The sequence below is a fragment of the Mya arenaria genome, chromosome 8, assembly GCF_026914265.1.
Source record: "Mya arenaria isolate MELC-2E11 chromosome 8, ASM2691426v1".
In the NCBI taxonomy this organism is placed as follows: domain Eukaryota; kingdom Metazoa; phylum Mollusca; class Bivalvia; order Myida; family Myidae; genus Mya; species Mya arenaria.
Genome location: NC_069129.1, coordinates 52,141,000 through 52,213,088, shown reverse-complemented (window position 1 = coordinate 52,213,088; position 72,089 = coordinate 52,141,000). Strand labels below are relative to the sequence as shown.

Sequence of the window (72,089 nt, the reverse complement as noted above, 5' to 3'; positions counted from 1 at the left end):
TTGGTCAATGCAGTCATATTATACACATTGGTCAATGCAGTCATATTTCCCATGTTGGTCAAGAGTAATGTTTTCCATATTGGCCAATGCAGTCATATTACCCATATTGGTCAATGCAGTCATATTACCCATATTGGTCAAGAGTAATGTTTTCCATATTGGCCAATAGAGTCATATTTCCCATATTGGCCAATGCAGTCATATTTCCCATATTGATCAAGAGTAATGGTCAATGGGGTCATATTACCCATATTGGTCAATGGGGTCATATTACTCATATTGGTCAATGGGGTCATATTTCCCATATTGGTCAATGGAGTCATAATACCAATATTGGTCAATGGGGTCATAATACCCTTATTGGTCATGGGGTCATATTACCCATATTGGTTTAGAGTAATATTTTCCATATTGGTCAATGAAGTCGTAATACCCATATTGGTCAATAGAGTCATAATACCCATATTGGTCATTGGAGTCATATTTTCCATATTGGCCAATACAGTCATATTTCCCATATTGGTCAAGAGTAATGTTTTCCATATTGGTCAATGCAGTCATATTACACACATTGGTCAATGCAGTCATATTACCCATAATGGTCAATGCAGTCATATTTCACACATTGGTCAATGCAGTCATATAACCCATATTTGTCAATGCAGATATATTACCCATATTTGGCAAGAGTAATGTTTTCCATATTGGTCAATGCAGTCATATTACCCATATCGGTCAATGTAGTCATAATACCCCTATTGGTCAATGAAGTCATATTACCCATATTGGTCAATGGAGTCATACTACCAATATTGGTCAATGGGGTCATATTACCCATATTGGTCAATGGAGACATATTACCCATATTGGCCAATGGAGTCATAATACCAATATTGGTCAATGGGGTCATATTACCCATATTGGTCAATGGGGTCATATTACCCATATTGGTCAATGGGGTCATATTACCCATATTGGTCAATGGAGTCATATTACCCATATTGGTCAATGGGGTCATATTACCCATATTGGTCAATGGGGTCATATTACCCATATTGGTCAATGGGGTCATATTACCCATATTGGTCAATGGGGTCATATTACCCATATTGGTTAAGAATAATGTTATCCATGTTATCCATTGTGGTCAATGGAATCATAATTCCCATATTGGTCAATGGGGTCATATTACCCATATTGGTTTAGAGTAATATTTTCCATATTGGTCAATGAAGTCGTATTACCCATGTTGGTCAATAAAGTCATAATACCCATATTGGTCAATAGAGTCATAATACCCATATTGGTCAATGGAGTCGTATTACCCATATTGGTTAAAAATAATGTTTCACATATTGGTCAATGGGGTAATAATACCCATATTGGTCAATGGAGTCATCTTACACATATTGGCCAATGGAGTCATATTACACATATTGGTCAATGGAGTCATATTACACATATTGGTCAATGGAGTCATATTACCCATATTGGTCAATGGGGCCAAAATACCCATATTGGTCAATGGAGTCATCTTACACATATTGGCCAATGGAGTCATATTACACATATTGGTCAATGGAGTCATATTACACATATTGGTCAATGGAGTCATATTACCCATATTGGTCAATGGGGCCAAAATACCCATATTGGTCAATGGAGTCATCTTACACATATTGGCCAAGGTAGTCATAATACCCATATTGGTGAATGGAGTCATCTTACACATGTTGGTAAATGCAGTCATATTAGCCTTATTGGTTAAAGGAGTCATCTTACAATTTTACGCAATGAGTATTAAAAGCCTTGTTTAAATCATCCACAATATCAATATAATTCAAATAAACAACTCACAATACTAATATTGCAGTTACGGACCGATGAAACCCATCAGCATCCTTGAGGGCATTCAGATAACCTTTGGGTCGCAGGCAGGACTAGTGAAATTCGAGTCGACAGAACTATTTGAGAAGTTTGCAACACGAATCAAGGCATATGGTGACCAGGTACATTCATGATTGCTTAGGTACATAACCCAACAGCTGCATGTTCAAATAGAAGTAGATATTGAGTTATTGCATAAAGGTGAATTTAGAGTTATTCAGGTAAAGTGGCATAACAATCGGAACACCTCGGTCATCTCCGCCATACGACGAGCCTTGTTTCGATTGAAATTGGACGGGGTAATCCGGATGGTGGCATAAATGGCACTCGAGAAACGCTTTATTGTTTATGTTCAGAATAGCCTTTTTTTGTTTTATATTCTAAACCACACGCAGAAATCCATCACTTTTTACACTGAAACACCTGCGTTATGATGTCATATATCATGTGATACGTCATTCGGAACTCTTCGGCCATTTTTATCGGAAACAACCTCGTATGTATGCAGGTATTATCGGTTGAAGTAGTTCGTGATTTTTTTAATTATATCATTAATTAAATGTAGTGTTTTAGAGTTGTATGTATTGGTCTTAGTTTAAATTGACTGCCAAAGAAGTGAATTATTGCAAACACCATTAAGGTTCCCAAGAGTTAAGCCATAAAGTTTAACTGCTAAATAAAAGTACTACGCAATGTACTTGCAGCGGACTTATAAACGTGCCACTATTTGAGTATGTAAACCGTCCAAAAACATCCGAGGTTGTTTTCGATAAAAATGGTCGAGGAGCTCCGAATGGTGATACGTTTGCTCTCGCTATCCATTCATTGTTCAGAAAGACTGTGGACGTAGATATGGAAATAACTTGGGTAGCGTAGCACCAAGTTAAAGTACTTATACATATACGAAGTGAATTGCTTTATCCCCTTCCCTGATAAACTCAAGACGTTAAAGTGCATAGTTATGACGTGGTCAATAGCTGGCTTCCAAGTTATGTTTAAAATAGAGGTGCACCTCTAAATTTAGAAATGCATAATTATCTTGTTTAACCATAACTGCATGATTAGAGGTGCGCCTCTTAAATAGAGTTAAATAGATGCTGAACAATTATCAAAAACAGTTAATGACTAATCATACAACTGAATAGGACGACTCTGACGACTATAGATACTATTTTCATTGTAAAAAAAATAATTTCATTATAAGTTATTAGACACAATAATATATTGACGTGTGCTCCGTAACAAGCGGACAAGCGTTTTGATCTACATGAAAAACTCTTGTTTTTGGGTGATTCATTCATATAAATAAATTTTAGTTTTAAAACAAAACGAGCCTTGCTTTTTTTAATTGTATAATTTATTGAGCAGCGCCGCGTTATGGCTAATAACCGCGTACTTCTTACAGCACTGCTTTATTCGACAGACTGTTAAGTTTCAAATTAAATTTTAACGGCAGATATATTTGCGATAACCAAAAAGTACGGACATTTCGAAAATTTCTGCCATTCCATCGGCTAAAGAAATGATTGTAGCCAACATTTTTTTTTATCAAATTAAGTAGACTATTAAGCGGTTCGCGCCTACACTCTGGCTAGTATGAAGACATTTTGTTCCTACTCTTAAAGCTGCACTCTTAAAGATTTACCGTTTTTACAACTTTTTTATTTTTTGTCTTGGAAAGAGCAAGTTTTTGCGTAAATACCTACACACCAATGATAAAAGATTGCTGACAAAAGATCAGATCGCAGATTTGCATATTTCGGTTCGAAAATTAGTGTTATAAGGCTTAAACTGTTACTAATGGTTTAAGAAAACTGCATAAAACATTAATTTTTGAACTGCAATATAAAAATCTGCGATTTTTTTTGTCAGCAGTCTTTTATCACTTGCTTCCATGGAGTTTTACCAAAATGGCTTGTTCTAAGACAAAAATAATAAAAAAAGTTGTCAAAACGTTCAATTTGTGAGAGTGCAGCTTTAAGATTGTTATTGTAAAATGTTTCGCCCGGCAAAGCAGATAAAATGGTTCAGTGAAACTAAAGAAAATATCAACTATTACTTATCAAATACAATTGTATGCTTTGTAACGTTTCTGTCACTTGAAAATGAGCGTTTGTTGATTTTGACCATAATTTCTAGACATTGAGTTATCATATGAGAATCTTAAATGTTTGCAGATTGACCAGATAATTACACGGATGAGAAAGGCAGTAGAGATGAATACGACGTATCATTCCGTATCTATTGTAAGTAATAAAATATGATGTGGCGCTATTGTAAGTAAAACACTACCATGTGGCACAATACTAAGTAAAACACCATTTTGTGGCACTATTGTAAGTAAAACACCATTATGTGGCACTATTGTAAGTAATACACCATTATGTGGCACTATTGTAAGTAATGCACTGTCATGTGGCACTAGTGTAAGTAATACACCGTCATGTGGCACTATTGTAAGTAATACACTGTCATGTGGCACAATTGTAGGTAATACACCATCATGTGGCACTATTGTAGGTAATACACCGTCATGTGGCACTATTGTTAGTAATACACCGTCATGTGGCACTATTGTAAGTAATGCACCGTCAAGTGGCACTATTGTAAGTAATGCACCATCAAGTGCCACTATTGTAAGTAATGCACCTTCATGTGGCACTATTGTAAGTAATACACCGTCATGTGATAATATTGTAAGTAATGCACCGTCATGTAATACTATTGTAAGTAAAACACCATTATGTGGCACTATTGTAAGTAATACACCATAATGTGGCACTAGTGTAAGTAATACACTATAATGTGGCACTAGTGTAAGTAATACACCGTCATGTGACACTATTGTAAGTAATACACCATCATGTGACACTTTTGTAAGTAATACACCGTCATGTGGCACTAGTGTAAGAAATACACCGTCATGTGGCACTAGTGTAAGAAATACACCGTCATGTGGCACTAGTGTAAGAAATACACCGTCATGTGGCACTATTGTACGTAATGCACCGTCAAGTGGCACTATTGTACGCAATGCACCGTCAAGTGGCACTATTGTAAGTAATGCACAGTCATATGACACTATTGTAAGTAATGCACCGTCATGTGACACTATTGTAAGTAATACACCGTCATGTGACACTATTGTAAGTAATACACCGTCATGTGGCACTAGTGTAAGAAATACACCGTCATGTGGCACTAGTGTAAGAAATACACCGTCATGTGGCACTATTGTACGTAATGCACCGTCAAGTGGCACTATTGTACGTAATGCACCGTCAAGTGGCACTATTGTAAGTAATGCACCGTCATGTAATACTATTGTATGTAAAACACCATTATATGACACTATTTTAAGTAATGCACCATCATGTGCAATTATTTTAAGTAAAACACCATTATGTGGCACTATTGTAAGTAATACACCATAATGTGGCACTAGTGTAAGTAATACACTATAATGTGGCACTAGTGTAAGTAATACACCGTCATGTGACACTATTGTAAGTAATACACCATCATGTGACACTTTTGCAAGTAATACACTGTCATGTGGCTCTGTTTTAAGTAATACACTATTATGAGGCACTATTGAAAGTAATACACCATCATGTGGCACTATTGTAAGTAATAACCATCATGTGACACTATTGTAAGTAATACACCGTCATGTGCCACTATTGTAAGTAATACATGCACCGTCATGTGACACTATTGTAAGTAATACACCATCATGTGACACTATTTAATAAAACACCATAATGTGGCACTATTGTAAGTAATACACCATCATGTGACACTATTGTAAGTAATACACCATCATGTGGCACTATTGTAGGTAATATGCCATCATGTGGCACTATTGTAAGTAATACACCGTCATGTGGCACTATTGTAAGTAATATACCATCATGTGGCACTATTGTAAGTAATACACCGTCATGTGGCACTATTGTAAGTAATACACCATCACGCGACACTATTGTAAGTAATACACCATAATGTGGCACTATTGTAAGTAATACACCATCATGTGACACTATTGTAAGTAATACACCATCATGTGGCACTATTGTAAGTAATATGCCATCATGTGGCACTATTGTAAGTAATACACCGTCATGTGGCACTATTGTAAGTAATACACCGTCATGTGGCACTATTGTAAGTAATACACCATCATGCGACACTATTGTAAGTAATACACCATCATGTGACACTATTTTAAGTAATACACTGTCATATGGCAGAATAATAAGTAAAACACCATTAAGTGGCACTATTGTAAGTAATACACCATTATGTGGCACTATTGTAAGTTATGCACTGTCATGTGGCACAATAATAAGTAAAACACCATTAAGTGGCACTATTGTAAGTAATGCACCATCATGTGACACTATTGTAAGTAATACACCATAATGTGACACTATTGTAAGTAAAACACCGTCATGTGACACTATTGTAAGTTATACACCATAATGTGGCACTATTGTAAGTAATACACCATCATGTGACACTTTTGTAAGTAATTCACCATCATGTGACACTATTGTAAGTAATACACTATTATGTGGCTTTATTGTAAATAATACACCATCATGTGGCACTTATTGTAAGTAATACACCGTCATGTGGCACTATTGTAAGTAATGCACCATAATGTGGCACTATTGTAAGTAATATACTGTCATGTGACACTATTGTTTGTAATACACCATCATGTGGCACTATCGTAATTAATGCACCATCAAGTGACACTATTGTAAGTAATACACTGTCATATGACACTATTGTAAGAAATACACCATCATGTGGCACTATTGTAAGTAATGCACCATAATGTGGCACTATTGTAAGTAAAACACTGTCATTTGGCACTATTGTAAGTAATACTCAATCATGTGGAACTATTGTAAGTAATGCACCATAATGTGGCACTATTGTAAGTAATACACCGTCATGTGACACTATTGTAAGTAATACACCATCATGTGGCACTATTGTAAGTAATATGCCATCATGTGGCACTATTGTAAGTAATACACCGTCATGTGGCACTATTGTAAGTAATACACCGTCATGTGGCACTATTGTAAGTAATACACCATCATGCGACACTATTGTAAGTAATACACCATCATGTTACACTATTTTAAGTAATACACTGTCATATGGCAGAATAATAAGTAAAACACCATTAAGTGGCACTATTGTAAGTAATACACCATTATGTGGCACTATTGTAAGTTATGCACTGTCATGTGGCACAATAATAAGTAAAACACCATTAAGTGGCACTATTGTAAGTAATGCACCATCATGTGACACTATTGTAAGTAATACACCATAATGTGACACTATTGTAAGTAAAACACCGTCATGTGACACTATTGTAAGTTATACACCATAATGTGGCACTATTGTAAGTAATACACCATCATGCGACACTATTGTAAGTAATACACCATAATGTGGCACTATTGTAAGTAATACACCATCATGTGACACTATTGTAAGTAATACACCATCATGTGGCACTATTGTAAGTAATATGCCATCATGTGGCACTATTGTAAGTAATACACCGTCATGTGGCACTATTGTAAGTAATACACCGTCATGTGGCACTATTGTAAGTAATACACCATCATGCGACACTATTGTAAGTAATACACCATCATGTGACACTATTTTAAGTAATACACTGTCATATGGCAGAATAATAAGTAAAACACCATTAAGTGGCACTATTGTAAGTAATACACCATTATGTGGCACTATTGTAAGTTATGCACTGTCATGTGGCACAATAATAAGTAAAACACCATTAAGTGGCACTATTGTAAGTAATGCACCATCATGTGACACTATTGTAAGTAATACACCATAATGTGACACTATTGTAAGTAAAACACCGTCATGTGACACTATTGTAAGTTATACACCATAATGTGGCACTATTGTAAGTAATACACCATCATGTGACACTTTTGTAAATAATTCACCATCATGTGACACTATTGTAAGTAATACACTATTATGTGGCTTTATTGTAAATAATACACCATCATGTGGCACTTATTGTAAGTAATACACCGTCATGTGGCACTATTGTAAGTAATGCACCATCATGTGGCACTATTGTAAGTAATATACTGTCATGTGACACTATTGTATGTAATACACCATCATGTGGCACTATCGTAATTAATGCACCATCAAGTGACACTATTGTAAGTAATACACTGTCATATGACACTATTGTAAGTAATACACCATCATGTGGCACTATTGTAAGTAATGCACCATAATGTGGCACTATTGTAAGTAAAACACTGTCATTTGGCACTATTGTAAGTAATACTCAATCATGTGGAACTATTGTAAGTAATGCACCATAATGTGGCACTATTGTAAGTAATACACCGTCATGTGACACTATTGTAAGTAATACACCATCATGTGACACTATTGTAAGTAATACACCATTATGTGGCACTATTGTAAGTAAGACCCTATTATGTGGCACAATTGTAAGTAATACACCGTCATGTGGCACTATTGTAAGTAATACACCGTCATGTGGCACTTATTGTAAGTAAAACACCGTCATATGACACTATTGTAAGTAATACACCGTCATGTGACACTATTATAAGTAATACACCGTCATGTGGGTCTATTATAAGTAATACATCGTCATGTGGCACTATTGTAAGAAATACACCAATGCGTGGCACTATTGTAAGTAATACACCAATACGTGGCACTATTGTAAGCAATAAACCTTGTAAAATATAAAATGCCATTATATGGTAATAAATTTATTCACCGGGTGAAATAAATGCTGAACTGGTCTCGTATCGTTATGGTATTGCTATCGTTGACATCGTTGGTGCATTTGATATATGGAACGTCTCAAAAGCAGTCTAGGATGTGCCACAGACTCGGCAATTATTTAGTATAAACAGGAACAGAACCCGGAACAAAAAGGTGTTTAACTTTGACCATAATGTAAATTTTTCGCCTGCATATTTCTTAATTTCTTAACGCATCATTGTCCAACAGGAGAAGATTATGCTGGTCAACTTTTCATCATATTATCTAACATATTTTATAAATGCAAATATTTAAACCGTGTCTGTTACATGTCTGTTTCATGTAACTAGTCGAGTGTACCGGCCGACCTGGAAAAGATGTTGGTGTTTGAAGGGAACATAATCGGCTTCCCTATGTATTGTTGGGGGTCCGGGGTACCTAGGGTACTGTTAATCGGGCTGGCTTGTATTAAGGACGGGGACAAACAATGGCTAGACAAATCGTGTTAAACTGTAACACCGGTACTATTCAGTAAATACACTAAGAATATTACGTTGTTTCTCTTTAAAACTGTGATACACCGTTTATGTTCATAGTCGTTTTCCTGACATTACTTTGTACGCTTGACACCTTAAATTGGCTATATGACTTTCCTTCAGTTTATAATACGTGCAACACAAAGAAAGACACTTTAAACGTTTATATGTTTTATTTCTATGGACGGAGAAATAATGTTTTCAAATAACGCCAACACAATATATCCCTCGATTATCGCGTTAAACTGTTATTATATGTCGCTGCGTATAGTTTATGGTATACAGTACAATTAATATTCATTTAAGTCAGCCTTCACTTCCACATTCAACAATATCATTAATAAAGGTTAAAGAATTCTATTGCTTTAAGTTATAAATCGTATTTCCATAAAGTTACTATAAACTAGTAAAAATTTGTATAAAACAAAGTCTAGCCGTTTTAAATAATTCAATTACTGCCGCTATAACGTACTTTTACTTGCGTAAAGCTTTAAAACAATATTTTCAATACTGCGGCTGTACTCACTAATGGCAAAAAATGTCTCAACCCTGAACTGAAAAATCGCAGCCCTTTTATACTCAAAAAAATATATCGATCAAATAATTGATCGAAAAGACTCGAAAAGTGAATCGAAAAGTGTCGAACAACTTGATCGATCTAAAAATGCGATCGAAATGCTATCGAAATTAATCGATCGTTTCCGACACTGTCTACGACTTTTAATTCTAAAAATAGAAACATCAATGTCTTTACTCTGATGTAAACAAGACTGGAATGTTAGTATAACTGAGCAGGCTTATGGAATATAACAGTGGTAGCTGCAAATCACTAACCGTGAAATTATGCTTAGATGTACTTTGTGACCTTGAGCGAAAAGGAAGTGCATACATGTAAACAACAAGATGGCTGACGCAATGTGAAAGTTCAACATAAAAACATAGAATTTACTTGAAATAAGGGACTAATCGAGGGTAAAACGAATAGTGAATTAAGTATAGTTAACCAGTAAGTCTTACTGGTGATGCTTATTATGATTTTTAATCTTACTAGTCGGTAAACATATAGGAAAATAGTGTAATTTCTGTGAAACTACTATAAATGTCAACGGGTGGGGTAATGCAATAAGATGTTTTCATATGTGTAAAGTTTGTGCTACCCCACCTGTGTTTCAAAGTAATCGAGTATATTGATTATATCATATATCACAGGTAAGTCCCATTTTTACCATATAAATTCAAATAAATTGTAAAATGCAACTTGTTATTGTTAATGTTAATGACATTTTTAGAACTCAAATTTATGGGCTGGCCTTGGGCCTATCAGTATGAGCCGTTCCGTAGTAAACTGAACGAGAAGGAACCCAATTCAACAGTTCAGGTGTCGCTATTTATAACTATAACTCCATAATTAATAATAACATACATCCATAAAATGTTATGAAAAACTCATTTTATACAGGTTCAAAGTGCATGTATATATATACATTATACATATGTATATATTATGAGAGCACATGCAGTGCGCATTTGCTGTATCAGCTTCCTTCATTTTTTCTGAATTAACTCTCCTTTACCATTGTGTGTTTCATTATTGGTGCTTCTTATTTCAATAGTTTTGTGCTGAACGTAGCTAGAAAAGTATTTGAGGTATTGAATTCAAACTTTACATATAGATGTATCTTATTTAGAAAAAGTGCAGTGCACATGTCAATAACTCTGTCTGCCAATGTTTGTATGTCATTGGCCTTAGGATGATTTTGAGGTACTGACTCCAAACTTCATATACAGATATATCTTTTTCAGATGGAGAGCGGTGCAAAAGGACTACTCTCTGTTTTCTTTTTGTATTTTAACAATAATTGCCCTAATTTATTTTAGTATCTATTTTCTGAAGGAAACTCCTGTGACTTCACCTGTTTTTGTATCAAACTCTTTTTAAAATTATTTTGGCAGGGGATGTGAATGCCCCTTTGTTTTAATATCAGTGATACAGGTTTCTCATAATAGTTGGCCGTATGCATATGTATGTTTGCAGTATGTAAACAACAGAATCTCTAAATGATGGAAGAACTTAAAACTATTTTAGCACAAATGTTAACTATATCCAGCTACCTGCCTTGTAGGTGAAGTCACTCTTAGGTTTCAAAGACCAGGGGCCATGATTACAAACAGTCTCAAGTCCAAGTCTAGACTCAGACTCAGAAAAGCTTTTTTATAAAGGACCAAAAAATCATATTTATTCCATTTCTTTTACAAAAATGTATGTTAATAATAGTAAAACATTCAAATATGAATATATTTTAGCAAATTTTACCATCAATGCTCCGGTAGAAGGAACATTACAATGAAATGATGTTTTTCCATAATGAGTCTCGAGTCTGAACTCAGACTTGAGACTGTTCGTAATCACTGCCCCTGGTTCTCATTTGTTTTGAATCCGCTGAAAAAATCATGGACTCATGTATCGATGCAAGGTTTTGAAATTAACTTGGCACAAAGATTCAACACATTAAGCTGACGTAAAGAGTCACACTTTAGGTTAAAAGGTCAGATAGTCAATTTTGTGTCTGCTAAACTTCGGTAACGATATATATTTTTTAACGTGGCACAACTCTTCAGCATGTTTCAATTACCTTAATTATACATCTAGGTCAGACTTAGGGGTCGGTTTTCTGTGATTTTAAAAAGTGGCATCTATACACATCATATCAACACGAACACTTTTTTTGTCCACAGTTAAATATCGTTGATAAACATCAGGCATTTTAAAATTGCTCAGCTTTCACTTTATTTACACTAGTTAAGTTTCAATAAACATTATTTACATTTGGCTACATGACCTATTGTGTAGAATTACATCGCATATTTTTTTATGAAAGTTTCATTTATTTGAGCACCAACTTATGAAGGTATTGTGGTTCACTTTTAATGAATTTGGTACCGGGTTTCCTTTGACTCTTGGCAACCATATTTAATTCGATATGTTGGTTGAATACGTATTATGTTTTTACACTTTTAACGCTTGTTTAGGAAGTTTCATCCATTATTAATTTAAAGTAATATTTTGTTATTAGTACATTTTGTAATTCGTAATATTTCTTAGTAACTCTGTTTATGGCGGCTCAGTTTTCGAGCTTCATTTCCGTCTAAATTTTCACGTTTACAACACAGTCGAATTCAATTAGCAAATGTGTAAGAATAAATTCATGGTAAGACAACTTCTAAAACTAAACAGTCATATTTATACAGATACTGGGATGAGGATAACGGTAGTGACGCGTGAGTGTAGCGCATCGCAGCTAGGCACAGAGGACTCTTGCCGCAAGATTAATACTCTTGTTGACGCCGAGGATCAAGTCGAGATTATTAAATCACTTGAATCACTGAAAAATTCATTTGAAAGCGTCGAATATAATGGCGACTGCTGCACCACATCGACCGGTATTCTCCCTACTAGTGTCAGGTTTACTGACACGACAAAAGCAACACACACTACTACAAAGGTGGCACGCATTACAACAAAGGCGACACGTACTACTACACAGGCGACACATACTCCTACAAAGGCGACCCGCACGACTATCACCACAGAATCAACAAGCGGTTCGTCGGCACTAATTATCATGCCATTCTTTGCGGTTTTCTTAATTGTTTTACATCTTGTATGCATATAATACATTTTTCCACTTTAAAAGAATTTGGAACAGTTTTCAGCAAAACTTTGTATGTATAAACGTTTCAGGGAGAACTTTATTTGTATGTGTTACATTTATTTAGTTTTATTCGAACTATATTCTTTTTTATAATGCTAAATAAAGTAACACTATTTGTTTTGTACTACATGTGTATTTGCATTCTCGAGAAAGTGTTGACATTTTGTTCTAACGAAGGCCACGTATTATTCATAATAGTTCGTTAATGTAAATCCAGACGATGAAAAATAAAGATAATTTCTTAAGAACTGACTGACCAATGCTTTAGGCTTAAAGAATATTTTACTTGTTACGATTTTAAACAAAATGTAATGGAATATTAACTTTCAAAGTACAAGTAGCACGATTCTTAAACACACATTTCGTCGATATCCCATTGACAAAACAATATTGAATAATGAAGGAATATTCTGTAGAATACATCAGCAACTGTGGTCCAACAATAATTGTGGCGTTTCCAAGAACAGGGAAACCAACAACAAAATGGAAATACGTAAAAGAATAGAACAAATTTAAACCAAACAAAGGTTAAGCAAGTAAAATATTCAGACATGTCAACTTTGAACATGGAGGCAGTATGTATGGTTTACAAACAAAGCAATGTGCGAAAAGTATAAGCTACAAAGTTCTTCACGTATGACCAGAATCAGTTATACATCATCAAGGTTTAAAGATCAACTTTTGCTCCAAGTAACATGTTTATGACTCCACACACTGGGCTTGTCCACGGTTTTGCAGGGACTCCACACACAGGCACTACATTTGGCTATAGCCGTTAAAAAGATATTTTATCCATAAAGCACCCACGTTACAAAATATACAATATTGGAGAATTTATCAATAAGTATACACAAAATAAGCAGACTTGGAATCCAAAGTGGTACCATTGACTAACTGTTAAAAGAGATTGAGAAAAGAACATCATTTGACAGCAATGCTTTCGATAATCAGAAAATGGACCCTCAAAACGTTATATCTACTGTGAAGTCCTTGGAAACCGCCTGCATATCAGTTAATCCGATTGAACCTACATTTATGAATGAAGTGTAGCAGGCAATTAATAGAAGCAGAAATGAAAGAAACAAGGTAAATGAAGATCAACTTAATACTGTATTGTATTAAACAGCCAATAGAAGTAAATCAACTGTTCAACTGTGGAAAACTCCCTGGCTACTCTCCTCTAAACCTATTGTTGGTCTTTACATCATCGGAGACTGCTCACCTTTTTATTGTACCTAGCTACTGGAATCCTTACAAATTATTGCAAACCACCGGGCTAGACCAGAACAACAGAGCTTCGCCTTGCGTTTAAGAAACGCTCCTTTATGGAAGAAGTGAGTATTGGCCAACACATATGAGTTAAATAATTTCATATATTCTTGATACTTAAATGAATTTGTCTTAGCGGGAATATTTTGATCGTCAAGATTCAATACATATTAACAACGTATCCAGAAGACTATTGCCCGTGTGGACAAACGCATAAACAATTTATTACAGTGTTTGCAGGGGATTCAATGCATATATTACACAAAAGTAGGCAATTAACCCCAAATAAGCCTTAATATCGAATGAAAATTTACAGCAACTACAAAAGATAAGTGAATCAATCTATTTCATATTGCTATCTATTTAGTAACATTGATTTGGGCTGTTTAAAACCTGAGAAGGTTAGTGGGTAATACTTATACTATACTTATAGTAATATGCGTTAGTGCTTTCTCTATTAATCTATGGTGTAGATAAATAGTTACACAACAGCAAGTTCTATAATAATACTTAGATTAACAAATATCTGTAACTACCTAAATCGGATGATATATACGAAACGAAACTTTAGGGAGCCTAAGGGATATTACTTTTAATGGGATGTTCTTACCTAATCCAACAAAACTAGTTTAAAAACTGGTTATGTAAAATACTGCAGGTAATTATTGTATATAAATAATTTCAAATATTAAAATTTTGTGTACAGAAATCAGCGTATACGAGTACTCGTACAAACAGAAAGTAAAGTCAAATGTAATGTTATATTTTAAATATATTATTAGATATATGCAAAAATGTTCACAGTAACCTGGTGTTTAGACTGCAGTTTTGGCCAGACGAGCTATCCGAATTGATCGATTCGGTCTCTAGTTTGGCTTGATTCGGATAAGACGAATGGCCAGAACTGAGGTCCAAATATTAGGTAACTGTGATTATGTGACTATATTTAAAAGCTTTTTGGAAATAATACTGTTTTGTATTATATGTGCGCTAATGACAGTGCACTAAAATATATTTTTGGGCATTTAACAAAAAAACACATTTTGAATCCAACACGAGTTCTGACTAAATGTTTATTTAAATGCTAAAAGTACAATTTTATTGGCCGTTCGGAGTGCATGCCTGACAGTGACTGTGCCAATGAATGACGCTGTGCATGCATGCATTATACATACTTATTTATACTTGAATAACATAAAATAAAATATATTGGATTTAGATATGAAGATACAAGATTCGAAATATATTAACAACAAATCCAGAAGGTAATTGACCTTGTGTACAAATTGATATGCAATGTTTTCAGGTGATTCAATTCATAAAGTATAAAAAATTAAGCAATTAACAAAAAAAAGTTTTATTTGTTTATTTTTATTGTGAAAACTACCCACTAGCTTGGCAAGTCACTGCAAATCACAATTTTCTTTCCACTACGCACTGTAATTAAAGAGTTTTTTTTTAAATAACACTATTCTCTAAACCCTTCAAAATCTACTGACTTTAGTATTAGTATATTAAACATTTACTTACATAATTTAGATGTACATATTAAATAATGAAGTACCAGTTGAGCTTAAATCTTCCTATGTTAAACCTCAGTTCCGAACGGGAAGACAACAGAAGTATTTTATGTATAGTTTCTTAACTTTAAGAACGCGAAGTTTTTATACAATAACCTTTTTTTAGTGTCAAATAAGATACTGTTTGAACATCTGTCTGATTTTGAGCCAGGTACTCAACGGAATCTTGTCTTATTTATTAAACTGGTTACATAAGTCACCTAAATGTAATACTGTTGACCAACAATACTGCGAAAGAAGTTGAGTGAGGTGGGAAAGTTTTCGGTTGATTGGTTTTGGTTATGATCCGTCAGGAAGGACCCAAATCGTTAATGAAACATTATCAGAAGAAAATCAATAACATGCTTTAATGTCATGTGACTGCTTAGGTGCTGGTGAAAATTATATAGAATGTATTTGGTAAACAAGGAGTAATTTTAAATCATAGTTTCTTCTGCAAAATTCCTTACAACGATTGAGGATAAGCGTAACCATCCCTGGTTTGTTAAATGGTCGAAGTTTTTTTTATAACTAAAGACATCACGTGATACAACTATACTTCTCAATTGTCTTATATCAAAGTAAACTTGCTATTATACTAGTGCTGTGCTTTTTGCGTGTGTGTTTAAAACGGGCAACAGTTGTATTAACATTGGTTTAATTGATGGATCAAATCTTAAACAAACAAAAACAAAGATGATTTTTGTTGATATCAGAGTTAAATCGTATTTCATTTCATGAGTGTCATAGAAAAACATATAAAAATAAATCTATTTTTTTCTATGATCACTTGTGATATTAAAAACGATCTTACACTGCAATCAACAACATTTCTGTTTCTGTAATGCTTATTTACCGAGTCATATTGGTATTTCACCTATTTTCAAAAACCTTCAGTAATTTGATGACCATTTGTACCTTTCATTTTACAAGGAGAGGTAGCTCGTCGTTGCTCTACAATTATGAATATATATATATATATATATATATATATATATATATATACATATAACATAATCATATATATATATATATATTGGGTTGAAATGATAAGAATATTATTGAAATGAAAACATAATATATTTCCTTTGTCTATAAACAAAACAGTTTCGCGCATCTATATTAAATTCAAATTATCCACTTATTTCATATTTGAATCATATCTAAATTATCTAAGGTTTTTAATTACGGAGTAGTTTTACTCGCAATTATGTTGTTTGACGGAACAGAAATCCGCCGATCAAGCTTGGACATAAAAAGTGGCCAAATCTGGGCTTAACCGGTTTTATTGTGTAAACGAACCGAGTTGAAACAATTAGCCCATGTATATGGCTTAATTCTGGCATAAATTATTTCCTATTCCTGTGATTATTTTTCATTCGTCGGACTAGCTAATCATAGATTTCATTTTCAGGTCGAGTTGATACTTAAACCTACCAATTATTTAATGAATACCGATACTTATAACCCAAAATCTTTGTAGCGTGACTCCGCGTCGACTTTTAACTACTCCGTCAAACATATCTATAGCTGGAACATCGGTACTTTTAACAAGTTAGAAAACATCGCAATAAATTTGGTTTTGCAATTAAGCATCATTTCAAAATGGACATAAGGATTGGTTTGCTGTTGTTGTTCACGATTTCACCATGTTTTGCTCTGGGTATGTATATATTGATATAGTTATATCCTTTAACGTAATAATGGTTAGGATAAGTGCACACTTAATTGCATTCAGTGAAGTTCACCCGTTTTCAATATCGTCGAAGTATGTGAGTCTATATATATATATAGCTTATGTACATTTGAAGAGGAATGGGTTTTATTGTTGATTCTTCTTACAGTGGTGGCCTTAATACGAATGAATATAGTAATTTGTTTGTCAGAATGGCCAAACTTTTGGCTAAGTCATTGCGTTTATAGAAAGTGGAGGCGTATTTTCAACAGAATTCCATGTTTGTCTTTGTATTAATGTATACTTTGTCACGGATGGGAACCTGTAAGAAGTTGGATGTGATGTCATATTATGATGATGTTAAAACATCTGGACATGTTTGAGACAGTTTGGATGTTTTTGATGGGATGCAGTGGGTTGGGAAGGAACAACTGTGATTCATTTTACGTATAAGTTATCAATAAGCAGTACCCTTTCAAATGGTACTACAATGACATGGGGATCACAAGGCATCAACATATAACATTATTGCCAATGGCTCGTTGGAATAAAAAGCTTAGTTTTATAGTGGATACTTTAGGAAGATCATTAAATATTGCCCTGGTTGGCTTAAAATTATGACCTTTAAATATTTTTAACATATGCTGTATATGTATATTAAGCTGCAGATAGAACCCTTAAACTAAACTCATTTTACGCCTTGTGGATACAAAACACGCTTTTATACCCATTTCTGTTCGATACAACAACGATTTGTATAGTTGTTATTGTGTCAGGCATCACATAACAGTTACATGCGCCATTAAACTTGATTTATTTCGTCTAGCGTTTTAAGGTCATACTTAAATAGGGTGAGTTTCCATCTTTTGTTATATTCAAATAACAAGTTGTTTACATGGTTCAAGCTTAAACCAGTGCGATTTAAATATTTATTTAGCCGTTTGGTATAGAGAAAAATATACGAAAAGCAAATACTCTATGGAAATTTATTCTTCATTAAAAAAATGAAACTTGGCAATATTGCCATCATTGTTAATGACTTATATTCGTTTGTTATCAAGCTGGGAAAAATTAACCGGTTTTTTAATAATATACGCCATTTTGAAGAGTATCTTTGTTCTAATCATAATGGTCATGGTGATGAATGTTCACCTTTGTAGATAAGAAGTTAAACGTCATCACAAAGTCCCGCCCGGCGTAAGGGTTTCTTGGTCCTATTTGAGTAAATAATCAATAATTACGTTTAACGTATTTTTATTTTTTTAATATTAAAATGGAACTTTCAAAAAGGCATTCCAAAGCGCTGCGAACCGTTTGGCCAGTGCATATGTAATGTATACATGTACTTGTCCCTTAAAGTAACTATAAGACCTTAAAACTGACATGCAAAGTTGATATTTTTTCAAAAGAATTGTGTCGAAGAGTGTGCGTGATTTATATAAGCGTATATAGCAGCATGTTTTTTCTGAATTAAACATATACTAAGAGTATCACTCTATTGTTCTCCGGAAAATTTGCTAAACTCCACTAAATTAGGCGCTTTGATTTTAATTGTTATCGTGTAAAAAAAAAACATTCAGGGCGTTTTTCTTGGTAATACACTAGTTTTGAGTTATTATTGGTTTCACGAACTGCATTTTTCTTGTGACAGTTTCAAAGAAAGTGAAAACCAGTTTTATCGTTTGCTTTGCCAATACTGAAACTGGTTTTGTAACTGTCGAAACACTCCGGATGTGGTTTCGTCGATTCGTTTCATCCGAAAACGAGTTCACTTTGACAAAAGAACATGGCGGACATTGATCCAACACGTGTATAGAAACACAATTTAGTTATTTAAAACAGAAAACACGACAATTTGCGGTATTATTGTTTTTAAGAAAGTTTTGAAGAAATTTAGAGATAAATGCTACATGCAGAACCTTCATCACTTTGTTGAAGCTGTACACAAGACAATGCTAACTATATAATCGATAGTATCTAGTAACCCAGCCACGAACAAAATATAAACAAAAATATAAACATGTGCAACCGCGCACCCCGGTTAAGTCGTGCAGCGTCGGAAACGCGCCAGTATATACAAGAAAGACCATTGATGCAAAGCATCAAAGTGCGCCGTTTAATAGTTTATGCACTTGTTATATGTTGAAAAACAAGGAATGTCAAGGCCAACAAGCATATTATGGTGCATTGAACCGCATCAATGAAATTCTCAAAATATTTGTAGCATTTTGCATGACAACATAGGCAAAAGCATTGAAATTCAAGATTTTCAAGTTGAACATTTCATTAGGGGTGGGGTACATTAATGAACACGACAGAATTAGGGTGCTTGTGCGCTATACTTTTTGTCATTACCACATACCCATATACCAAGTTTTATTTCAATACCATAAGTAGTTTTAAAGTAATGCTCTAGTCAAGAAAAAGCGGCAAAGGGAAATAATTATGTAATTAGCTTAAAAACAGCTATAGTCATTGTGCACTGCACTTCCTCTCGTTGTGCTAAATACCATTGAATGATGTTTAATGAAATTCCAAAAAAAGTAGTTTTCTAGTTATGCTCCGGACAGGAAAAGATACAAAGGGAATAATGTTCATGTACACTGTACACTGCAGTTCTAATCATATAGGGGGAGGGGGCAACGTCACCATGCTGGAATGACAACTTGTAGGGAAGAATAAGTGATATGAAATAACAATTTAACAATTTGTGTAGTACTTTAATAAACATTATCATTTCGTCCGAAAGTTGCAAACATAAATAGAACATAATTATTGAACTGTAAAGTTGCAAACATAAATAGAACATAATTATTGAACTGTTATATAAAAAGTGAACATTGTTTACTAGATGAAATGCATTTATAACATAACATTCCTTGTTTTTAGCTGTTTAATAATACTAAAATGTAATGTAAAATTGCATAAAAATCTAGTCAATGGAGTTATTATGTTAACTTCTTCATTTACATAGTATAGAAGAGTTGAAAATGGATGTTTTTAGTTGATATTAACACAAAAAACAGCATGTGTCTTATTGGACAATGGCAATTTTTTCAAATATGATATAAATAATGCATTCAAACTGAATATGTATCAGACTATGTATGAAAGAAATAATACTGTTTCTATTTTTCACAAAGGTTTTGAAATACAACAATGCACATATAAGCATAAATAGGCCAAATATGCAAAATAAAATAATAGTAAACAATGTGTGAAAGTGATACTGAACACTTAAAACAATTTCTTTGTGCATTAAATGAATATATACCAGAAAAGCAATACCAAATCAAGTCCAAAATGTATAATAACATGAAGAACACCCCTTTATGAATATCTCCATAACAAATCAGAGTACATGTAAACAATAATCATTTATATCATTAGTATCAAATGTGTCTAGTATAAAGTGTGTTTTCATTTGCATTAAATTACATTGTAATATATACCAGAAAAGCAATTATAAAAATCCTTAAATGTATAAGAAACTGAAGACAATAAAGAATAACACCCATTTATGAATATCTCCAAAACAAATCAGAGGTCACCTATATATAAAACAATAATCATTCGTATAATTAGTATCAAATGTGTCTAGTTTTTGTGTGTCTGTTCATTATCTTTAAATGAGCATCTTTAAAGTGAAACTCTTATTTGAAATCAATACATATAATTGTATATATCACACACATCAAATTGAATGAAAAAACAATAACTACTTACTAAATAATGCATTTACTGAAATATTGTTTACTGATAACAAGCTTGTCACCCTGTTTATAATAGCAGAAAGCATGACAAATATTAAATGATTGGTGATTGCTAAAAGATTTACTGTGGTCTACTATAGTATCACAAGGCAGAAATACCATGTTTTATGTTCATTCTTATTAATTAGCAAATTGAACTCAAGATCCTTCATTAGAAACATTATTGTTGACATCTATCAACCCATTTTGAAAAATGAAAACAAAAATTTGTCTATATTTGATTTTTTCACATTATCAGAGATTATGAAATAAATACAACAGTTTCTGGTAAAATAAACTTCAGTTAACAGAAAAATAAAGTTCAACCGAACGTATTATTGATACACATGGAAAAAAATCATTTTGATTGATCTTGTGAGTCTTCGGAACAGAGCAGTATTTCGATGTTTGAAAATATATAGCAGTTTTATAAATTCATAAAGAACAGTTAATAACAAGACAACCTGCTGAAATCATTTTAAATATTTTCTATGATGTCTAATGAACAATTTAAAAGACAATTTATGACAGTTTACCGTTCAGTTTTGAAGGAAATATACATAATGTCATGTAACTATACATTTTTATAACAAATAAAATGCTTAAAAATCAACCTTTTTCTTGTAAAAAGCTTAATTGGACTTATTCATAAAATGTAATCATTCAAATAAATGAATTTTACTTGTGATACTAACTCAGAATTCAGATTTAAAAACAATGAATGTATTTTTAAATTAAAATATGTAAAGAAACAAGAACACTAAGTAGGCGGTAATGCCCCTCCAAAAATGTCAGAGTGAAAGTTCTCAACTAATGTCTTTTTAATATTATAACATGTAAACAGTGTCTGTTGGTAATCGATGTCTATTTGTTTTATTTAGTCAATGGTATTCTAAAATTTAGAAATTTTCACAATGATTCTTCACTCTTCAACATTTGAAGTTTGGTTTGTTCCCATGCGTTTGTACTTGTAGTGTGAGCACAGATGAAAATTACTCAATGCTGAGTCAATGCTGATTTGGTTTTCATGCCCCTTCAGGCACTTTACTCATCTATGTTTAGTGCTGTAAAAGAAAAAAAGTACTTTTTAACTAATTTGTATAGATAATAATACTGCCATACATATACAAAATAAAATATCAACAGTTTAATATTTCTCAACATTATTTAAAAACAACAACAATAAGCTGATACATACATGTATATAATATAAAGAAAATTACTAAATTTATCAATAAAATTCATCATCACCACCACCATCACCACCACCACCACCACCACTGGATTATTGAAAACAGTGAGTTTATAAAACAACAAACACCAACTCAAATATGTTTTATATGAAATACTCACATCATCTCTATCAGATGTGACTGGCTTGTGGATAGACATGGATGTCAAATCTGTCTCAATGATCCAACAAAGTATTTAATGCAGGCTGGAATTCGTCATATAATAGTAATATTCAGTATTTCCTGCCTGAAAGAAATTAGTCTTCTGATTATCAACCAACAGAAACTACAACCGTAAAATACAAATGCACATGTATTAATTATACATTCTGCACTAATATCCGTTTTAGCCAAGAGTAAGGGTTGGTAGGCACAAATGTGTAGTTGTTGTGCATTTGGTTGATAATGATTCACAACAGTATGGCGTTCAACGAGACCTACACCAAGCAAATGATTGTCGCTTGTGTCCAAGCTGTTGTGGCTTCCAGCCCGAAACCATGTACATCTTTTAATACAGGTTTATTTTGAAAATATGCAGTTTGTAAACAAATAATGGGTATTTTTAAGTCTAATATTTTTCTAAGATAAAACAATCAAATAAAAGATTACATACTCATATCATATATATAAATGATGTACATAAGTACATTTAAAAATATGTAACATGTACATAATGCACCAGTCAATTGTAACCACGGCCCCCCAGGTCTGGGGATATGCAAGGGAAAGCCGGGGAAATGGGCTGTGTTTTTACCTTTCAGGTGGCCTCGCAGTGCCGGTTGAATGCGGTGGTTTTGTCTTTGAACAAAATATAGCAGGGAATATGCCTTACCTAGGCTCCCTGTGGTACGGGGCATATGGCGAGGATTTGACCATCAGTTCGTCCCCGCAGGACGAGGATTTTACCCGGGGTTGGCTGGACAGAAAGTCAATGTCCAAGCTATTCCTCGGACCTGGGGGGGGGGCATGGTTACAATTGACTGGTGCATTATAAGTAGATGAAAAGAATGTAACATGTATATTTATAGAACATGTAGAAATATTAAAATGCTGTCTTAACATTTAGCAAATAAAAATGATTTAAGAATTCCAAAGAAATTAAAAAAAAAAAAAATTGAACACATAAACTTACATAACTACTCAAGGATACTTACATGAACAGCCCTTTGATACGAATATCCCAGTTCCATGCTGATTGTTGACATTAGTTTTTTCGACAGAAAATCTTCTCTTACGCGTATAATTCACTTATAATCCATGTTTTATTGTAATGACTCAAATTGTTAAATGTATCGTAATCAACTGTCAGTGTGCACTTTTAGTGTTTACTTATTTTAAACGTATATTCATGACAAAACTTCACCGAGTTTCCAACCATAAATCGACGATGTAGAAATTCCATTATTGACCTATGAATAGCGGGGAAATACCTTCTGGTTCTAAAAATAGCAACATCCGGATATGTGTAGTGTTCTAAAAATAAAACAACTCGGGGGCAATCGTAATAAAATTTTACTAATGTCACTTTCAACACATTAACAAATAAAGTTAGGTGAACATTTAATTCCAATATCGATTAAATTAAAGAAAACAGCTTACCTCATGGTTTATTAATGCAGTAAACATAACAAAACAACATAAAACATAATTATTCCCATTCACATAATTAACGGTCCACACATTTTACATTTCATTCGGAACTCCTCCGAATATTTACATTTCCGGCACATGATATTACAGTTAACCAATCGGAAAACGTAAACGAAACGGGAACAGTTATTAAACTTATTTGTCCTTCTTCCGATATAATGTTTTGAAGATAAATTGAAGACAATCTATTCAACCATAAATAGCATTTTTAACACCCATGCAATCGCCATCCATTTGCATTTTTTAATCATAATAAAATAACAGTAAAACCCAACTTAAAAACCGCTCCTACCACTAACTAAAATAAATTCCCTTTCCATAATAGGCGCGCACTCCAGTGCGGCGCCAACAACTCCAGTATAGAATGTGGGTCACCGAGCATGAGTCACACTGTCTGAGGGGCATGTGCAGATGGCCATTAATTTGGGGAATTAACTGACACAATTGCGAGTCCTAGTCCAAATATTTGTACGTTGACGGATTTTTAGATTTTTGATATGGCAAATCCTTCACGTACAAATTGTTTAGTATCAAAAGTGGGTAGTTGTTCCGATCAGGATTCCGGGTTAAAGCATATAGCGTCTATAAAATATAATAACAACAAGAAATATTACCAGATAATGTTATTTTATATTAGTTCCGTACACAAAAAAATAAATATCCAACTTATAATTATGAGTTTGACGGCTTTTCTTCATTTCATTCTGTCAAAACATAACGATATATACATGAAGGGCACCTGGCTGCAAGGCTTTTGGGCACAGTTTTAAATCGCTCGGAACATTTCGGCCATGGCCGAGTTGGTACGATTGTATACGAGGTCTATCTCGAAGCTTTGTCGGAGGAGGCCGAGTTATTACGATTGTATCGAGTTGTTCCCCTTCGCAAAATTGTTGTCTGTGTCAGTCAACTTTCGTTTTATTGGAAAGGTAAACAACTTGTTTTAATGCATTAAATGCTTGTTTAGTGCAAAATAACATTTCACTTACATGGTAAAATATGAATATAACTCTTTATTATCAATTTCAACCATAAAATACTTCACTTAAAACAATTTCAATATATTTACCCCCCCCCCCCCCCAGTTTTTTGCACATTCCCGTTTAGACGTTAGGGATTGGCAGAATCCCGTATAACACGTCTATTATTTTAGACTATTGCGAGTCCCTGCTTTAATTCAGATTATGTTTAATCTTTGAGTTTGATTGACAAATCAAGTCCAAGTCCAATTAAGATGTTAAAAGTTGGTTCTTTATTAATTCCACATTTAAGTTTAATAGTTAATACACAAAATAAATCCTAAGACTTATTCATGAAGAAACATTCAATAGTCCATGTGATATATCAAGTTGTGAAAGTAAGTGAAGTTATCTAATATAATTACAATAAAAGGTGTTCAAAGATGTTTCCTTAGTAACAGTAGAAGTAAAACGTTCTCATTACAGAGCTACGTTTGAGCTCCGTAGAGCAGATATTAGAGCAGATTGGTAATGTAAGTAATGTCATTGACCACCGCAGTTCTAACAGCGCTGGAATTGATACGCCCGTGCGCGCATTAATTCGTTAAAATTAAAGTTAAAAAATGTAATGTCAATTTGCCGATGGTAGATTCCGATTTACGGTTTTAAAACTCTTTTCCCACCTCAGATAAGTAGATCCAAAAATGTAACCATGCTAGAAATTCTTATTTCGCCTACGGGCAAAGATCAAACAACTACCCGTATGGAACTCCTTTTTAATGGTCATCACATTGTAATTAGCTCCCTTGTTGAAGACCGCCGTCTGTTGCATCATAGAAACCTTGTCTTGGTACAATATTTAGAAAGCTTATTAATTATTTCTCGCTTCAAATTTCACCATAAAAAAGTTTTCACGCACTTTTCAAGAAATAATGATTCACTCTCCTCAGAACTATTTCAAGACCGATTTCACTATTAACATAATATGAATCACTGCGCACAAATCCATGACAACCACGAATTATCACATATCTATACGCATTTATTTTCACTACGCACAAAAGAGTTCACCAGCAAAAAAAATACATTTTTACTTTAAGATGCACTCTTACTCCCAGATAAGATTTACCAAAATTAATAATATTGTTTAAATATTCCAATAAGGATGAATACATGTCGAAAATAAAGGTTCTTATGAAGGATACACAGTTTAATTTGAAAAAGAAATGAGCATAACACACGGTATTTATACCTTATGAGACTATAGCAGACCACAGTAAATCTTTTAGCATTCACCAATCATTCAATATTTTTGCGCTTTTTGCTATTAAATACACGGTAATAACCTTGTTATCATAAATTAATATTTTCCATATATATGCATTTTTTAGTAAGCAGTTAAAGTTTTATCAGTCAAATTTAAGGTTTGTTCTACAAGCGTATGTATTGATTTTGAATAAGAGTGTCACTTTAATTTTGTTTAACTGGGAGAAAAAGCATCTACCATAGCCGCTCGTGTAAGATATGTTCATCCCAACCCTCGCGCAGGATATTTTGCGGAAACTCGGTAAACCTCGTTTCCGCAAAACACCCTACGCTCGGGTCGGGATGAACCTATCTTTCACTCTCGGCCATGGAAGAAACGTATAGTCTTACACCCACATGTAAGATGAGTCACGCGCAACAACGCGCCACTTCTTATTTCTTTTATTGTATGGTTTATGCAAAGTATATAATGCCATTTCAATTAAGCCCAACCAAATATATAAGTATGCAAGACTTTTGATTAAAATTGATAATAAATCATCGTAAAACGCGTTTTTACGAAGAACTGTTTTATGTCAGTTGTGATTTAAAATAACTGCGGTTTATGACGTGAAGAAACAACGTCGCAAGCGCTTTTTGGTGAAATGTGCACCAAAAATGCGGATTTTACGTCAATTTTCCCTCGTTACCGGCTTACACGCGTGCTCTCGGGTCAGATTTTTCTATCCGTAACGGAAACACATGATAGATACTGATATTGTTTAACAGTTTATCACATTCTTCCGAAATGGAGGAATGAAAGGTGATATAAACGGAATGAATGCCTCTACAGTCTGGAATAAGCATGAAACATGTGTCAAAGAATTAAGAAATAATTTTGACAAAACAGGGAATATGTCAAATTGAATATATCATGAGTTCAAATTTCAGAATGAAGGAAGAAAATTGCAACCGGGTATTTGATATGTATAGCGCAACGCTTATGCTGTCTCGCTATAGAGCTGGCTTTTATAACGAAGCGGTAAAGTGTCCGCCTGCAGAACGAGCGGTCGTGGGTTCGATCCCCGCAAGAGGCATATAGCCATTTATGAAGAATGTAAATGATGAATTTTACCTGTACTATTTCAGAATGCTCCAGCTGTATGCATATCGGTTTCGAATACATCAACATGCCGGACAATATCGAAAGTATGCTGAACGATATGATGTCGTCCCTGGATTATTTAAGGAGCGAGTCATGTGCTAGTAACACAGCCCCGACAGAGACATGCGCAGTTGCTGCTCAAGGTTCAAAGGACACCTGTACTAGCTTTACATTTTCCATGACGTGTATGGGGTTCACAGCCGCTAATCTGCCGGGTACGTAGTAAAAAAGCATGTAGAACATGAATCCTTGGCAAATTCGTTTCTTCTTCGGCCTGTTTTATGAAAGAATCTTAGTCGTAACTTTCAACATCCAAAAATATAGGAACCTCCTAATGGGAAGTCCGTGGATTTTACTCTTTTTTCTTAACTGTGCGTCCATATTTTTACACGTTCTAATTCTAAAATTGAGTTCACGCAAATACACGACAAACACCTGAACATTTGAGATAAGTACATTTCAGCTTAGACTTAGTTGCCTAAGCTTTTGTTAAAACAGGCACCTGACTCCCGTGAGTAGCTTTGTCATGTGTAAGAAACCTGCTTACCAGAAAGAGGGCCTTATGACACGTATATTTATAATTATTATACCTCACTTTTGTCTTCAATGGTAAAATCCCATTTCCCGAAAAAGAGACCTTGTGACTATCAAAAACATTTTAAACTTTTTTGACACGTGACCAAGCAAAAATTCACTGTAAGGTCATGTGACCGCAGTGACATTTTGAATGTCATATAAGGGCAAATAAATGCTTCAATATTCTAGCTAAATTATGACGTGATTGCCTCCCTTATACACATTTAGTGGTGACGTCACTATTCAATGTGTACAAAAAAACATCAGACAACTGCTTTTTGAAGGAATTTAGCATAATTAACGGTGGAATTTTGTTCTAGATATAAATACTTTATAATGTTATATTTTGTTTTCCTTCTTAAACTTGTTTAATTAAATTTATTTTAAAACCATTATGTAATTTATAATTTATACTATGAAATTTATTTTGTTTGGCTAACGCCTCGGGTGACATTCAGCTCTCGGGTTGACAATATCAATGTCACACATGCCGCCATATGATATATATATTTCTCCCACCTCAGATAAGTAGATCCAATAATTTAACCATGCTAGATATTCTTATCTTGCCCACGGGCGAAGATAAAATGCCCGTATGGAACTCCTTTTTAAAGGTCACCACATTGTAATAACCTCCCTTGTTGAAGACTGGACTGTCAGTAGCATCAAGGAAATCTTTTCTTATGGAAATATTTAGAACGCTAATTAATTATTTCACGCTTCAAATGTCACTATAAAACAGTTTTCACGCACCATTCAAGAAATAATGCTTCATTTAGAACTATTTAAAAAGACCGATTTGACAATTAACATTAACTGGATCACTGCGCGCGTATCCATGACAAACACGTGCTATCGCATATCCATACGCAATTATTTTCACTAATCACAAAAGAGTTCCAGCAAAAAATACATTTTTAATTAATTTTGTTTAACTGAGGTGGGAGAAAAAGCATCTACCATAGCCGCTCGTGTAAGATAGTTTCATCCCGACCCTCACGCAGGGTGTTTTGCGGAAACTCGGTAAACCTCGTTTCGGCAAAGCACCCTACGCTTGGGTCGGAATGAACCTATCTTACACTCTCGGGCATGGAAGATACTTATAGTACTGCCATGTTAATGTAACGTTCAATGGATTAACACTTTCACAGACAATTTTATTACGTATATATTTCCGAATGATGTTTTGTCATTGCAAAAGATACTACTTCAAAAAATTAATTGGCCTTCACTATCTAGTTTAGAAATGATGAAGGTCAATATAAAACAGCTTTTCAACGCTATAACTCCCAATCTCCAACAGTTTACATAACAGTATGGTGGTATTAATGTTGATATCTACCCAATCGGTACGATATCTTATATGAATATGTCTAGTTAAATTTGATTTTATAATATAAATAATGCTTATTCCAACATTAAAGACATTTTACTTAAATCTCATCTATACATGTACAATTAAAAGATGAATTGTGAGTCCATTAACAATTAATTTGGAAGTACCATAGTCAAACATTCATGTTTCAGATACCGGGATGAGGATATTGATAGTTGTGCGTGGGTGTAGCGCGTCGCTGGAAGACACCGAGGACAACTGCCGCAAAATAGATACACTTTTAGACGCCGAGAGTCAGGCCGAATTCATACAGTCACTCGAGTCGCTTACCACAACATTTGATTCCGTCGAATATAATGGCGACTTATGCACCTCATCAACTGGTATTTTCCCTACTACCGCAGCAGCCATCATAAAGACCACCACGAAACCAACAAGCGGTTCATCGATCACGGATGCATCCACCATCACGACCACCACGGAACCAACAAGCGGTTCATCCACGATCATGTTGATGCCATCAGTTGCGGTTTTGTTAATTGCTTCGTATCTTGTGTAAATCAATAGAAGAATGTGTAAATCCAGTAAAGCAATTAATTCCTGCTTTTCAGCAATCACCAAACTGTATGTTAAGACGTTTTTTTAGATAACCTTACATGTATTTGTTCCTTTGATTATTCGTTTTAGGTTTACTTGGTCAATACTCTTTGTTATATTTCAGATTAAAATGACCGAGTATATTTTGTACTACATGTGTATTTGCATTCTGGTTACGGAACTAAGACGTTTTTCGGTTTAAAGTGCTTCCAATTCGCTCTGAAAAAGGTCATATAAATGTTCTCCAAAGTTATCTTTCAAAAAAGTGCGTTGAATATAAATCCAGATAATAGAACATGAAACAAAAACAAAAGAAAACAATTCCTGCTTTTGTAATTTTGTACAGGTTGCAAGCTTATTGTAGGATTAGTCGCCATGAAACGCGTATATTGCTTTGTTTGTTTGTTTTATTGTATTCGGACAATACTATTTGTAGTTCTTTAGACCAATATCCCAGATATTTTATGTACTTTTTTATTAAATGTTATTAAATGTTAAAATAAAAAGACGAGTTTGTGTTAAAAAGAATCCTTGTTATACTGATGAAGGTCAATGTTTTGTCCAGAGCTTTATATAACATATAACATATAATAAATCTTCAAAATAGACGGATTAAATGTCTTGCAAATTGCAGGATATCTTAATTAGGTTATCTGACAACAAACAGTGGGATATTTAGTTAAGTAAAAAATATTTCTTTAATTTTGATTTTTCATGGGGATCACTGAACACACCTATAGAATAAGCCTTTTCGCTAAAAAAATATTACAAAATTTATTTAAAAAAATCTTATAGTGCCAGAAGCGCGATCCAAAATTACGAGTTTCACTTATATTTAATTGACAGATATCGAATGATAAAGAAATCTTTCAGGGGATCATGTGCAAAATGGAAATTGGAAACAGCGTATATGACTTCATATTTTCTTTTTGGTCTATGTACGTGATAAAAAGTAAACGTATATAGAATCAAATGTGCTTAAATGTGGTTATATTAATGATGTTGTCATTACCTGTTCATTCTGCACATCCAAAACAAATAAGAAAGTAGTTCTTTCGTTTCTATCTTTCACTGCTTTACAACGATGATAGTAATAGACTACCATAGAAATTAATGTTTACTTGAATTTGATCCTGAAAGAACATGCTCAAGTTTTATAAGGCCAGACATCGAAACTGATGATTCCTTCTGATCAAGGGTGCTGCTTTGTGCATTATACTGGTTGTTGTCTCTTCGCATTAGGAGGACCACCATCATTTTACCGCAATAAAACGGTATTTCGAAGAATTGCGTTGATAGGGATATGAAAACGTGTAAAGATAAAATTCCATTAAGTGCAATAAATGTGTTATTGTTTACCAAAATGTTTGACACTAATATTCAAACAGCAATATTTTGTGGCTGCTCTGGAGCTGGTGAAAGTTATATGCAATTTTGGGGTAGACAAAAAGCTATTTTTAATCATTTTTTCTTCAACCAAATTCCTAGCAACGAATTAGTGTAAGTGTGACAATATCTTGTATAGAAAAAAAACACACATAGTCAAAGTGTTTCTTTAAAATTACAAACAGACATCAAGTGATAAAACTTTATTTCTCAAATGTCTTGAATCAATAAAATAACTTTTTATACTTGGCAAACTTATCTTATTGCAACAACTGCATTAACAGTGGTTTGATAGCTCCATCAAATCTATTGAAAAAAACAACAACATGCATTCATCCCAAAATAAAAGGACCGAAAGTGCCACAGATGATGTTGTTCGTGTGGGTTTACTAAAAGAAATTTACGGACACTTTTAAAAGTACTGCCATCTTATTGAATGAAACATTATTTCGGACATAACGTCTGATTTAACATAATTAACATTTTGCTACTAATGCTCGATTGTACTAATTTAATCTAAGCGCATCATGAATCACCTTATCAAATGCCTTTTCATAATCAATAAGAGCACAATTAAACTTCATTTTTTTTGCTAACACATTTTGTCTAACAGAATATAACATAAAAATACAATCAACTGTACTACAATTGTCTTTAAATCCAAACTAAGCATAGTTAAATTCATTTTCAATTTCACACCAATTATTTATTTGATTTCGTAATGTTAACGAGAATATTGTAGCTATAATGTTCACAAGAGTTTGATAGCCAAACATTGTCGGAAATAAATAAACAGCACAAAGACATATAGTTATAGTACAAAAATTGGAAAAAGTTTAAATGTGAGCACAGTGCCATTGAAACAGCCCTAAAAGCAAACATCCAGGACCTTAGATGCCGCAGTATGCGTGACAATTTACTATTCCATAAATTACCAGAGGAAAAGACGAAAACTGTGACCAAAAAATATTACAGTTCATACAAGACAAACTAAAAATATAAAACGCTACTTAACAAATACATCTGCAGCGGGCGCACCGGATCGGTCCCTATTTGTCCGACAAGACCAGACCGACTGTGGCCAAAACCATCGACCTCCCCGATCGCGAAAAGACACGCCGTGTGGCGAAGGAACTGAAGGGGATAAGTTACGGGATATCGGAAAAGTTTTCCGACAGTGGTCGGCGAGCATCGCAGGAAATTGAAACCCATCATGCTTCAGGTCCGGAAGCACGGAAAAGTAGCCTAAATTAAGGTCGATAAACTGTTCATTTATAACCAGCTTTACCGCGGACCCTTTTAGGACGCTAGAGAGAGTGTGCTAAAGTGAATATCTTGGAATGTAGAAGGCCTTACACTTCAGAAAAAATCTTCTAGTAGTTTTGTTCATATCATTTGTAAATATAACATTATATGTTTAAGCGAGTCATTGACTAATAAAAACTCTATTATTGATAAAGTGGATATGTTAAACATTTCCATTCATATCGTAAATATCGAAATCGACGGGCGAAACGATCCAGTTGTGAAATTGTAGTTTATATTAAAGATGACATTCGAAATGATGTGCAATTAGTAAAAAATACAAATGATTGTACTGTTTGGATAAGACTAGATTATAAGTATCTATAGTGGCCGAGGGTGTAAGATCCAAACCCAACCCGAGCGTAGGGTGTTTTGGCGAAAACGAGGTTCACCCTGCGCGAACCTATCTTACACGAGCGGCTATGGTAGATGCCTTTTCTCCCACCAAAATTAAACAAAATAAAAAATGTGTTTTGTCGCTGGAACTCTCTTGTGCGTTGTGAAAATAATGTGCGTAAAGATATGTGATAATTCGTGGTTGTCATGGATATTCAGTGATTCAGATTATGTAAATAGTACAATCCTTCTTTAAATAGATTTGAGGAGAATGCCGCATTATTTCTTGAATGGAGCGTGAAAACTTTTTTATGGTGCCATTTGAAATATTTAATTTGGATTTTAAATATTTCCACTAGACAAGGTTTCCATGATGCTAAAAACGGCGGTCTTCAACAAGGGATGTAATTGTGTGATGACAATAAAAAAAGGAGTTCCATACGGGTACTTGTTTTATCTTTGCCTGTGGGCAAGATAAGAATTTCCAGCATGGCCAAATTTTTGGATCTACTTATCTGAGGTGGAAGATTTTTTTCTTCATATTGATGGTGATCTATATATTTGCTTTACATACATTGCCCCGGAGTCATCTGCGGTTTATAACATGTATAATGTTGACATTTTTAACCAGTTAGAACAAGATATTTTATTGTTTAGTCAACGTGGGAAAATATTTTGTCGGGCGATTTTAATAGTAGGACTAGTAGTGAAGCTTATTTCATTCAATGCGATATATAACTTTTGCTATAATTGTCATATTCCTAACATGATTTACTAACATGATTTACAAATTCAGTAATATCTACATTGTTGACATTTGGTTTAATTTTCTTCTTAATAAACTTCCATACCTTACGCGAATTCAATTTGCATAATGAGCACAAAGAGTTTCTTTCTTTAATATTGTTGTATTAACGTTTGGCAGGAAAATATTTCGCATCATTTTGGTCAAAAGGAAATGTTCTCTTACAGCGATAGAAACTCTATTAGGCTATTTTACACTCAATGTTAAACCAGCTTGATTTTTTTATGGTAGCTGATTTTTCCTTTGCAGGAAATGTTTTGCCATGTTATTGATTAGAAATATCATCAATTATATCTAATAAATTATCTATTGAAGAATTTTAATCCGTTTCGTTACTCAATAATAATATCAAAACAATCTTTATTGGCAAATAATTTATCATTACTCATAATTTACCAGTCTGCTTTTCTCATCCCAGATTATTTTGTTGAACCTTTACACGCTCACTAGCACGCTATAGTTTATTAAAAGTCATTTTAAATTCAAAAGGACAATGGTCCGAAAATCAGTCATATCATGAACAAGCATAGTGTCTTACACTGAAAATACATTATTATCAGCTAGCACATTATCTACAACGCTAACACAAACTCTTCTTCTACACAATTTATAACAAGTAAAAAGGCCTGGGCTGGTATTCAATATTGTTCTTAATTTGATCTAAGAACGATGTAGCGAATCGGATTGTTTGTTTTTAATAACTGACCAATAGAGTGAATGAAGTCAAGATGTATGACCATAAGATTAACTTAAGTTGAATATTGAATACTACCCCTGGCTCAATACGCTCATATACAATACAGCCACTACATTATTTGTATAAGGTCAACAACCTAATACTGAATGTATTAGAGTTATAATCATATGCAATACGTTTCGGTAAATTATTTACATCAAACACATCCAATGGTAAATCAACAAAACGTTGTAAATCAAACACATCCAATGGTAAATCAAACACACCCAATGGTAAATCAAACACATCCAATGGTAAATCAAACACATCCAATGGTAAATCAACAAAACGTTGTAAATCAATAACAAGGTCTGATCTTTGACAAACTCGAGCATTAAAGCTGCACTCCCAGATTTACCGTTTCTACAACATTTTTTTCTTTTTTTCTTTAGGAATGCCCAAATGTTTGCGTAAATATCTGCAAACCAGTGATAAAAAGACTGCTGACAAAGGATCAGATCACAGACTTTCATATTTCCGTTCCAAAATTAATGTTTTTGGCTAAAACCGTTACTAACGGTTTAAAAAAAATGCATAAAACATCATTTTTTAAACTTAAATATAAAAATCTGCAATCTAATGTTTTGTCAGCAATCTTTTATACACGGATCATGAATCAATTTCTTGTCTTGATTTCTGTTAGTAAAATTGAATTCATGGAAAAGAAATAGGCTATCGATTTTGGTTTTGTATTCAGTCATAAGAAAAACGAAAAATGAATTGAATGTTCCTTTTTCGATTTTTACTTTTAATCATTAAAAATGAAAAACGAAAAACGGTATACACAGGATAACTTGTTTTTCGTTTTTCATTTTACATTTTGTTACACGAAAAAACCGAAAACGGTATAAATAAATAGTTTCCTTGTTTTGTATTCCGTGATAATATTTAAAAAACGGAAAAGGAAAAATCTATCAATTTTGGTTTTATCTTCAATCATTAAAAAAAAGAAAAAGGATATGTATGTTCCTTTTTCGTTTTTTTACTTTCAATTGTAAAAAAAAACGAAAAACGAAAAGACGGTATATACACGGACCGAACTCCTCGGTCATTATCGAAAACAGCCTGGGATGTACATCGTAGAATTAGTTTGTAAGATTTTGAATGCTATTATTAATTAAATGTAGTTATTATCAAATATTTGTATATCTTAATTTAAATTGATTGCCAGTGAAGTGTATAATTGAAAACAAAATTAAAATTCCAAAGAGATAAGTCATCAATATTAAATGTTAAACTGAAATCACTACGCGATCTACTTGGAGCGTAGTTAAACTGTTAAGTTGTTTTACATTGTAAACCGTCCATATTCATCCGAGGTTGTTTTCGATAGGAAATGGCCGAATAATTCCAAATGATACGTCACTTGGGGTAGAGCTAAAGTGCTGAACAATCAGCTGATGATAACGATATAGAGGGATACTGCTGACCAATTGCTGACCAACTATATAAAGAAGGAATTTTTTACTTGTGAAATGAGAGTAGTATGAAGAGTAATTTTATGTTTTAGTTTGTACTATTAGTTGTTAAACATTAATTGTTTAATGATATTTAATTAAAGTAGATGTTTTTCTTTTTATATTTGATAAAAGCATTTAGTTTCGAATCTCAGGCAAACTGGCTTACTACCTTCAACGTCGATCATAATAGTCTAAATAAATGTTCTCAAGAACTCATTTTCTGTTGGTCATACAATATATATTAAAGCTCTACAATAAATCTAATAAAACAGCACATGGCGTTTCGTTGCCTATTAAGCGTAAAAATATTTCTGTATTGAAAAATAATAACACATGTTTAGTCAAACAATGCAATTCTTTGTTAGACTATGTATGTTTATGATATCACTTTCGATAAGCTGCACTGGCTCTGGAAGTGCACATCAATGTTTAAATTAGAACACTCCCAAGTACATGTCGAACATTCAAACCACTCGGACATTCGCAATCCCGCTGATTTTCCAAGCCCGGATATCATGATATAGATGTACTACTTCTTTTAGTTGCGCATCGTCTGGGCAGGGCTTATTAACGGTACGAAAATAGGTCAGTAAAAACCCCCCAATAATTTGTTTATTTAGGTGGGTTATGTAGAAAAACCCAACATTTCACCGCACTGGGTGTAGGTATGAGACACCCGGCGAAGGGCTTGTATATCCGTCCTCAGACACGTGTGCGCCCGTGGAGAAAGCCGTATGTCTCTCCGGAATTTGATCCCCAATCCACGTCGTTGGGTTCCCGGTAAGTCCCCGTGACGGACAGACTCAAGCTCGCGTCCTGCCGGCGCTGTAAGCCGTCTGGCGGCCGAAAGGTCTGGCAAGGAACTTCCGGCATTGGTCTTTGATATGTGCTGTCGTCCGTGCCGCTAGGCGTTTGATCGACAATGTTTTGTTTTGTTTATCAGACGTGTTCCTCCTTCTTTACAGTTGCAGTATGCATACAATAAGAATAATTGTGACAGCCAGGCACGACGCCCAGCCGACCGAGGCTATAACAATGATCGGAAGTGGGTCGTAATCATGGCAATCGCAGCGTGTGTCTGTATCAGAGGAGTCGGACAGGGTAGTTGTAACTGGTCCCTGATTTGTTTCATTACATGACGTATCTAGTTTCCCACTCGTGTCGCCATTCAGTGGCGTGTATACATCGATATCCACAATGGCATACGCGTTTGATCCATTAGGATACTGCCGTTGTTTAACGGGATAGAGTTGAGCGCGTGGCACCTGTATTCTCCCTGCATCTCCTTTGTGATGTGCTCGCTGATGAGGTTCTGCCCCTGTTCCACAAACATCGCCCGTGGCTACGAGCTCCCATCGGAAGTAAGGAGGTGGACTTCCGGTTGCAAGGCACGTTATGTTCACATTTCCACCATCTTCAATGGAAAAGAGGCGACCGGTGTTACTGAAGCCTCCAATCCGTACACGTTTGTAAACCGTTATTGTCTTTATGGCTTCCTGTTCGATGCCTATTGCCTGGCTAAAGCTGGGTACGAGTGTGGCGGACACCACACATTTGTAGTCGATAGCGAACCCGTTAGAGAGAGGATAGATCTCACCCGCGGTCGGCACCGTCTGCAGGCTTCTTCCTGTCTGGAGTGGAATACCATTCTCAGTCCTGAAATAAAAACATTGCAAGTAGTTTATATCTTTATCTTTATTAGTTTATTTTGTATGTATGATGAATTTTTTTCTTCGAATATAGCCATTTAACATACCCTTTTATTGGTAAGAATATATCTCTTGATTGTACTATAGGAGTAAAGCCCAAAATGAGTTCAAACCTACTGACCTCCACTGGTAGATGGGCTGTGGGAAGGCATCCACGTGACATACGAGGTGGACCTCTTCCTCCTCGAATACGGCCATGTCACCGGAAATGACGGGAGCATGTTAGTACAGCACCTCCAACGTGAACCCCAGGCTTATCAAACTGGTTGAGTTCGAAAAGGTGGCAGCATTGCACGTATAAGAACCGGCGTCATGCGGGTTTACTTCCGTAATATTCAGGGAGCGGCTGTAGACGGTCTGAGCGCCCGAGGACCCCGGTCTGATCTCCCAGCTGACTTCACTCGCGCCCGCATTCGGGATGCACTGCACGTGGAGGCCGCCACCTTCCAGAATCCGCACCTGATACGGAAGGACTGCCGTTACATCATTTCCGTTTACGAGGATTGTTACCTCCCCTGGAAAATAAAAGCAAACCTGTAATTGTTTGTATCAGTTATGTAATATGTTTATAAAAAAGGCAACCACTGATAGCCTTAGTATAATAAGCTGTCATATATAGGTGTGGTGCACTAACATGCTAGTATAATATACAGTACAAAGTGCATATTTATTAAAAAAAATATTTTTCAATGTTTTTTCACATTTTCGATATTATCATTTTTAGTTTAGAATTATGAGATTTTTTTATTTAAAAAAAAAATGAATGAGTTTGAAAATCCGGTGCCAGTGGTGTGGTGGTGGAGAATTATGATTCCATAAGAAGAAAGCTCGCAGTATACATGTTTATATTATTACCAGTTAAAGTATACCATACAGATTATAACAACATTTTATAAAAATAAATTTAAATTACTTGCAGATTATCTGTTTTTAGCATTTACAATTTTTATTAGGAGACTGGCACTAAAATTAACATCGGCATGAATGCTTAGAACCGGAATACACATGATAGTTAATTGCTATGAATGTGGTGATCTACGTTCCTCAAAATGAAATGAACAGTCTATAAACATGTAGAACAGAGAGATTGAAGCTGCACTATTACCCCTAAATAAGATTAAACACATTTAACACATGTGTTTTAATATACCAAAAAAGGATGAACAAATGTCTAAAACAATGATGCTTATGAAATTAGAATTTAAAAGAAAGGTGCAGAAAACACGGTTCGTATTGCTACCTTATGAGACGCTAGTTAATCGCAGTAAGTATTTTAGCATTCACCAATCATTTAATATTTTTTTGCGTTTTCAGCTATTAAATACACAGTTACAATCTTTTTAAAAGTAATACATAAATGCATCACTTTGTTAGTAGTTAAAGGTTTATCACTCAAAATTTATGTTTGTTTAACATGTGTATATATTGATTTTGAATAAGTGTCACTTTAAAAAAAAAAAGAAAGAAAAAAATGAACGTACCTTTCACGTCCGATATCAATCGTAACAACTCGGCCATCCCCGGCAAGCTTCGAGATAGACCTCGTTATACAATCGTCAATCGAAACAACTCGGCCATCCCCGGCAAGCTTCGAGATAGACCTCGTAAATAGTAGTAAGGATACGATGCGGCTGCCCGCGATTAACACCGTTTTCAATCCGCGTAAAGAAGGCCCATTGTAACAACAAGGAAATGGATTGTGTTAAATTAAATGTGATTGTTTAAGAGAAAATATTTATTGTAACCTCAAAGAATGTTCGTTTTATGAATATTTAGATGTTTCCTTATAGTTGAAGCACTCTATTTCTTCTAGAAAAATCTTGAGCACACAGAAAATGTACTTGACAGTCATTGAAATGATCATACGGTTTATGGCATGCATGAATCATTACATCGGATTAAATGCATGCATGGACTAAATGTCAACATTTTCTCAACAGTTATAGGAATACCCTATGAAATGTAAGTTTTAAGTCATACTTTGCCGTGTTATTTTTCACACCATGCCTTGCCATTAAAACAACATTACTATTCTGTTAAATCGTTGATTGCCTTGAGCAGAGTTTTGTGGGTTGTTGTAGGATGGGTGTGAGCTTGGCACCCAGTCAGCTTTACCAGCTGAAATCTATGCATGCCTTTACTTCAGCATTGTTGGGTTTGGGCTGCAGATTTTTTTGTGTAAACAGTTCTGTAGGGTTGGGGTGGGGCGGTGACTATCCACGCAGTAAGCTCAATTGTTAGAGTACCATTCCAACGTTCATGTGGATATGCACCAGACAATAGTAACCACGCCCCCCCCCAGGTCTGGGGAATAGTGGGGACTTTGACTTTCAGTACAGCCAACCCCGGCTAAAATCCCCACCCTGCGCGGACGATCCAATGGCAAAATCCCTGCCAAATGCCCCCACACCCCAGGGACTCTAGGTAAGGTCCATTTCCCTCTATATTTTAAGCGAAGATAAAACCACCGCATTCACCCAGCACTGCAGGGCCACCTGATAGGTAAAAACATGGCCCATTTCCCCGGGTTTACCCCAGTATTCCCCCGGACCTGGGTGGGGGTGGGGGTTACAGTTGACTGGTGCACTAAGTTGACAGAACTTGTCTTAAAATTGTATTTGTTCAAGGCAGATCATGCTTCACTTCACCTCCTAGGCTGTGGATAAAACCCACTCATTAAAGTTTCCTTACACATTATATTTGTCTTAATCTATAATTATTAGTCTCAATATCTTTGAGTAAATTGTCATTTTTTATTAAAAACAACAACACCAAAATAGTAACTGATAAGATACTCAACTGAATTATTTGTTGGTAAATAAAAGCCTTAAACAAATATTTAGCCAGGTTACTAAGCTTTTCAGCAATGTGTACCATACTTTTTTCAATAATACTTAATCTATTTTGAATAATTAGCCTTAAGATCACTGACTCTTTTATGTCCAACTCCATAAAATGCAAACAAGAATAATTACAGTTTGGATCAACATGTCTCTTAACATTATTTTTAATATTAGTCAAGTAATATCAGAGCCATCTGTATGCAATCCAATGTAAAATTAATGATAAATTAGGTTTTGCTCCCATTTTTACTTTCATTTCTGTGCCAAGCCCTTTTAAGTGCATTGGGTCTTTTGGGAGACTTTACAATATTTCTGGCGTTTAATCCCCATATATGGCTTTAAGTTGCCATACAAATTTAAGTCTTCATTACAAAAAATACTGTATGTCTCCACTTTAACCATAAACACACAATGAGAGGACTATTTAAAGCATTACCATGTGTCAGAATTATAGATCTTTCTTTGCATTTTATTTGTCTAAATGTATTACCGGCCTCTTTAGCAACATCCTTGTGCCTCTTTGAGTACTTGGCTTGACAGTTTGGTTTTTAATACATTGTTTTGAATGTTTTATTTGTACACAACAATGATGATGATGATGGTGACACTATGCTATGCCAAAACCTCAACACACTTTCTTTAAACAAAAAAGGACAGTCATTCAGAATAACTTTTTTTACATCATTTGAGAAAATAAACTCATACAATCAACAAAATAAACATGCATCTGTAAAATCACAAGTCATGTTATGTGTTCGTTAAATTTAACTTAATACTTACAAAATCACTCTTAAGTCTGTTGCCTAAGTAGAAACAAGTATGGATATCCTTTTCCTGAGGTGAAGAGAAAGTATCTTGGAGGTTATGAACTCACAACCTTGAATTTGAGGCTTATCCACTAGACCACTTTCAAAATTTAAAGAGCCCAGTTTACAATATGGCATTTGCAAGGATGTGCCCTATTAACGGATTTTCTGAAGTCTTAAAAATTGAACTGAACAAAATAGTTCTCCTTTATTTGGTTTGCCGATGCCATCTGTTTCTGTTTTTGTAGTTATCTTCCCTCCATAATATAGGAAAACCACTTTAAGCGTAGATAAATCCTTTACCATATTACCCTTTTAAAATTTATGTTCGGATTTATTTAATAATCACGGACCAACAGATGACTTTTATCTTCAACTTCACATCGGTATGTAAGTCATCAAATATTTGAGATGACAAGATGTTCCACTGAACGCTTTGTTTCCATCTTGCACTCATTTTTCCATGGTAGGCGTTGCAGTTGTGTTAGATGATTTCCATGCATTGCAGGTCAATCCTCATACAATGGCATTTTTGATTACATTCGGATTCCAGTGCCTGAAATAGAAAACAGAAAATACAACAATAATAGGAATTATATTTTCAGATCAATTATTTTAAAAGCCTGTACAACAACAGAAAAGTATTCACAAAACATTAAGTGCAACACCAATTTAAAGCTGCATCCTCACAGTTTTACTGTTCTGACACCTTTTTTATTTTTATCTTTAAACGAGCCAATTGGCAATTACTGTGCAAATGTATGGAAACCAGTGATATTAGACTGCTGACATAATATCAGATCACAGTCTTTCATATACAAGTTTGAAAATTTGGTAAAAATTCCTCCAACTAGTCATATAAGGTCACACATAATAAAACAGATTTCATTTGTTTGGAAAATATTTTTTGCTATTGCTTTAAGCCATATAATTAATTATATGTGTAAATTTAATTTAACTACTCCTTTTGGCTTTTGAAGAATGACCAAGAAGAACTGTCAATCTGTGAGAGAGCAGCTTTTAGCTCTGGACTACTAGTAAATTAAAAAATATGAAATTAAATTGTTATCATGTTTAAATTCATCTACAATGTTGATATTTTAATACTGTCAATCCTTGTTGGTTAATTGTACAAACATGCAGGTACTTTTGGGCTTAAACCAATAGGATACTTGACTGTTAAATTATTGTCCGAATTTCGAAAATAGCACAACCATTACCTCATCTGCCTTTTTCATTAGAAGAAGCCGGGAATCAGAGTCAGCTGCACCCCTGGTACCATACTCTTCTCTGAAAATGACAATAAGATTAAAATTTAAATGTCTGCATTTCATTGGCACAGTAAAAATGTCAGCATTTTTCAATGTTTCTGCATCACCACCACTGGTGGATATCATAGCATTTAGTCTTGAAAGAAATGTGTGCTGGTTTATGCGTTCAAACTCATTTTGTTAAACCAATAGAATGAAGATGTAATTTATTTAGAGAACTATATTAGTGAACAGGGCCGAGGCCGAGGCATTTAATTGTGCCATTACATTAAGTTGTTCGATACCAACACTCACGGACATATAAACCATACATCCTTGGTTAAATTTTAATTATAAAAAAATAAAGTTAATGATATGAAATGTATGAGATAAATAAATTGTTATTAAAAAAGTCAAATAGAGTATTTGTTTTCTTAATTTTTGCCACTGATCACTCGAGCTTCAAAATTGTTATTTACTATACAGTCAAGAGTTTTTGCCCTCAAAACTTATCATTTTGATAAAGGTTACCCAGGGTCAGTGTACATTAACACCTCTGTGATAATGATCTAAAGCAAGCCATAGAGTTATAAATATTGACTGCCCAGCTAGTATCAAATTTCTAACACATGTTTCTGAGAACCGAGCTGTACATCGTATTTTCACTTGTTTTTGTCGTTCAGAACATTTCCGAACCGATTTAGTATACTTTAAATATAGAAGAATTAATTGTATTGTATTTCTTTATAATAAGACTCTTAGAATACAACATTGAACACTTCATGGAATGATCATTTCAAGGCCAGAGCATGAAAAATATCCCAATTTTTCAATATTCATTTTTTCTTTTTAAATGTATTTATTTTTTTTACTTTCTTTGAGACTCATGTGCTTTCAACATGGATTGCTAAAATTTTAAATACATTAAATTATCATGAAAAGCCCGCACACCCCTATTTCAGCTGATACTTTGGTTGTTAACACATTCTTGGTTTATATTTTTTTAAGAATGAAAAAAACAATCGTAAATACGTGCAGTTTAAATGTTTTCTGACAAGATAACATCTTTTATTTCTCTTGAATTACTGCAACATCATATCGGTGTAATAAATATTGATATTAATATCTGACGTGAATAAAATGAGCTTCATCATTATGTCTCATGTTCTTTTCAACACAAGCTGATGGCATTTTATTAACAAGTCAATGTTATCAATTACCATATAAACGCGTTCAAAAACATACCACAGGTGCAAATTTGCATACGTGGCATAAAAACGAAACATATCGTAACGAATAGATGATATAAATGGTTCATGATAAAATACTACGCAATTCAAAATGAAGGTCAAAATCATCATTTGAATGTGAAAATGCAAATATGATCAATATCGACAGCGCTGTTTTGATAAATCTTCGTTTTATTTAAAGTTATAACATAAATACAATCACAAAGCAGCTAAGAAATATATTTTATCTCTTTTCCCATATTAAAAATCAACCATGCATCCAGTGCAAAACAAGCTACATATGTTATTATTCTAGCACCAAACAGCCCAATAAACATCTTTCCCAAGGTCTTTCACAGTATTTAGAAAGCAAAAACGTATTTCTATAAGTCCACTGAATTCCTCAAACCCCATTAGGACGCAATTTCAAATTGTGTCTTGTAGACAAAATAGGTCTCCAGCAGCCCTCTGCATCCTTGTGGTTACAGACATGCCGACTCATGACCAAACAAGCCCCGGACGGGCTCTTAAAAGTCAAGCCAGGGCTTATTTATCCTTATTTAGGCTACCATCAACCCATCACAGTCACCACAGACAGATGTTCTCAAGTCCACTGCGTGTCCAATAATCATTTTGTGCCAAACAAACAATAAAGGGGCTCTATGAGGCTCTATATATGAAGTGCCCAATTGACAATAATTTTTACTAGTACTTGATACTAAACGTTGTGAAAAGATATAGCATTGCTGATTGGCCCAAATCCCACATGACAACGGTAATTTTAAAAACGGTATACCGGCGAAAATACATCGAGCGTCGGAAAATTCGAGCCAAGCGGGAAAACGTACGCTCAGTGTAAAGAGATCGGTCCTTAACATTCAATTCGAGCCAACGAGGAATTCGAGCCAAGCGAGTTCGAGCCAAGGGGTTCAACTGTATTTATACGCAAAAGTTCGTCACAATTAGTTTATACAAGTCAACTTTAAATCAACGCTCTTCATATGAGAACATTCACCTTGTGTTATTTTTTAAATGGTTGGCTGTTGTTATGAATAAGAAAGGCAACATTATTGCAGACTTCATAGGTACGATCTGGATCAGTCAACTATAAACTTCTGGTAACGGTTTTTTAACAAAAGAAAGCAAATGGGTAAATAAATATTTACATGGAAATAATATGCGTTATTGTTGATGCAAATACAATGCATGGACATCAAAGTGATTTACAAAAGTATTGCTTAAAGGCCTGGTTTAAACCTTCCAAAAAAAATGTACACAATGTCTGTGTATTGATCTTATCTAAATGCCTAATTTTCTTATCAGATATCTGATCTGAATATCATGTTGTGCAGTTTTGAATGTTTTATTATAGAAATGGACCCTAAATGACCCTGAGCCAATACACAACTAAACAGGAAATTAGCCCCTACTGTGCCATCATTACAATTTGCATGAGATTCACAGCAGGGGATTGTTATGCCAAACATTCCTTGAACTATGCCTTTAAAAGTAACACTGGTAACTGCGTTTCATTAACCATCCGAGGGAATTCTTTACTTTCAATCTTTGAACGGTAAGATGCGTTACCTTTTTTATAAAAAGGTACACTTACTTTAAATGTTTCCCATATGTCAAGTTTACAATAAACCATTGGTCGCAATTTAAAAAAACGCATACAAAGTGTGTCGGTTGGTTATGTATACACTATAACCTCTAAATCAAAGAATTGAAACGAGACCTACCACTACGTCAACACTATGAGCTTGCTGGTTTACTTGACACACATTTTTCTTTGGACTAAAAACTAGTTAAGATGGCGGTAAAACCCCAATAAATCAAGTCAATTCAGTGCTCTGTAAATCTAAATTATGTTGCAATGAAATTAATCTAGTGCCAAACATACCACAGTAAGGCTCTTCTACATCCAACTCCAAATAATCACAAATGCAGATACATTTAAGTCCATCATGTGTCAAGCAAACACCTAAGCAGCATAACAATCGGTATTCTTAACCACATAAGGCTTCTACACGAACCCTTATAGGGTCTGACGATTCCTATTGTGGATACAGTCAAGCATTTTCATAGATAAACACACTTCAGAGGGTCTAAACGTAAGCCAGTCCATTTCTCCATTATTTTCACTTTGCCTACAATAAAGCACATTCAGAGCCAAACAAACGCATGGCCTTGAAGTTAGGGGCACGGATCTTGAGCGCGACACAACTTCGTGCTATGGTGTTCAGTTCTGCAAAAAATAGGACATGAATGAGAAACATATATATAGAATCGAGAAATACGGGACGGAGGGACCTACTGTCGTACGGACAGACGTGATAACGCGAGCAATTCCTAAATAATTCCCACCTGACTGTGAAGCGGGAATATAATGAATACACTGTTTTCTGTGATCATATTATGATAACGTCAACAAATCAGGTGCATTGGTTTGTAAAAAAGTGCAAAAAAATGCAGCAAAGTTATGCATATTCCACCCTTAATCAAACACAAAAACCGAAAACAAAACATTGTGAGTTCATGATCATCTTTTAACTTTTAATTTTCCAATTTGTGTAGGCGAATGAGGTGTTAAAATGCTCTAGAAGGGTTTGTGTATATATTTTTTGTATGCAAGCATGTTCCTCTTTTTAAAGCACTTATTTAGGTTTTGAGTTGAAAATCATACTCGAAAGTACTTTATTTCAATGAAAATCAGTCTCAAAAAACATACCTGAAATAATGTTTGATTTACAAAAAAAGTTCATGCACAAGTATGTAATATTTTGCGTATATTAACAGTAAAACACATTTATACACTCGGATATGAATGGGATGACTCCCATTAACTGAAAAACTACTTGAAGGTCTGGTGTTGAGCTAATTGTAACTGTATTGCATAATAATTCTATAGATAAGATACTACAGGGGAGGACATTCATATGTACAATCCATAATTAATCCAGTGCTGGTTTCTCCCTTTTACCTGCACTTTTCTAGAAGTGAAACAAAATAAATATACCAAATAACATTGGTAAGCTGGGTCATTTTCCTCTGTACATGTATGTTTTTGTGTGTAAGTTAAAACAATGTCTAGCCTTGCGCGTGTAAGTCATATACTTCTGAATAGTCTAATGATTCTTATTTCCATATTGTGCTGTTATGGATAATTGGTTTAAATATGTACATTTGTAAATTTGTTATACTCTCCATCTTAAGCTGTAATCTGAACTGAAATAGTATTTTCTATACTACAATTGTGTTCACATTCACTTAAAATTGTAGTTGATAGGCATAATAGAATAACACACTAGTATAAAAGTTCAGTTAAATTTGAATATAACCTTTTGCTATGATGCCCGTTTTATTCTACAGCTCATGGAACACATCGAATTAGTATGATGGGTGGGGTGGGTTGTGAGTGGGTTTTGAGGGGTTAGTGAGTGAGTGGATGGGCCGGTGTGTCGGAAATTTGGATGAGTGGACGGGCAGGCGTGAGAGTGAGCGAGCGAGTGCCATGTTATCAGTCATATGTTGTTGGTTTTTATCTTATTATCACATACAGGGAATTATCGTTCAAACCGTTCAGCACTATCAGTGCTTTGATTATACATACAATTCATTCATGGCAAACTCAATGCGAACATATATAACATAATACTGAAATTGGTCAGTACAAGAAACATCTGGGAATACACAAAGTAAATAGCCCAGCAGGGTGACATGCTTAATTGACTGGTTCAATTTCATAGACTGATAAGCCTTTTTTCTCAAAATGAGGAGTTCGTGAGGCAATTTCCCTGGACTGTATATTAGAATATGTCAAATGAAAGAAGACTTGACCCCACCCACTAAGAATTAATGACATTTCCAATTAGTTTCTCATTAGGGCTTTTAAAAAACTATTTTTATATTTTATTAAAATACAATAAGTATAAAAATAACACTTACACACAAATAAGTGGTAAAAGGTCGCTCCTCATTCTGTCTTTGGGCTAACATATATCTTGGTTGTTTGAACATCTTCTTGGTCGTCAATGATGGACTATTTTCTTACGACCCGTATTATATCCGAGGCCATATCTTGATACTAGCCGAGGAGTTCCGATTGGCCCGATATATCTGCTAAAACATTTAGCCATAAACATTAATAATAAAAATGTTTTTGTGATTTCATCCTTAGTTCTATATGTTCTGACCTGAATTAATGTACAAAAATAAGGCATGGACATAAATTTCATTCAAACGCATGCACCGTAGCCGATGGTGATTTTGGTGGGGTACATGGGCTTCCGCGTGACGGTGAATTGATTAAACTTTCCTCGGAGTTCAAACTTCCTATTAATATGAAAAGAAGTCAGGATAATGACATGTTATTTTTAAGATAACATTCCAATAATACCCTAAACACACTTCACAGCTATATATACACGGCTGTTGTATCAGATTTCTAATTTCAGATGGAAACAGTTCTGATCAAATGGATGCAGCTTATAATACATGCATTTATTTATTCATATTATATTTATATATCGTATAAACTGGTTTACTAAAAATAATGTTTGCATCAATATATACGTTAAATATGTTAATTAATACGTCGAACAATTAAAAAGCTCATATCTTGCATGATTAAACACATGAAAAATGCCTTAATTTCTCGAAACATCTTATAACATGGTTAAGATATAAACTCTCCATTTTGGTTCGGTTTGTGTATTTTTAACACTCTTAGGAGTTTTTGGACTTTCAAAGGAACTTTTCTTCATGATAATCACCACAAACTCATGTTTATTTAGTAAAAGTAAGATTTAAGCGACCCTCTAATGGTTTTGTATAGTGCAGTTGTTGTTTTTTGTATGACGAGATAAAGTGTGGCAAATCATTAGAAGTGTTAAAAGTAAGTTACCAAAATCAGGACCCCTTCAGCAAATGTTAATATTTGCTCAAATAATGACTTTGAACACCACAATTTTCATTAGCGTTAATAACGGCTATGAGCGATTCGTTGCTGCATGATAGGTTAATTGGCATTATCACGTGATGTTATCAATGTATTGCTAAAATGTTAATATATCCATGATGTTTGTATACGTTCTGGTGGCCTAGTGGATAAGGCATCTGTTATATTTTCTTTTGTCTTGACTTTACCGGCGTGGGTCCGCACCCCACTAAAGGCAAAATACATTTTTGTACTCTAATGGTATTTTTCTATGCAATTTCGATAATATATGATAATAAAATAATGTTTTCAGATGCATAACCGATAAAACTAATTTTGGTCGGGAAAACTATTTTTTGGTCTAAAAACATAAGTGAAGCTTTATGAAACAAAGTACTGTAGCTTGTTACGCCTCAGAACTTCAGAAAATTAGGGCCTGGAACTGTCATGTGTACACATATTACAGCTTCGGGTTACTTCGGCTATTAAAAAATGCCTTTTTGGACATATTAGAACATTTAACTCCAATATAACCAAACAATCAAATGTACTCGGTTTCCTACATTTTTTAAGAAAATTAATTGCAGAATATATACTTATAGAAATACACAATGGTTATTTACACTTCAAGTTAAGAACATTTCATTATATTATTTTTCTTTACGCAGTCGTGTTGTTTATTTGCTATTCATAGTTTATATAACTGGTTTAAATGCATTTTCACATAAATTGGCTCGTTACTAGACAAAAAATAAAAACAAACTGTCAAAACGTTCGATCTGTGAGAGTGCAGCTTAAAGATCACCGATAACAATGACATTTACGACTTGATTATATCTTGATTATATCTTTAAAGAAATCAAATTCAAATAATGACGAGTTTCTGATTTACCTTTTCATTTGAATCCTCCAGAGAAGTATAGCAATGAATAAATTATAGGTCATTGTCTGTACCAGTAAACTATTGATTTAACTTAATGCAAACACACCCCGATTCATTCGCGTCAACTACATAATATATTACAATACCACCGCTCGAGTGCTTAGCTTTCGTATTAAACTTTGGTCTGGGACAAGAGAAGTATTCAAAATTTTCTAAATTGATACTAATATGGCTGAGATGCCATGTTTCGCATAACAATTATAGATTAAAGCAATTTATAAATTTCTTAACTATTTGAAGAAGGGCAGTCCCGGGGGTCCGCCGCTGGTTCGTCCTGGCGCGGGCGTCTCTGATTGAACTGCTGGCTTCCGCCTTGGCGTTGCGGCATTTCCGGCGTGGGTATTGGAATGATTATTAATATAAAGTCTGTCGTGGGTTAGGGATTAACGCTTCGTTCATGTCGAGCCTGCAGCATATATGGGAAAGGTTTCCGGCTGATCACTTACACGTTTGTCAATGCTATTTGCCGATATATAAACCATCAACTACTTCCTAAAAATGCATTTATGGAAAATTCTTATTACTGATAACAAGATTGCTACCATGTATTTAATAGCTGAATACGAAATAAATATTAAACGATTGATGAATGCTAAAAGATTTACTGCGATCTACTATCGTCTCATAGGGTTGAAATAGCGTGTTTTCTGCACCTTTATTTCAATTTGAACTCTATATCCTTCATAAAAAAACAATAATTTTGACATGTATTTATCTTTTTGGTATATTTAAACAATTATTTTCATTTTTGTAAAGCTTAATTGGGAGTAAGAGTACACCTCTAACGGCCAGCTTATCCGGTTAAAAGTTAAATAACACAACTATGGAGCATTTGAACCAGCTTCGTAGCTTCCGACTTCGTGAGTCCGATATATATATGCGCAAGTTTTCACTTGCACCATGGAAAGCCAAATCTGTTTCGTAAAATGACAGCATTTTGTTAATACAGTTTTCTGTATCATAGGAACTTTCCTCATTAAAGAAAATTAGATTGTCACGCATTGATCTAGCTTTGATATCCACTTATTCATTGGTCAAGGAAAATAAATCAGCTTTGATTTATCAGATTCCTTCGAGATAGATTCAATTTTTGTGATGACACTGGCTTTGAAAGATCAAAATACTTCGTTTGAAGATCATTGCACTCATCACTGTCAAATTGGCATTGGCGAATCCGTTCTATATCAATCATTTACTAATCAACAATTGAGAATTTTGTTTCAATATCGCTCATCCGCGCCTCAACAAAAGAAACATTTTTTCACTATTTTACCAACGTCAATTTCAATTTTGTCGATTTCTATTCTAAGTTTAAAGAGCCTAATTTCGATGGCACTTAATTTGTTCATCACATAAGTAACTTAAATTGAGACTCACAACAGTTGGCTGTCGGCGTGGTTGAACTTTCAGCCGAATATGGGACGGAGACAGGCGAAGCCGTTGCCGATAGCGGTAATTGCACGTACTGGAATGCCGACCGACGGCGGGGTTTGCTGGGACATATACTCGAGATGAAGGGTCATGTACTGCCCACCATAGGGAGATGATACTGGACAGATTCCCGGCGGTGGTGTAGCCGTTGCGGACACCTCTGACACTACAGTTCGAGAAGGCGGTAGTGTCTTGTCCGTCATTATTAGACAGTTGTCGGGCTGATCGGCTGTTGTTCACAGTGACGGCTCTTCATTAGAACGCGTTTTACTTTTACTCTTGGTCATAATGCACCAGTCAATTGTAACCACGGCCCCACCAGGTCCGGGGGTATACCGGGGATAGCCGGGGAAATGGGCCGTGTTTTTACCTTTCAGGTGGCCCCGCAGTGCCGGTTGAATGCAGTGGTTTTGTCTTCGGGGCCATTTGGCGGGGATTTTACCATCAGTTTGCCCCGCAGGGCGGGGATTTTACCCGGGGTTGGCTTGACCGAAAGTCAAAGTCCCCACAATCCCCGGACCTGGGGGCCGTGGTTACAATTGACCGGTGCATAATTGGGACTGTTGATAATAGTGACCAAAAGATCAGCAATCATGACAACACAGCTGTTTTGCAACGAAGACCCAACATAAAGCCAACACCGGCTCACTGTGCTCACAAGGGATTTATACATTACATATAAATAACATGTACGTTTAAATATAAATATGCCGGAGTTCCTCTATTAGTCCATTTTGTCTTATTTTTACTAACCCAGAACAAAACACGTATCAGTTATCACTACATAATTCTAACATGCATATACCATACATACATGCGGTACACAATACTGTATATCATAAAGAACTTTCAAACTTATCAGTTCAAGTTTTAAGTTGATAAACATCTACATGTTCTTCCGGAATTTTTTACTATTGATATAATCAAATCAAGAAGCAATGATATTTGCTTGCAGCTAACAACAAACACAAAATCGAAAATCTTAATTAATACTTTTTGTTGATCAAAACATTCGTAAACCAATTTTCAGACAGTAACTGGAAAAAAAATCATAGTCGCGTTCCACCTTAATCCAAATTACAACAATAATATCGTTTATAAAATTATTTTATAAATTAAAATCCGTCCGTTCAGTCACTCAAAAGTTCCGAAGCTGAATGACTAATTAGCGCCTAAAACAACTCATACAGAACTTACATCACGCCACCTACTGGACATAACATTACAATAATATAGTTTATAACATTATTTTAAATCCGTACAGTCAGTCAAACGCCCCGAAACTGAATGACTATTTAGCGCCCTCAACAACTCATACAGAACTTACAACACGCGACCTACTGGACATAACATCAAATCAAGGAAAATAATGTTCTTCAAGTTCATAATTTCAAACGTAGAAAGTTATATTGCTTGTCTTGAACAGGGTATCAAGGAAGATTGTATTAACCTCTTAAATTTGTTTATAAAAAAAATCACGGAACACTAAATACCAGGTCTATGATTATATTTAACGGGTTCCATTGCGCATGCAGTTACATCTGTTTACAACTATATTGGTATACTTACACATACATACATTCGATATAAGGTTATACAATAGTATACTAATAACTAAATAACCAGGCTGTGTGTGTTACTATCAAAGGGAAGAAATGATGTAGACATGTTTAAAAGGAAAATACTTCTATGATTATCTAGCAGGTTTATGTGTTTAAATGCCGGGTGGTTTTCAAAATGATTCATTACAATAGCTTAAAATTTGCCTAATTGACGAAGAGTTTGTTCATTGTTTTAATTCAGTTAAGGGTACAGATCGCCGTCAATTACGGTATATCTTGGGCAGTAACCTAATAATGAGTTCATGCCGACGGCTATTTAATAAAATACTCTATTATTACTGTATTTAAATTTCTTTTGGTGGACTAGCTGACCATAAATTCAACTTTCAGGTTGAGTTGGTATTTAAACACAAACCTGTCAAATATTCAGTGAAGACGGATACTTATCACCCGTACCCTTTGTTGCAGGACTCCGTGCGTTGACCGCGACCTGTTCAGTCAAACGAATCGATAACAGAAACATCGCTGCAGATAAATTGTCAGTATACTTGTAACCAGTTAGAAAACATCGGAATAAAATCTTGGTTTTGCAAAAAAGCTTATTTTCAAAATGGATACAAGGATTTGTTTGCTGCTGTTGTTCACGATTTCTCAATGCATCGCTCTGGGTATGTATATATTGATATAACATTCATGTACTTAGATCTCGGATTGGTGTAAATATAAGTTCACTTGTATTTATAAGTAATGGTCGGATGCTATAATTAATAATAACTTAAATGACATAACGTTCATTTAATAGCTAATGAACACATTCTATATTGAATATTGCAATACAAACAATATGATAACAAAAAACGTTTTGTGTAGTCATGGATTAATTCTAGTTTGATGAAGGTGTTAACACATGTATGTTATTTGTTAAATTCAAACTAATTCTTGACAATCAAACTCATAATTACAACGATAAAATTTTGTTGGTAAGATTTACTAAATATCGATTTAATTTTACCAGAAAAGAAGAATTCACATTAAGGTAAACAATACTACTTTCTATAACACTATACACTACGAAATTTGCTTTCCGTTTAATGGTGACGTCACACTAGGTTTGATTACGTCATAGTTTGTAGCATGTTCATGACGTCATGTTTAATTACATGAAGTGATGAAGAAGGTTATAAGAATGGTGTTCATGAAATGAAGTGAAAATATCACTTTTTTTTTAACAACTAAAACGAAAACAACATTACCTTGATTTAGATAAATAGTAATTATTAAAACAAAATGTATAAAATAAACGTTTAAAGCTGCACTCTCACAGATTAAACGGTTTGGCAACTTTTTTTCTATTTTCTGTCCTGGAACGAGCCATTTTTCGCATCAATGGAAACCAGCTATAGAAGACCGCTGACAAAAAATAGATCGCCGATTTTTATATCTAAATTGAAGAAACTGTTGTTTTATGCATTTTTTTAAACTTTCAGTAACGGTTTAAGCCATAAAACATTATTTTTTGAGCGGAAATATAAAAATCTGCGATCTGATTTTAAGTTTGCAAATATTCTCGCAAAAATTTGCTCTCTCCAAAACAAAACATAAATAAGTTGTAAAAACGCTATATCTGTGAGAGTGCAGCTATAATTTGCTGGAAAATTACTATTATGCACAATTTATAATTGAGAAGTAAACAACGTATGACTAATTACAAACATGCGGTGAGATATTGTTTTATTACACACGTGTTGTTTAGAAAATAGTTGATGGTTATAATAAAACGTATCATGTTATCAAACGTTGTGTAATAGGTTGGCATTAAGTAAATTCATAATCATTAGGAATGGGCGGATCGAGCGTAGCAAACAAGCCCTTCTTTATCATTAAGATATTGATTAAGATCATCTTATTGACTAATAATACATCCTCATTTGTTAACACTTTGTCAACACAAAATCTGACGCAGTGAGTGTGTATCGGATGAGTGTTGTTGGCGGACCATTAAACACGCGCGAATTTTGAAATTCTTAACGGCACTATGTACGTGAAGTTAGCGGCCTAGCGGCCTAGCGGCCTAGCGGCCTAGCGGCCTAGCGGCGTGAAGTTAGCAGCCTGGCGGCCTAGCGGCCTAGCGGCCTAAAATGGTTTCCTATTTCAAACCATGTATACATGCATTTTCTTCTAAAACAATGACATATTAACTGTTTTTATGCACAAATTAAAACTTTGAAACTATTAGCGATAATCAACATTTTTTTTTCAAAAAAGTCGGATTGAGCAGTCAGCTATTTCAAAGCATTAAACATGCCTGATCTTCAAAAACAATGATGTATTTACTGTTTTTATGCACAAATTGTCACTCTGAAGCTTTTTTTATTTATTTTTTTCCAAAAAAAGTCGATCGAGCACTTCAGCGGCCTAGCGGCCTAGCGGCCTAGCGGCGTGAAGTTAGCGGCCTGGCGGCCTAGCGGCCTAACATGGTTTCATATTTCAAAGCATGTATACATGCATTTTCTTCTAAAACAATGATATATTAACTGTTTGAATTCACAAATTAACACTTTGAAGCTATTAGCGATAATCAACATATTTTTTTCAAAAGCGTCGATTAAGCAGTCAGCTATTTTAAAGCATTAAACATGCCTGTTCTTCTAAAACAATGATATATTTACTGTTTTTATTCACAAATTATCACTCTGAAGCGTTTTTCATTTTATTTCAAAAAAGTCGATCGAGCACTTCAGCGGCCTAGCGCAACAACTAAACATAATGGACATAATGGACACCTTTTCATTGAACTCGCATAGAAATCATTACGGCATATACCACGTGGTGTATACACAATAAGTGTATACACAATAAGTTATATATAAACAGTTTTTATATTTAAAATAGGTAAATATTATTTTGGCATTCATAGAAAATAAAGATGTTCTGCACGCACGTCTACACTCACATATGTATACGGTGTTCAGAGAATGAAAATGCCCATGTATGCACGTCTACAATCGCATATGTACACGGTGTTCAGAGAATGAAAATGCCCATGTATGCACGTCTGAAGTGGCATATGTGTACACGGAGTGCAGAGAAAGTAAAGTCCATGTACGCACGTCTACAGTGGCATATGTACACGGTGTGCAGAGAATGAAAATGCCCATGTACGCACGTCTACAGTGGCATATGTACACGGTGTGCAGAGAATGTGAATGTCCATGTACTCATGTCTACAGAGGCATATGTACACGGTGTTCAGAGAATGAAAATGTACATGTACGCACGTCTAAAGGCGCATCTGTACACATTCTGCAGTGAATGTAAATGCCCATGTACGCAGGTCTACAGTGGCATATGTACACGGTGTTCAGGGAATGTAAATGCCCATGTACGCACGTCTACAGTCGCATATGTACACGGTGTGCAGAGAATGAAAATGCCCATGTATGCACGTCAACAGTGGCATATGTGTTCACGGTGTGCAGAGAGAGTAAATGTCCATGTACGCACGTCTACAGTGGCATATGTACACGGTGTGCTGAGAGAGTTAATGTCCATGTACGCACGTCTACAGTGGCATATGTACACGGTGTGCAGAGAAAGTAAATGTCCATATACGCACGTCTACAGTGGCATATGTACACGGTGTGCAGATAAAACTAAATGCCCATGTACGCACGGCAACAGTGAAATATGTACACGGTGTGCAGAGAACATAAATGTCCACGTATGCAGTTCTACAGTGGCATATGTACATGGTTTGCAGAGAATGTAAATGTTCATGTACGCACATCTACAGTCGAATATGTACACAATGTTCATATAATGTAAATGCCCATGTACGCACGTCTACAGTGGCATATGTACACGGTTAGCAGGGAATGTAAATGTCCATGTGCGCACGGCCACAGTGGCATATGTACACGGTGTGCAGAGAATGTGAATTTTTATTTACGCATTTCTACAGTCGCACATGTACACGGTGTGTAGAGAAGGTAAATGTCCATGTAGGCACGTCTACAGTGGCATATGTACACGGTGTGGAGAGAATGCAAATGTCCATGTTCGCACGGCTACAGTGGCATATGTACACGGCGTGCAGGGAATGTAAATGCCCATATACTCAGGTCTAAAGTGGCATATGTTCACGGTGTGCAGAGAATGTAAATGCCCATGTACGCACGTCTACAGTCGCATATGTACACAGTGTGCAGATAAAGTAAATTCCCATGTACGCACGTCTACAGTCGCATATGTACACGGTGTGCAGATAATGTAAATATCCATGTAGGCAGGTCTACAGTCACATATGTACACGGTGTGGAGAGAATGCAAATGCCCATGTCCGCACGTCTACAGAGGCATATGTACACGGTGTGCAGGGAATGCAGATGTCCATGTACGCACGTCTAAAGTGGCATATGTACACGGTGTGCAGAAAATGTAAATGTTCATGTACGCACGTCTACAGTGGCATATGTAGACGGTGTGCAGAGAATGTAAATTTTCATGTACGCAGGTCTACAGTGGCATATGTACACGGCGTGCAGAGAATATTAATGTCCATGATAGCACCTCTACAGTGGCATATGTACACGTCGTGCAGGGAATGTAAATGTCCATGTACGCACGTCTACAGTGGCATATGTACACAATGTGCAGAGAATGTAAATTTCTATGTACGCAGGTCTACAGTCGCATTTGTACACGGTGTGCAGAGAGAGAGTAAATATCATGTACGCACGGCTATAGTGGCATATGTACACGGTGTGCAGAGAAAACTGAATGCCCATGTACGCACGTCTACAGTGGCATATGTATACGGTGTGCAGAGAAAGTAAATGTCCATTTATGCACGTCTACAGCGTCATACGCACACGGTTTGCAGAATGTAAATGTTCATGTACGCATGTCTACAGTCGAACATGTACACGGTATGCAGAGAATATAAATGCCGATGTACCCACGTCTACAGTCGCATATGTACACGGTGTGCAGGGAATTTAAATGTCCATGAACGCACGTCTACAATCGCATATGTACACGGTGTGTAGAGAACGTAAGTGTCCATGTACGCACATCTTCAGTGGCATAATATGTACACGGTGTGCAGAGAATGTAAATGTTCGTGTACGCGCGGCTACAGTCGCATCTGTAAACGGTGTGTAAATATGTGCAGAGAATGTATAGAAAAGATCTTGTCCACGTTTGTTTCAGCATCCTGTCATATTACAGTGCAGTTCTTCAATAACTGCACGGATAGACTCAAAGAAACGGAATAATGTTTGGATATATCGATTGATGTTGACTGACTGAATGACTGACTGACCGACCGACTTACCGACAAACAGACCAACTGAAATCGAACGAACGACATGAATGAAAAACCGACCGACCGACCGATAGGAAGGGCGGGGAAGGATGGGATGGGATTGAATGGATGGTTTTAGGGATTAGAGTGGATTGGACGAGATGGGATGTGATTTTAGGGGATGTAAAGGTCTACCATGCACATGTGTCAAATTGTTAAAATGTTAGTATAGTTTTGAATAACATAACAGAATAATTATGCGACAGTTGCTTTATTACAAAATAATATTGGATGGGTTTGGAGATGTTATAATGGATGAAATGGGATGGGATAATAATCGATAAAATGTAGGCGCGAACCGTTTATGATGATTGTGTATTATAATAAAATTCCTGCATCACTTATTTTGACTTAATATTTAATGCTGCACTCTCAAAGATTGGCAGTTTTCATAAAAAAATGTTGTTGTTTTTTTGTATCAGAATCATCTGATTTAGGTATCAATCCCTTCAATTCAGTCAGATAAGGAAACTCACAATAGCACAAATCCAAATTGTATGAAAAACGGTCGAAAAGCTCTTTTAACGCGTAAGTAACGCGTTGAGCCATAAAACAGCTTATTTCGAAAGTAAATATGAAAAACTGCGCTCTGATCTTGTGTCAGCAGCCTTGTAGCTCAGGTTTCCAGACATTAACGCAAACATTGGGTCATTTTAAAACCAGAAATAAATTTGTCAAACGGTCAATTTGTGAAAGTGCAGCTTTAAGTGATTTAATTATGCATTGTATTTTTTTATTTGTTTGTCGTTTTCTTTAGAAATGGAGGAATAAAAGGTGATAAAATACGTATTGCATGCCCATTTAATTTGGAATGTTGGATATTTGGTACATTTGCCAAAGAAATCGGAAATCATTTTGACCATTTGAATATACCATTCTGAATATTTCAAACGCTTGAATTGCAAAATTAAGAGAGAAGGGGTGGGGGGGGGAGAGCAACCGGGTATTCGAAATGAATACAGCAGCGCTTATAATGTCTCGCAAGATATAGCTAACTTTTATAACGACGCAGTAGAGTGTTCGCCTGCAGAGCGAGAAGTCGTATGTACGATCCGAGCCATATAGCACATAGCAATTTAAGAAGTCTGTTTCATTATGCAATGATGAATTATAATTTTACTATTTCAGAATGTTCCAGCTGTATGCACATGGATTTAGAATACATCAACATGCCGGAATATATCGAAAGTTTGCTGAACGATAATACGTCGTCGTTGGATTCTTTAAGGAACGAGTCATGTGCTAGTAACACAGCCCCGACAGAGACATGCGCAGTTGCTGGTCCTGGTCTCATTGATGCCTGTGCTAGTTTCACATTTACCGTGACATGTATGGGTTTTACAGCCGCTAATCTGCCGGGTATGTTATTAGCACCAGTCAATTAAAACCACGCCCCCCCCCCCCCCCCCCTCCTGTCTGTGGTATAACGGGGACTGTGACTTTCGGTCTTTGACTTTTCCCCGCCAAATGCCCCGCATCCCAGGGTCTCTAGGTAAGGCCCATTCCCCGCACAGACAAAACCACCGCATTCACCGGCAATGCGAGGCCACCTGGAAGGTAAAAACAAATTCCGCGACTATCTCCAGTTTAATCCAAGGCCGGGGGAGGGGGGAACGTGGTAACAACTGACTTCTGCATTAGCCTGAATTCTTGAATTAACACCTTGGAAATAAATGTTTATTCTGGGGTCCGTTGTATGAAAGGATCATTCAAAAACTGTAAGACTTTCACCACATCAACTTCTTTCATTTATCTAACTGCGTGTTCATCTTTATTATTGGCTGAAGCTGATTTCAAGCAAATAAACAACAAAATCATGAACATAATCACTTACCATTTAGCGATATTTTGGATAAGTGGTAAGTGATTAACTAGTTACGTAAATAGTTAACTACATAACTAACTAGTTATTGAAGTGATTAGTTAGTTACGTAACTAGTTAACCATTAAATCTATAAATAGCATTGTTTTGCTCCATTGCATTGATACACAGTCACGCTTTAGTTATCGTCATACTTCCCGAGCCGATGCGGAAGAAGGATTATGGTACATTACGGGTATTCCAAATATTACACAATATCTATTTATAGATAAGTGATAACTGCTTAACATTAACCACTTAACATTATGCTGGTAAAATAACCACTTAACATTAAGCTGGTAAAATGATACAAGAATGGCAGTTGTAGGCACTAACATGCATTTATTTCCCGTTAAGATCTTTTATTGATTGAAAAATTAATTAGTTACGTACCTAGTTAACCACATAACTAACTAGTTAATTAACTAGTTAGTTAGTTATATGGTTATCCTCTTCCAGGCTTAAAATAGAAGAAGGCCGTTTTAGGAACATTCCCCGACATTAAAGGAGATGTGATGTTTGTTCATTGAATGTCATTGAAGATGAATATCATTTTGTACTGATATGTAATAGATATAAACACTTAAAGATCATTATATAACTAGTTATTATCGAACACGACCTTGTATGTTAAAATTTATTACTCTTCTTAACTCTAAGAAGAAGTCGTTGTTATACAAACTGGCTATATTTACTATTAAGGCAAATCAGATCAGAGACAATATAAATAATATTACAGCGTAACTCAAACTGGATGTTATTGCTCTCTTCTTGTTGTTTCTTTTTGTTTGTATTCATGTTAATTTATATATCCTGTTGTGCATGCTATGATGATTGTTTTGATGATCATAAGCTGTATATGCTTGTATCTAATTAAAAGTTCTGTTCTGTTCTGTTCTGTTTTCTGGTGGCAGAAGTATGCCACCATAAATTTTGAATACGAGTGTCACTTTAATTAATCAGTCAAATTTCAGATACTGGGATGAAGATAACGGTAGTGACGCGTGAGTGCATCCCTCAGCCGGCAGACACCGAGGACACGTGCCGGAAGATTGATTCACTCTTAGACGCAGAGAATCAAACAGAGTTCCTAAGTTCACTGGAGTCACTGACCGAAGCGTTTGATTCCGTCGAATATAATGGCGACTACTGCACCACATCCACCGGTATTTTCCCTACTAGCAACAGCGTCACAGCCATGACCCCCAAGATAACCACGGAACCAACAAGCGGTTCATCGACGACAGGGTTCATGTCATCAGTCGCAGTTTTGGTGATTGCCTTGTATCTTGTGTAAATTCAGTACAGAAACTAATTCATGTGTAAGGGATTTCGAGCAGTTTGCCAGCATCACATTGTATGATAAGACGTTGTTGGGAGAACTTTAATTGTATTTGTTCGTTTGATTGTTCGTTTTAATTATATTTGAACAATAATATTTGTTAAAATACAGAATAAAATAACCGAATATGTTTTGTGTTACATGTTTTTGCATTCTTGTTACGAAAATAAATTAAGACAAAGTTTTGTGCTTCCAATTTCTTCTGAAAAAGGACACATAAATGTTCTCCAAAGTGATCATACATAAAAGTTCGTTGAATATAAATCCAGATAATAGAACATAAAAACAAAAACAAAAGAACACAATTCCTGCTTTTGTGGTTCTGTACAGGTTGCCAGCAAAATAGTGTATTTATAGACTTTATGGGGCGAGCTTCGCTGCTTGACACAAATATTGAATGATTAAGAATTCATTACGAGGAAAATTGGTCGTGCGGTATAAAAATACGTTTTGACTTCCTATTTTATTTCTGATGTATGTACATGTTAAAATGTTTTGTGTACCTGTAAATTCTGTAAATCTAAAACTACAACAGTTTCTTTAGTTTGTATCTTTCACTGTTTTAGAACGATATTATCTATAGATAGGCATAAAACTTAATGAATACAGTCGAAACCCGTTAGCTTGATATCGGTTGGTTCGATTTCCTCGTTGGCTCGAACTTGATGTCAAGGACCGATTTTGTTTAACACTTACAGGCTTTCCCGCTTGGCTCGGTATTCGCGAAGCTCGAAGTATTTTGGCCGGTTCCTTGAATATCGCACCAACGGGTTTCGACTGTACTTGTATTGAATGCTGAAGGGATATTCTCTGGTTTCATGTAAACAGACATTGTAAATAATGTGTTAATAATAAACACAATAATACAGAACAGGTAAAAAAGCCAAACATACACATATATACCCTGTTTGTGGGCACAAGGTAAGGGCCCATATGACACTGAACGAGAGATGCAAGCATCAAATCATGACAAACAGACCACACACGCATTGAAATAGTTTTATCGATAAATGATGGGAATAAGGCATTTAACGATCAGCGCAACACGGGTTCAAGGGAAAACGAGTAATAAACATATACGTATATACCGCTGGTCATTTCAATAGCATAGTATCAGCAAATAACACCCCTTCAAATGATACTTACATTATAAAGGGTCACCTGGCATATACATTCACCATGTAGTTTAATGGACCTTAATGGAATTGTTAACCGAAAAGCTTATCTGTAGGTCGAATATTTAATTCTTAATGACGATTCCGTTTTGTACTTGTGTGTGTGCAATAACATCCTGTTCAGAAAAAAGATTAAAATGCTGTTGATATTTCACAAGTACCTGGATGACGCAGATGGAAAATGGTGTTTCGCAACCTTCTTGTTTACGTTCTTTTTGTTGACAAAGCATAAAGAAACTGAATTTCCACCGGTATCTTTGACATCACATATATAGAATCTGCATAACTATTTAACAATGGGTGTCATTTTACCGTCTGTCATTTTACAAAAAAAACTATCGTGTGAAAAGTTATTCAAAGGATTCAATTTTCAACTTTATTGTTTACTTCGCAGATATTCTTCGTTAGTTCTTTTCTTCGCTATTCAAGAATGGGTGTCATTTACCCTTTGTCATATTTTTACAAATAAACATGTCGTGTGGACAATGCCTATAATGGAAACCCAAACGGTTTTGTATTTACAGAACAATTATAATATATTTTTCAGCTAACTTTATAATGCCTCTTGGCACATCATATAGGAAATACTAAATGAATCTTCGCATGAAAAAAGTAGAGATTTTGGCCATAACAGACCAAGAAATACGGCAGTTTCATTTGTTTTTTGTCCACCCTTCAGTTATTGAGATACTGTTCACCAGCGCTTCGTTTTGTTCGACGCAAAGCCATAGCATGAACGTAGATTCAAGCAACATGTAGAATAGACCAAAGAAAACACGTTGTTTCCGTCAATGATAACAAACATAAGTCGCATGCCCGTCGTTCACGCCTTTTTTTAATGACTTATACTATCCCAATAACATTTTAAATATCCATTTCTGATCGTCCTTTAAAAATTGTTCCAAAAAATAATTACTATGCATACCCTTTGTCGGCAATACAGCGCACAGAGATGAAAACTAAGAAACCGATGTTCGAAATTGAAATATTTCTAGCTTTCATATACTTAAAATTATGGTCTCTAAAGGGGCAGGGCTGGATTTTCTTACATTGTAGTGTTGCAAACTTACCAGATAACGTTTGCCCGATGGTAAAGCATTTGTAGAGAAATGTCCACGTGGTATTATTCAAAAGAAGTCGAAGTAAAATAGAAATCATTTCACGTATTTAATCCTCTTTAGTTGAACATCTTTCAAATTGTTCAAAATCCTTTACGAAGGAACAATTATATAAAATATCAAGACTTAAAAATTGTTGTTATGCAAGCTCAGATATCGATATGAAAGATGCATTTAATACACACAGTACTTTTGCTTATGTTTAATTGATACTAAAAATACATTTTTGGATGCAACACGTCAGCTGATTATGTTTATATCATGTTTTTATACAGTTGTCGAAACTATATCAATAATCATGTGTTTGACACGAATCCACTGCATACGAGTATGTATCATTTTTCATGTTACTTTATACATGACATAACTACGGCTACTAGTTTATTTTAATAGTTATGCTCATATCTATCATATTGTGTTCAAATCACCCTTTCGGAGCATATATGAGGTTGTCTGTAAAGTGTACACAGATTTTGCAAGCGTTGTTAGTTTGAAGACTGCATTCTATTTTTGGAATGACCTCAGCAAAAGCTAATTCAACTGGTAGAAATAATATGCTTTGAATTGATCAAACTAACAGCAGAACCCTGACCGCCCTTGCTCGTAGCCGATGTTTTGGTGTATATAATGAGCTACACTTCCCTTGGTTATTTGTGGACTGGTTCAGGGATAATTTTGTTGAACATCATTATATGATTGTATAGGGTTAGAGTTTAATTTTGCTTCAGCTTTGCTCATTGACTGTAACCATTATGCAAACAACACTATTAGCTTGAAGGTAGTAAGTGTGTATGTGATAGTAAACATCCGATCATGGGATGTATTGTTTCGTTTGCCACGACTCGAGTATATTTTTAGCATATCTTTAATCTAATAGATATAAAGAAGATTGAGCTGATGACATGGTTTGTAGTAACTTCTGAATTCAGATAAAACATCAATGCCAATGCTTTATCTAATAATTGCTACGAATTATGATAAATTCCTGTTTGTGAAGGTATATCCAAGCTTAACTATGGCCTGAGAATGTGCAGCATAAGCCACTACAAGGTTAAGCGATGTATCACCATTTTGTCCATTCATGACCATTCATTGAACCTTGTTGCTATCGAACCGACAAAAGAATAGACATTCTTTAAATGGTTTCTATTTATGGCTTAACCCCAGTTGAATCTGCTGATAAACTGTGTAGTGTTATTATAAAATCTTATACATTTTTGCTGTTATGTAAAGTAACCTAAATTTCTCCAAGCAATTAGTTTTGCGAATTTCAGTGCAGCAAGATGATTCAATAATTCAAACGGAACGTTTTGCAGGTTCATCTCGAATAGATACCTTTATGTTTTTGTTACCTTTACACTTGCGTCAACATAGAGTATTATTTTTGAGTCATGGAATGACTTTTAAACATTTCAATCAATATATCAAGTTAATCAACACGACTATCTAAAATATTTGTCCCTTATACATAAAACTCAAAATGAAATAACGATACACTAATCTATAGATAATTATCAAATCCCTATCAATGAATCAAAATCAATATTGAACAAATTAAAGTGTTGTAAAATGTCATCAACTGATACATGTATATAAATTAAACAGAAGTGTGTACAAAAACTAGGTTTAAATGAAATAACAGATAAAGAGTGGGGAAATATAAATATGAACACGTACAGATGTTCCAATGACACGAACTTAAGTAGTTTTTAATATAAATATCTACACAAAGTCGTTCCTTGTAATGAATTCCTTTATAAATGTAAATTAAATGAAACAAGTTTGTGTGACTTTTGTCAATCAAATATAGAAACACTGGAACATCTTTTTCGGAGTGCCCGAAAATACAACCGCTATGGAGTAGACTTAATCAATACATAAAAGATAATCATATTAATTTAAACTTAACATTAACAAATATCAGCTTCGGAAAAGTCAGCAATGAAAAACACATAGCGATTACTAATTTCTTAATTGTGCTGATGAAATTCTACATATTTGGTTCAAAGTATAGAGAAACAACACCTCAATTTACTCAGTACAGGAAATACATGATAATTAGACATAATATAGAGAAATAAGTTGTCTTGATAAATGATAAAATGAAGCAGTATGATAATAAATGGTTTTACATCCGCTCTAATATTAATCAATTTTAATCATCACCTGCCCAAATCATTTGTTTGTGTTCATAATTCTTTTTTTTATAAACTATGTTCTACATTTTTCATATTTTTTAGTTATCCAATGATTATGAAAAATTAATTGTGAAATGAAAAATGAATTTTTTGGTAAATGTATAGCTAACAAATTTTCATTTTCTTCAAGAAATGTGCATATTGATGTTCTTTTGCACAACAAATTTCTGTTATCTAACTGTTAACATAGAGTATTAGCGATCCAGGAAGGTCATCATTCTTGGTGTAACATTTTGAGACTTTATGTCAAAGCATGTGTCTATATCATGTTTGACTACAGTAACACAGTCAGAATGTGACTTTCGTTTTGTCACACAGCTGTACATCAAACTTTTCATCGTTATATATATTTATATTTCGTTCACCCCAGATAAGCAGATTAAAATTACCATGTTTTTTTCTAACGACAACTTGTTTTGGCGATCAAGTTGCGTTTTCATCATTGTCGATTGTAACTATAAAAAGATAGAATACCTCGTCTTAAGACATGACTTTAACTCCAAATAAAATGTTTTTCGCTTTAAATGGCAACAAGAAAATGCTTTCAGGCTGTATTCAAGAAATATTTCTAACTCGTCATATATTCAGTAAATCCATAAACAGGATATATTTTTTTGCCATACAACCGTAGACAACTTCTTCTTTACGTGAATCCAATCTTTTTAGATACCAGAAAAAGTGCATTGTTATATAGTTTGGTACAAACCGACACCCGTTGAATGTGCTTGTTAGGTAAGTGAAAATAACCACAGGTGACCATCTTCTAGTTTTGTGTTGATTGTATTCCTGTATTACGTTGTTGAAATTTGTCCAATACTGCTGTTTTATCATTACATGATTACAGCTTGACCATCGGCAAAACTGCGGTACATGCATAGGAACTGGCAATAATTAAGTTGAGCTTGATACGACGGTATTATTATATTTTTATTCGTATAAAAAATGGATATAAACGTTAGTCTTCTGTTATTGCTGTTGTGTGCGCCATTTGTTTCGATGGGCAAGTATTCAAAGTTCCGCATTAAATATCTATGTATATGCTCATATTAATTTGATATTGATATTTAGATTTCAGGCTTGTCCTTACGTCAACGGAACCGCCGAGCTATTTCACGTTTAATGATTTACAAATGTGCACTGGCTAGTATAAGGGCATTCGAGATGCATTTTATACTGAACAGTAAGAACGTTTGTATTTATGTTTGGTTTTCTAAAGATAAGTCAGCGATAAGCTGCATCCGGCCTGCCAACTTAATCGTTTAGCAGACCAAAAATAAACACAAAACTTTTACATAAAAAATGATTGTTTGTTTCAGTTTTATCTGCAATACATTTCCTTCAGTGTGTTATAGGAATTGTGGAACACAGAGCGAATGATTCAGTTAAACATATAATATATGAGCCAGATGACGATGATGATGATGATGATGGTGGTGATGATTATGATGATGATGATGATGATGATGATCTTACATGATTCACCATAACTATTTAATTGATAAATTCTTCCTTAACGCATTTGTTTCTTTATCCTGAATTGTCTGGTTTTAACTTGTTATTAACAATTACCAAATTTATCATATTATTTAGATTTTAACGAGAATCATCAGTATAACTGATTTGGCGAGTATCAACTCTTTCATAAATCGACCTGACTTCGGAGTTTGGTGATTTGGTCTGTTTCTTTATATGCACTTTTGAATTTTATTGAAATCGTAAAACAATGCACTGGCCCATTGATCGATTTATTGCAGCGCTGCCACGCACCATATTGAATCACTTGAAATGGAAAAGTTGATGATCAAGATCACGTGATCACGTTTTAAATATTTGGATTTGTTTTATATAAGTATACATCTTGTACCCTTATTACCGTTTATGTACATTCATTTGATGGATCCGTATTCTCTTTCCTTTTTTAGATTGCTCCAACTGTAACCATCTGGGCATAGAATACATCAATATGCCGGACTCCTTAGAAGATCTTTTCGAACAAAACTTGCCGTTCGACCCTCTGAATGACCAATCATGTGTTGAAAATACGGCGCTTAAACAGACTTGTGAAAGTGCAACCGAGGGTGTTCTTAATATGTGCGACAACTTGACCTACCATTTGACAGCGATTGGAATCAAGGAAAATCCGTTATTTTCAGGTGCGTATGTTTTCTCAAAATTGAAGAGACAGAACTCTTCAAATTCGTACCTTCGACAAAGTGGTTAAATATGCTCTTTAAATCGTTAATGACAAAGTTGTTATGTTCCGCAAATCGTAAATGGATAAAAATGGTTTTATTCTTCAAATTGTACAATGATAAATTTTGATTATCCACTTAAACATTCCATAATGTAACCTTTCCAAAATGCGTGCAATTAGGCTGATCCTCGCAAAGTTAACCAACATACACACATTAACATTATATCAGTTTATTGGACAATGAAAAAAACCCGAGGTAGTGATGTTGAAATTCTATAAGTCCACTTTCATTTTATAAACTCTCTGATACGTTGCATGTTTTGAACTAAAGATCTGCAAATTTAACGATAATTTTCGATAACGTTCTTTTACAGTTGGGAACACTCATCTCCGTTAACGTTTAAATCATTTGCATCCTTTGCATGTATTCGATGTAGTAGATTTAAAGAAAAACCTGAAAATAGTTTTGGGGTAATCCTATTATTTTCGTAAACAAGCTTACGAATATCAAGCACTACTATGTAAAGTGTTTCATTTGAACTACGTTTGTCTGGCGTTGAACTTATTTCGTTACGAGTGTAAATCAATAATATTACACGAAACAGAGGACGATGAACAAGACAGACATTGAATTTTTTTTTATTGCAGAAATTGGAATGAAGATCACTGTCGTATCACGCAGATGTAGCGTGGCCCCGTTGGACACCATTGGCTACTGTCGCTCTACGAATGATATCAGTGACCTCATAATCATTGATGAGAACATGAATTCGACTTCCGTTTTACAGGGAATACAGAGTTTGGACATCATTTTTAGTTCAGCCACTCACGATGGAATATTTTGTTCTTCCCCAACGGATGTTTTCAGCAATTCAAGATCCACCCCGTCAAATAAGGTACATGACGTCACAACCACAGTACAAACCGCCACTATTACCTCTCGCCTCGAGAATGAGACAACTCGCGCCTTCACCAACTCAGCATTGATAATGAGTGTCAGCATGTCGTCTACTGTTATGTTGCTGACATTGTTTATACATGTGCAATTGTAAAGCCTTTATAATCCCAAATTTTATTCGTAAGGAACAACACTGCATGCTTTTGATCGAACTACAGTCAAACTGGTTGAACGGTCACCTGCTTTAAAGAGTCACCTGCCTTATCGGGCCACTCCAAATCCCCCCTTACATTTTTAATATATAAAGTACGTGCATTAAGCGGCCAACTGTTTAACGCGGCCGCGGCCACTAATATTTGTCCCCGTGAAGTCATAAAACACTAATTAGCGGTCACTAATACACACTGTATAAAGGATTATTATCTTGCCGGATAGGTATGTCTGATTTCCATGACATGTCATAGATAAAACTGACTGAAATTGTAAAGTAGCTAGTCCGTTTAAAACTCGTTCGTTCGATTATATCTAGCAATGAAGCCATGCTTTAAATATAAGTTGTACCAATAAGCCTGCATATAATTTAGCAGGTTATAATGCTTAACTTAAATGCTCGATGCCCTCATATAATTATGGTTTTATTTGAAAGGAAAATGCTTGGCTCGAGTTAAGCGACCACACAATATTATCAATAAAGTAATCCAGTTTGTATTATTGTTCTTGACTTTAAACTGAAATAGGACGTGGTATTGCTTGTTGTATTGTTGTTTGTATTTGTTTGACACATTTTTATCTGCTAATCCACAATTCACATAATTGTTCATCGGATTTCAAGGTAGTATTACTTTCAAGTTATGATTAGTATATTTAGTATTTTATTTTTAATGAAATAGTGTACAACGGCCATCAAAAAGTATGTAGAAATAATGATTATGTTTAAGATATAAAAAAATATCCTCTTAATGTGAAAACCTTTTTTCAGGGGCCTTTAATTTGCTTGACGTTGTGATGTAGAGCAATGTGGCATAACCCAATAATTGTGTACAGCAATACTATCAATCGGCTTAAAAATATAATGTTAAAAAATGTCTCATGAATCGTCGCAAAATTATACCAATTATACAGTTGCTTTTTTAACAACAAATAGCATGATGGATTTGTAGCACAGCACGCTGGGAAAACGTCGTAATACTAAATCTTTTAATTTACACTGAAGTGTTCGTACCTAAATTTCAAGGCGATATATCGATAGTCGTTTGATAATTGTTGTTGTTTGCAGCGCTAAGTCTCTCTAGTTTAATGTCCATTTAGAGTTGAACTTTAACAAATAAAACATTGTCTACCCCACCTCCCCCGCCCCACCCCCCCCCCCCCCCCTTTGTCTGTTTGTGCGTGCATCCCTCTGGTCTCCCCAACGTTCACAACAAGAACTGTGTAACTACTTGATAGAAATTAATCAAACTAATGTCAGATATATATCACCATTGTACCTCTCAAGTTTTGTCAAAAACACACGAGATATTGCCTTTTTAATAATAAAAAAGGCCCATAATTGTCCCTCCGAAGCTATTTGCATGTACTAATTGACATCAAGTAATGGCGCTTATGTCACAAATTTATAACCGAAGTGCCGAGGTGAACACTCAAAGTTCATCTAGATCGGGTGAGTAACACAAGAGTAATTGAAATGGACTCGTTTCCGTATAATCGTGTTGTTTAAGGTTTGCACTAATGTAAAGGGTGAATTGAGAACTCCCCGGCCATTTATGTTGTCTTAAACAACCTCGGATGTGTGCTTGTACATCAATAGAAGTTGTCCGTATTTTTTAATTAAATCATTCATTAAATGTTGCAAACATAATTAAGATTCCCTAGAGCGACGTCATGAAGTTTAACTGCTAAAATAAATAACTACGTAATCTACTTGCAGCAGACTTAACAATACCGATTTCTGAGTGTGTTAACCGGCCATATACATCCGAGATTGTTTACGACAAAAATGGCCGACGAGTTTCGAACGGTATACGGTGTACATATTTCGTAATGAAATCGTAAATCGTAAACAGATTTTTTTTCGGGATTATTACGTATAATTATAGGAGTGTTTTTAGCCGGGAATTTTCGATCCGTACTAATTTCTTTTTATTTTGCGACAGGCGTTATTGCAAGTTGACTGCATACTTTATATGTTATCTGTTTGTTGGTAAATCATTAATAAAGATATATTAAAAATGTGAGTATTTTGAAAAATATGTTATCCAATTTCTCGCTAGAGCTACCGAATAGTTCTTCCTGGACTTTCGCGCAATCACTGTCTCACTAACATTGGTCATGAAGCTTATTACTGAAAGAACTGTGGTTTATTTATGTGTTAAAATATTTAGTCAGTGCACGGGTAGTGCAATCGGAGATTTCCCCGAAAACGCGAACACTGACCAAATCCTCGTCACCGAAAAGTAAAATATGAATAATTGGTGCACAAGGAATGTCATTGAATCATCGCTGCCTCTGGGAGGAGTATAAAGGGCATACCATAAGGAAATGGGACGCATCTTCAATTGCGGTGCACGTACATAAAGGGGAGTCAATGGTATGTTTTCTGTGAAGATCATGTTTAAGTGAACTACACCCAAATCTTAGACGACAATGCATGATTTGGTTGCGGCGCGAACCGACATTGTAAAGTAGAGATGATTTTTAGAGTGTGTTTGAAGTCTGTTTTTAAACGATTGGACTGTTTCCGATTGTCTTGTTGCAATCTCGGACTGTAGAAGGAAGAAACGATGCCACATATGACTGGGTGCGACAAACTGGTAGGGGAACAGTTTCTAAGTGGATATCTGATCTGAGACTGGGTGGGAATCAACGACGCTATATATTCGGGTGTCTATAACTTTACTAATCTTATAAAAAAGAACAATCCTATGTTATTTTCCTTCTAATTACAAGGGTGTCCCACTTCAAATCAGCCATAAGACCCTGTATGTTACATAATTTAGTGGCACCGGTAATTATCCTCGCTGCTTCGGTCTGAATTGCCTCGAGTTTACTCTGTAAGTTAGCACTACAGTTGTCCCAGACAACTTCCGCATACTCCATTAGTGGTCTTATAAAGCTGATATAATTTTTCAAGGCAGGTACGAGAAAGGATTTACTTGACCAAATAGATTGTTTCTGAGGATCAGCATTGATTACAGCAGCTGAAGCTTCATGTGTCTCGACCAC

General features: G+C 34.9%; 2 protein-coding genes across 3 annotated transcripts; both read left to right on the top strand.

Annotated features, from left to right (window-relative positions):
* The first annotated feature begins 17,294 nt into the window (after positions 1 to 17,294).
* LOC128245100 (uncharacterized) lies at positions 17,295 to 30,475 on the top strand. Its single transcript, XM_052963318.1, has 3 exons — positions 17,295 to 17,452; positions 27,452 to 27,682; positions 29,571 to 30,475. The coding sequence occupies exons 1-3, from the start codon at positions 17,395 to 17,397 to the stop codon at positions 29,936 to 29,938; spliced, it is 657 nt and encodes a 218-aa protein (XP_052819278.1). The 5' UTR covers positions 17,295 to 17,394; the 3' UTR covers positions 29,939 to 30,475.
* Positions 30,476 to 39,597: 9,122 nt separating this feature from the next.
* LOC128242086 (uncharacterized) lies at positions 39,598 to 61,400 on the top strand. 2 transcript variants are annotated; one of them, XM_052959125.1, is made up of 4 exons: positions 39,598 to 39,675; positions 53,185 to 53,384; positions 59,210 to 59,440; positions 60,917 to 61,400. In XM_052959125.1, the coding sequence occupies exons 2-4, from the start codon at positions 53,327 to 53,329 to the stop codon at positions 61,237 to 61,239; spliced, it is 612 nt and encodes a 203-aa protein (XP_052815085.1). In that variant the 5' UTR covers positions 39,598 to 39,675; positions 53,185 to 53,326; the 3' UTR covers positions 61,240 to 61,400. The 2 variants fall into 2 exon arrangements, with proteins under 2 accessions (XP_052815085.1, XP_052815087.1); XM_052959127.1 differs by lacking the exon at positions 39,598 to 39,675 and adding an exon at positions 52,824 to 52,858.
* Positions 61,401 to 72,089: the final 10,689 nt, after the last annotated feature.

Bases quoted from the DNA above. Each gene is read 5' to 3' on its own strand.
- LOC128245100 (XM_052963318.1), top strand. From the start codon at position 17,395: ATGGACATAAGGATTGGTTTGCTGTTGTTGTTCACGATTTCACCATGT. The intron at 17,453-27,451 runs GTATGTATATAT...GTACTATTTCAG, and splicing joins TTCACCATGTTTTGCTCTGG to AATGCTCCAGCTGTATGCAT. The intron at 27,683-29,570 runs GTACGTAGTAAA...TTCATGTTTCAG, and splicing joins CACAGCCGCTAATCTGCCGG to ATACCGGGATGAGGATATTG.
- LOC128242086 (XM_052959125.1), top strand. From the start codon at position 53,327: ATGGATACAAGGATTTGTTTGCTGCTGTTGTTCACGATTTCTCAATGC. The intron at 53,385-59,209 runs GTATGTATATAT...TTACTATTTCAG, and splicing joins TTCTCAATGCATCGCTCTGG to AATGTTCCAGCTGTATGCAC. The intron at 59,441-60,916 runs GTATGTTATTAG...GTCAAATTTCAG, and splicing joins TACAGCCGCTAATCTGCCGG to ATACTGGGATGAAGATAACG.